At 43.9% G+C, this 60,948-nt stretch overlaps 5 protein-coding genes and 1 long non-coding RNA gene across 17 annotated transcripts; 1 reads left to right on the plus strand and 5 right to left on the minus strand.

Annotated features, from left to right (window-relative positions):
* Window positions 1–1,637: 1,637 nt before the first annotated feature.
* wdr89 (WD repeat domain 89) lies at window positions 1,638–5,325 on the minus strand. The gene is made up of 2 exons (XM_054796666.1): window positions 5,185–5,325; window positions 1,638–4,801 (listed from the first exon to the last, which is right to left on the minus strand). Exon 2 carries the CDS (start codon window positions 4,783–4,785, stop codon window positions 3,649–3,651), a length of 1,137 nt encoding a protein of 378 aa, XP_054652641.1. The 5' UTR covers window positions 4,786–4,801; window positions 5,185–5,325; the 3' UTR covers window positions 1,638–3,648.
* A 3,272-nt stretch (window positions 5,326–8,597) lies between these two features.
* sgpp1b (sphingosine-1-phosphate phosphatase 1b) lies at window positions 8,598–21,043 on the minus strand. 2 transcript variants are annotated; one of them, XM_054797605.1, is made up of 3 exons: window positions 19,835–20,900; window positions 14,933–15,022; window positions 8,598–12,149 (listed from the first exon to the last, which is right to left on the minus strand). In XM_054797605.1, exons 1-3 carry the CDS (start codon window positions 20,579–20,581, stop codon window positions 11,604–11,606), a joined length of 1,383 nt encoding a protein of 460 aa, XP_054653580.1. In that variant the 5' UTR covers window positions 20,582–20,900; the 3' UTR covers window positions 8,598–11,603. The 2 variants fall into 2 exon arrangements, with proteins under 2 accessions (XP_054653580.1, XP_054653581.1); XM_054797606.1 differs by lacking the exon at window positions 14,933–15,022 and having other exon boundaries at window positions 19,835–21,043.
* Window positions 21,044–21,324: 281 nt separating this feature from the next.
* Window positions 21,325–24,994, minus strand: LOC129192544 (uncharacterized). Of its 2 annotated transcripts, XR_008573440.1 has the most exons (4): window positions 24,753–24,994; window positions 23,093–23,190; window positions 22,883–23,002; window positions 21,325–22,627 (listed from the first exon to the last, which is right to left on the minus strand). It is a non-coding gene; the product is annotated as an uncharacterized LOC129192544 (long non-coding RNA). The 2 variants fall into 2 exon arrangements; XR_008573439.1 differs by having other exon boundaries at window positions 23,093–24,992.
* A 2,213-nt stretch (window positions 24,995–27,207) lies between these two features.
* Window positions 27,208–49,028, minus strand: syt16 (synaptotagmin XVI). 10 transcript variants are annotated; one of them, XM_054797388.1, is made up of 7 exons: window positions 48,936–49,028; window positions 40,729–40,953; window positions 35,378–35,623; window positions 33,426–33,646; window positions 32,309–32,770; window positions 32,058–32,247; window positions 27,208–31,991 (listed from the first exon to the last, which is right to left on the minus strand). In XM_054797388.1, the coding sequence occupies exons 1-7, from the start codon at window positions 48,946–48,948 to the stop codon at window positions 31,678–31,680; spliced, it is 1,671 nt and encodes a 556-aa protein (XP_054653363.1). In that variant the 5' UTR covers window positions 48,949–49,028; the 3' UTR covers window positions 27,208–31,677. The 10 variants fall into 10 exon arrangements, with proteins under 10 accessions (XP_054653363.1, XP_054653356.1, XP_054653357.1 ...); XM_054797381.1 differs by lacking the exon at window positions 48,936–49,028 and adding an exon at window positions 41,288–41,342; XM_054797382.1 differs by having other exon boundaries at window positions 27,208–32,247; window positions 40,729–40,890.
* Window positions 49,029–50,273: 1,245 nt separating this feature from the next.
* Window positions 50,274–57,282, minus strand: snapc1b (small nuclear RNA activating complex, polypeptide 1b). Its single transcript, XM_054796566.1, has 10 exons — window positions 56,977–57,282; window positions 56,159–56,315; window positions 55,943–56,083; window positions 55,755–55,862; window positions 55,517–55,678; window positions 55,383–55,436; window positions 53,913–53,975; window positions 53,645–53,780; window positions 51,422–51,493; window positions 50,274–51,349 (listed from the first exon to the last, which is right to left on the minus strand). The coding sequence occupies exons 1-10, from the start codon at window positions 57,105–57,107 to the stop codon at window positions 51,333–51,335; spliced, it is 1,041 nt and encodes a 346-aa protein (XP_054652541.1). The 5' UTR covers window positions 57,108–57,282; the 3' UTR covers window positions 50,274–51,332.
* A 942-nt stretch (window positions 57,283–58,224) lies between these two features.
* yipf6 (Yip1 domain family, member 6) lies at window positions 58,225–59,904 on the plus strand. The gene is made up of 2 exons (XM_054796714.1): window positions 58,225–58,829; window positions 58,966–59,904. The coding sequence occupies exons 1-2, from the start codon at window positions 58,488–58,490 to the stop codon at window positions 59,305–59,307; spliced, it is 684 nt and encodes a 227-aa protein (XP_054652689.1). The 5' UTR covers window positions 58,225–58,487; the 3' UTR covers window positions 59,308–59,904.
* Window positions 59,905–60,948: the final 1,044 nt, after the last annotated feature.

Genomic DNA, 60,948 nt, shown 5'->3' on the forward strand with positions numbered 1-60,948 from the left:
ACCACCACCTATTTACCGTTGATAGAAATACGTTCAATTGACATCCAGTTTTTGGATGGAACATCAACTACCAACGGAAGGAATGTGTCCCCGTCTTGATCCTGTTCCCGACACACACGAAAGCACCGTGCACAATAACGACGATATCAGTTTACAGTGCAATAAGGAAGAGTTTGTGTATTGACACATTGACTAGCATTAGCAGCGGATTGCACCATGAGGGGCAGAGCTGAGTAGCTCATGTTGGGCCCGTCAGCAGCACAACACTCCTAACTTGACAGCTAGCGTTAGCCAGCTAGCACCGTTAGCCTCCCGATTTACTCTTTCAAGGAATGCGCCGCGTTTATCGCTAGCTAGTTGGCTTCTGTGCACACATAAAGCATCTTTGTATTGTTAGGACGGACTCCATCCAGGCAATGATGACAAGGAGCGCACCTAAAGAGACAAAATGTCATTGTAGTTCGCTAGCAAGCGGCTAGCGCGGGGTTAGCCCAAGTTGAAGCTAACCCTTAGCATGCTAGTCATCATCGCCAGGCGTTGATAGCATCTTGCAAATGAAACACAGCACATAGAAACATCAACAAACATATGGAGTCTAAGTCACTGTATCTGCTAAATAACTTTACCTGGGCGGATTCGGGCGATCACCCATCATCCCAGATGTAAATACACAGGCAGTGCTAATGCTGCTAGCGATAGCTCACAGACTGACTGGGCGATGGGTTGGACACACAGTCCCAGAGTCCAGACAAGCCGCTCTGAGCGCTCCAGTGGGGGTACTTTACCTTGATCCTCTGCTGTTCGCAACGGAGACGGCGGCGAGGAGGAGTTATCCTATGTTTGGGAATCTAGCGGGGGCTACGTGCGGGGCTACCTCCAGCTCGGTGCGAACAGCCTTTGCCAAGCAGCGGCGGAACAGCAGCAGAATGTTGGCCTCAAACAGCCTATGTAGCCTCCTTCCAGCCGAGCAGCCCTCAAACTCCCATCAAAAACAAAACGCGGCTGTGTAGAAGCGATGGCGTTTGGCGCTATTACATTCCACCATGAAGTCCTGGATGGTGTTGGTCTTCTCCTATTCTGGATCTTCTCAGCCTATTGTCAACACTGCTGGGCTGACACCACGGCACACATAACACAAAACACACTAACCTGCTCGGCGGCTCTGGGAGCGTCCCGACACGCTGATTGGCTGCTTCGAATGATAACGGCAATGGCGATTGGACAAGGTGGCACGTCAGTCAGTCAGACGGGCGGACGCAGGCTGTGAAGCCGTCAGTTCGGTGGAGGAGCAGCGAAGAGGAAGGAGATGGAGGCTGGAAGCAAAGTGCACTTTGGGAGCGTTTGTCTCCTCCACTCAGCGCGCCGGAATGAGGCTAAACCTGTCCAATGCCCTGCCCCGCTGCTCCGCGTTCTGCCGGCCCTCTTAGCCTGGGCTCACAAAGTGCAGAGAGCCGCAATGGAGGATGCCAGCATGTCCGCTATCAGATCAAAAAGGACGTTAGGAAGTTGCATAACGAGTCAGATAGACTTTATTTGAAATGATTGCTTGCAGGGAGCTAGTGATGCTGTTCAGTGGCAGTTCTAGCTTCACTGGCGCCCAGTGCTGCGAGACAGCCCTTTCTCTTTTCCATATTTTGTTGACACTTAATCATCACCCCCTACTGTGACACCTGATCTATCAGTGTAGGCTAAACCAACACAGCTTGACTCACAAGCCGCTCATTTTCATTACTTCATATTATCCTACTGAAATAACTCAAGTGTTCTTGAGCCACATGTAAAATGGTCAGAGGCAGTCTCTAGCCTGGAAATCCTCACACACCACTAAAGAGCAGAGGGTCATCGACTCAAACCACTACCTCACACAGTGTGCTCCAAAGTTGAACTTTTTGGAAGGTGTGTTTCCCATTACATTTGGCTTAAAAGTAATGCCGCATTTCAGAAAAAGAACATCATACCAAGAGTAAAGGATGGTGGTGGTAGAGTGATGGTCTGGGGCTTGCTGTGATAAATGGAACCATAAATTCTGCTGTCTACCAACAAATCCTGAAGGAGAATGTCCAGCCATTTGTTTGTGACCTTGAGCTGACACCAACTTGGGTTCTGCAGCAGGACGATGATCCAAAACACACCAGCAAGTCCACCTCTGAATGGCTGAAGAAAAACAAAATGAAGATTTTGGAGTGGCCTAGTCAAAGTCCTGACCTGAATCCTATTGAGATGCTGTGGCATGACCTTAAAAAGGTGTTCATGCTTGAAAACCCTCCAATGTGGCTGAATTACAACAATTCTGCAAAGATAAGCAGGCCAAAATTCCTCCACAGCGCTGTAAGAGATTCATTGCAAGTTATCACAAATGCAGTTGTTGCTGCTAAGGGTGGCCCAACCAGTTATTAGGTCTAGGGGGAAATCACTTTTTCACACAGGGCCATTTAGGTTTGGATTTTTTTTTCTCCCTTAATGATAAAAAGTTTCATTTGAAAACTGCATTTTGTGTTCAGTTGTGTTACGTCTGTGCGGCCCCTTGCTGGTCTTCCCGGGGGGGAGGGCTCTCTGGGCTGGCTCTTGGGGCGCTGATCTTTGTGCTGCCTGCCCCTGTGGGCCTGGTGGCCTTCTGGCGGCGGGGGCTCGGCCTGGCTATTTGGGGCGGGGCTCTCTGGGAGGTGGAGGGCGGCCCCTTTCCTTTCATGCATTCTCAGTGACAATTACACGCCCACACATTCTTGCACCTTTATATACATGTATATGAAGTCTTCCCCACATACAGAGATGCCTGTACATACAGTATGCACACTCACAGTACATACGTACTTCCCCACATTACTCACTGAGTTAACCAGGGTGTTATTATGTTGTTGGTTTTATTACAGTGACGGTGATGTCAGCAGTGTGATTATATTTTTTTACAATGATATGCATTACAGTTATTGTTATTCTGTTCACTATCATAGTTCATCATTTAATTACTACTAATATGTGTGACTGTTTCAATGCAGCATTGTCATTGTGGTTGTTGATATTATTTTGTCCTTTCCATCAGGGTCTTTATAGTAGTCACAGACATTTGCTGATGTCGTTCTGTATGTTTCTGTTGTTCTGTTCTTGTTGTCACAATTGTCATCGCTGCTGTTGTCCTTGTCCCTTTTTTTTTGTCCTCCTCTTATTCCCCCCCCCGTTTTCTTTTCTCTTCTTCTCTGTCCCCTCGTGCTCTGGTCCGGTCGCTCCAAATTTGCTTAATAACAAGCATCAAAGTCAAATAAATTCTGTATAACAGGGGAAGTGTAAATCACACTTCTCCCTGGCAGAGTAAATCTGTTGAGCACTTGAGGGCATTTACATCTACAATTCTATCTGCTTTAAAGGCTGGACAGGACAGGGGTAAAAAATAATAATAATAATAATAATAATAATAACAATAATAATAATAATAATAATAATAATAATAATAATTGTGTGACCAAAAATATGCGAAATTGCAGGGCCGTGAATGCTGAATCGTGAATGTGAGGGGATCCACTGTCATTCATTTTGGCAGCAAAACTTTATAATAATATCTCAACTATGGAAAAACGTCAGTGCTGATGACAGCAAAGCAAAGTGGAAATGTGACATTGACCACAGTTGTGTCCTAAAAAGTGACTTTCACAATTAAAATGTACTTTTTAAAATCTTGTATAAATGTTTTCTGTGAGGTCTCGATTTCACTTTCAAAGCAGAAGCACTTTTCATGGACTCCTTTTTGCCTGTCGTCAGCTCTTCTCCTCCCGGTTTCCATAGCAACAGCTGAGCGTCCTCACCCCCAGTGACCAGCGCACCCCCGGACGCGTCCCACAGGAAGCAGCGCACAATGGAGGCGTGTCCACCACGGAGGCTTCTGAGCAGACGGAGCCCCTCGCCATCACACTCCATCAAGTGAACATCGCCAGCGTTGCTGCCCCCAACCACCAGCAGCTTGTGGGCGTCCTCCAGCCACACCCCTCCTACCAAGTAATCCAAGCTGTACCCGGGGGCTGTCAGCACCAAGCTGCGCGCATCACGGCAGCTGAAGACAGTGAGTGGATGCTCCGTGTCCAGCTGTCTTAAATCCCACAGGTGCAGACCCTCGTCGTGGCTGAGGCACAGTAGCTGGCTGTAGTCATCTGCACACCAGCTCACTGCACTGGCGGAGGAGTCGCTGTTACAAGTCGCCAGCAGCGCCTCTTCCTCCGCCCCCCGGCTCAGGTCAAACACGTTGACGAGACCATCGGTGGAGCAGGAAGCCATGCGGTCCTTGTCGGTGGGGTGGAAGCGCACCTGTGTGATGTCATCACTGTGCGACTCAGAGTACACGCCCAGGAGGGATGCGCCAGGCTTCCTGGCATCCCAGAACACCAGAAAACTGTCCTTCTCGTTGACCTGCTCCGTGCCAGCGCACAGCAACATGTCAGCGCAGCTCAGGTCGAAGCTGCAGAAGCTGTGGGATGAGTCGCCTCTAAACAGCTGGGTGGAGGCTGTCCCCGGGCGGCGAGCATCCCATGCCCGCACTGTACCGTCCGCAGAAGCCGAGTAGATGAGGTGTGGGGAGGTGTGAGCAAAGGTGAGACCGCACATAGGTCCACTGTGACCATGATACTCGCCCTGCAGCTTTAGCGTGTCCTTGTCGTGCACATGGATGGTCATGTTGGAGCAGGAAACTGCTAACACGCCTTCTGGCTGCAGGGTCATGCCGAGCAGGTAGGTGGGCTCCTCGGGGCAACATCGCCGAGCGATGGACAAACTACTCAACTTCTTCTCCAAAACCTCCATGATGACATCCAAACACCTTCAGCAAAGAAATGATAACTATTATTCAACAAAACAGTACCTCTTATTAGCCATTCTCTCTTAAGCTACTTTAAGTGTCATCTATTTTCACTTTATCTCTTGGCATTTCTGTATTTAAGCCCTCAAAATGACCACAGCAAGAACTGTCATAAAGCGTCATTAGTATTGAAAAGCAAGTCCAGCAGAAAGAGAGATATTTTGGACAAACCGAAGCCATCTATAAAATTTTCGTCGATGAAAGTAACGCCCATACAACATCAAACATGATTAGCCGACGAACCGAGCAGCTACATATATTTAGCACAAGTACTAAATGTGCCTTATTTCCACCGCAGTCTGGCGAAGCGTTCAAAACACGAGTCAAGTCTTGAATTCACCTACCTCGATGTTTTTCTATTCTTTTAAAGTCAAACGACCTCCTACAAGAACGTTTAAGTCGATTATTAATAACGGTTTGTTGCCTCGATTCCACAATATTATGTACCGGTAGCTTGCTAAAATGCGCATGCAGGACGACTGTGTTACAGTGTTTACAGACCGGAAGAACATCCGTCCAAACAATGATTCCGCATCGCCCAAACTAGCAAAGAGTGTAATCTTTGTTTTTAACTATTTCTGTATGTTTTTAACATACAATACGCTACGTGTATCATGTTTGTTCACATGTGAAGACATATTGTAAACAAAATCAGGACATCGATCTATTGAAGCTATGTTGAAATGTATAGTAATGTATAAGTATTATTCTATGATGTCATTATATTTTATTAGGTGTTATTCATGTGTTTTACTATGTGACTTTTTTTTTAAACCTGAACTATTCGAGAAGTTGTGAATCCTAAACTCTCCTGTAGGTGGCAGCAGCTGCTTCTCATCAAAGTTTCAATGCTGATCAACCCTTTTTTGGACTTCAACTGAAGTACTGTACTTATAAATCATAAATGTTTCATGTATGAACGTTCACTTTAATATTCAGGTATGTCTTGCTGGGACAGTTCAAAGACAGTTCTGCATTCTTTATGGGCTAACCTTGACCTGAAGTCAAAAATGCTCACCTCGCCTCAGCTGAGGACATAGAAAAGAAAACAGAAACTTTGAATGTTCAGTTTTAACACAGCAAAGCCTTCATCTTCCTGGGTCACACTTCAGTGCTTCCCACTGGAAGAGCTCAAGAAGAAGAAGAAGAAGGAGAAGTGAGCATCTGGATTGTCTCTGTAGCAGCGCCAAGTGGAAAGCTGGCCAGACGACAAACCGCTTCACCACATGTTCAAATGTGAATCAATGAAGCAGCTGCAATGTCAGAGCTGACGTGATGACGCAATCAAAACCTCCATCCGTGGTCTCAGTCTGGCGTGATCTACCACTAAATGTCCCTCACATGAGACAGAAGCCAGTAGAAGTGATGGACAAGCAGACGTCGCACGATAGCAGGACATCATGCAGCTGTGTCCTCACTGGCTGATTTGAACAACGACTTTGATGACAACTTTGAACTTTTCTGCTGGCAGCTAACACTGTCAGTCTCTGTTCCTTGTGAATAATAATAATAATAATTATTATTATTATAATACATGTGTTTTGTAGAGGACTTTACATTTTGGCCATCTGAAAGTGCTACGGTAGGGGTGGGCAAACCTTTTGACTCGCGGGCCACGTTGGGTTCAAAAGGGGGTCGTCAAACAGTGCAACACACTTACAGTGCAATGAAACGGAAACACAACACATCCACAGAACGTTAACGCATCACATAAATCAACTACTGCGACTACGTGGGTTATAAACAACAACTTAGCGCTAAACATAACACCTAACTTAAATTGTTATTTGCAAGTGCCCGCAAGGCATGCTGGGTAGTCCTGTGACAACAACAACAACAACAACAATATGAACTATGAACGATAAAACATTGGATGTCAAGAGTATGTTAGCATTCCTCCTTGTTTACTTCCCTGACGACCTCCTCAACATATTTTGCAATCAAGCAAAAATGCAACAAACACGGCGAAATGTTGGTGGAGCGTACCACAAGCTATCCAGCATGCCTTGCGGCGGGAATGGATATGGGTGTAATTTTGGCATGGGTATTGTGCGCAGACATTCATTCGTATGCCCACATGGTGCAGTAGGCAGGTTATGTTGTGCGTCACGTGCGTGTTTTTGTATTTTGTACAAGCCGGAGATTGCATCTGACTATTTCCCGTGCGACTGAAGCGCGCCACAACTGCACTGCAAGTTATGTTGCCTGCTACAGCTTAGATGGTAAAGGTTTAAAAAAAGGAATTTGGAAATGCCGGCGGGCCTGATGTGGCCCATGGGCCGCAGTTTGTTTTGAAGTGTTTAGCTGAAGAAAATTAAGCTTCATTCACGCCTCTCTCTCCTGCAGACAGGTGGTCAGTGTAGATGTTGACGGGGAAGCGGAAGAAGTGGGGGTTGTTCTTAAATTTAATTGTGTGTCATCGGCATGGCGGTGGTAGGATATCCCATGCCTGCTGATGAGATTGTCAAAGGGGAGCAGATAGAGGGTGAAGAGGATCGGGCCCAGCACTGAGCCCTGAGGGACACCACCGATGCGTGTGTGACCTTCCTGTTCCCAGGGCCATGTGCTCAGTCCTGTCGATTAAATATGAAGTGAACCAGCGATGTACGGTGCCAGAGAGTCCAGTGGTGTTTTTCAGACGGTGAAGGAGGATGATATGGTCGACTGTATCGAAGGCAGCTGTTAGGTCCAGGAGGATGAGTAGGGATGAGGAACCGGTATCTGAGGTCATTGGGGACCCTGACCAAAGCTGTTTTTGTGCTATGGCCTTTTTTTCCAAAAGGTTGTTTTGTTTGAGGTCATCCTGAAGTTGTACTGCAACTGTTTTTTCCTGAACCTTGGGCAGAAATGGAAGATTGGAAATGGGCCTGTAGACGGAGAGAGCATCTGGATCTGGGGTGAGTTTTTTCAGTAGTGGTCTGATGACAGCAGTTTTTAATGCGGATGGAATGTGGCCGGCCAGGAGGGAGTGGTTGAACTGGGTGATGAATGGAGAGATGGCACAGATGTTGGCCTCCAGGAGGGCTGAGGGAAAAGGGTCCAGAGCACAGGTGGTTGGCTTCATTTTGCTGACGACCTTCTCCGCCTCCTTCTTCCTCTACCTTCAGGAAGTGATAACTTGGCTCCAAGGATTTCAGGCACAGATGTTCCAGTCAAACACATTTGATTTGGAGGTCTAGTTTCCATTTTCAGTCACGACATGCATTGCAGTCAACAGCCTGAATAGTTCATACTTCCAATATTATATTCATGAACATGACGGTTTCACTGACAATTTTGAGACGTTAACCATGGTTACTGTTCATGATGCACTAAAAGCAGCCAGTATAGAACTGTATGTCTAGACATCCAGACGAAATAAGGATCTCACTCAACTCATTTTACTGGAATACTGACCACACCATAAAAAGTGCAATACTGTAATGCCAAAATTCAAGGGCCACACTAGTACTTTCACACAGCTAAGCTAGCTGGTGTAACAGACGCCAGCCAGTGTGGCTGTGCCAAAGTATGTCTGTAAAACATTCTCCCTAATTGCTTAAGAGCCACGCTGGACATTCAGTTGACACTTCAGGCATTTAGCTGGATGCCTAGTGCACTCTACTCATTCCGTGGACCCTGGTTCGAGCACCAATTGTGCACACGGCAGACCGCATTAGCACTCAAAGACATCAAAGTTTACGGAACACAAGGACTTCTGTCATTTTTTTACAACCAGACAAAAACACCAAACACTCAAATCATAAAATTTATTGGATTTGATTTAGCTGGATACAGCTTCCTTTCAATCCCCAGTCTAATCTAATATACTGTATAAAAAAATAGTCAAGTCAATCTTCATACAGGTTCCTCAAATGAGTCCAACATCAGGACACTAGTCAACAAACTCCCAAATGAACACAAACCAGTGGTGTCCAAAGTGTGGCCAGGGGGGAACTTTTTGGCCTGCAGCTCTTTTTTGTTGGCCCTTGGCATATTGTTAAATGAAGTGAATTGGTTATTTATGAGATATATTAATAAATATTACACTAATATTTTGTTTTGTTACCTGTACTATAAAGCCAGGATGTTGTGTTCAGATAGCTTAGCATATTGACCAACACTGGGTTGTTTTTAGCATCTTTCATGTACAAAATACATCAAAGTAGCCCCAAATATGTGTGCAACCCTCACTGGAATGAATTTGGACACCCCTGACATTTCTTGAGTTTCCAGCTTGATGAGGAGCGGCAAAGCGCAAAAGGCAACATGAAATACCACGTCATGACCTTGCAAGGCACTAGAGGGCATAGCAGAGTTCTGCTGGCGGTTTAGCCGCCGTATTTGGTCATGTGACAAAGACTTTTAGTGTCAAAAAGGAATGGTGTGTGCTTGACCTTTGTGGACGTTTCCTGTGCGCCGCCGTCAGAGAAACGCAAAGAAAAGGCGTCGTGTTTGTGTGAGGAAACCTGTGGAACGTAGGAGCAGTGAACTGTCTTGCAAAATGGACAACACTACATGCACTTTTTGAGGATTTTACAAAAAAATCCACCCTGCCAGTTCATCACCAATGTCGTTCAAAATTGGAATACTAGCATCGTAAAAATGATTAGGCTTAAAAATGTATAGCAATAAAAATAACATTTGTCACGAGATTGTCCTGGGAAGGTTTATTTAAAGGGTGTTCAAGGGTCGCATACTAGAACATCAAAAGGATGCCATTTGGATATTTTTAATTTACTTTCAAATATGGTTGAAAAAAGACACTTATTGAAAAACAAACTATTGTGTCAGGGTATAGAATGGATGGCAAAAGGACTGTTCAGGTTGTCTTTGAAGACGTTTGGCCTCTCATCCCAGCAGTCTTCATCAGTCCATACTCAAAGGCTAGATAGGACTGCTCCAGTCTCGCACCGCAGCATCAAGCAGTCCTATCTAGTCAACTTCAAAGACTAGTCAGAGCTCCAGACAAGAGCAGAAGGACTAGATAAGACCACTCCATCGAGTCATGACAAGAGACTAAACAGGACCCCTCTATTCTGGTCCTAACTATCCATCCATTTTCTTCTGCTTATCCGGGTCGCAGGGGCAGCAGTCTCATTATAGGGAAGTCCAAACTTCCCGGTCCCCGGCCACCTCTTCCAGTTCCACAGGGAGGACACCAAGGCGTTCCCAGGACAGCTGTGAGACATAATTCCTCCAGCGTGTCCTAGATCTGCCTGGGGTCTTATCCCGGCCGGGCATGCATCCGGAACACCTCACCAGGGAGGGGTCTGGGAGCATCCGGATTAGATGCCCGAGCCACCCCCTCTCGATGTGAAAGAGCAGCGGCTCTACTCTGACCCCCCCTTCCCCCTGAAGGGGATGTCTACTCTGATCACCACGCTCCTCACCCTAGGTCCTAACTAGTCATGATTAACTAGATAGGACCGCTGTAGGCTAGAGCCCCAAACTAAAATGTTCCTATCTAGTCATGATCAAAGGCTAGATAGGACCGATCTATCTAGTCCTGAACAAAGACTAGTTAGTACACTATCTAGTCTTTTGAGCATGAACTGATTTTACAGTGCCCTATGCTAACAGGGTTATTTCAAATGTTATTTCCTTATATTCATACACAGTCACCCTTTAACCTCGTCCACATTTTGTGCCATTTGATATTGAATTATACTTTTTTTTACACATGCATTTATCATGTGCCACCTTTTTGTTTTGTTTTACATGTGCCCTGAAATGCACCTTGCACATGTAAGCATGTATTATGAAAAAAACAAAGATCCATGTTTTTGAGGGCTATTTTTGGAAAAAAAATATTGCATCTAATAAAGCGGGTTGTGGGAAAATGTGGATCCCAGGATGAGACCAGCTGATCTAGGTGTCAGGGGGTATTTTTATTAATGCTCATTTGCTTTTTTTGTTGCTAATTTGTGCTTTTTTCCATTTTTCCTTATAATTTTACCTTTGCAATGTGGCGCGGACAAATAAAAAAATGCAGTTTGGACATCCCTGCTTTTTTTTTTCCAGGTCTTGTTCAAGACTCGGCCAATGACGTTGCGTCAGCTGCACGACAAAAAGACCAGAAAGCAAACATGTTTTAAAAACGTCCGTGACATTGCCTTCGTTGCGTCGAAATTTTAAACGTCTGAAGGCTGCGTGTGAATCATGTGCAGTCACACGCAAAGACGAGGCTACAGAAAGTGGAGCCTCGTGTGTCGTGTAGAAACTACAAACTGGGTAACGGCCACTTGCCCCAATGGACCAATCACAACGTGGCAATTTATTGCTATTGAGAGCTTTTTTTTAAAAAAAAAAAAAACATATTTCATATTTGAGGCGAGTATAGAAACATATTCTGATTGTAATGCCAGTGTAAAAGTGGTAAGTCACCACAAGAGGGCGTGTGGATGTTTTTATCAAGTAAACATCTGACATTTGTGGAAAGAGAACACAAATTCATTTTTTTACAGTGTACATCAAGAAGGAAGAAAAAAAAATAGTCTTTCAATTTCCCACAGTTGAAAGTGGATCTTATGTGCCAGCATGTGCTTTTCTTCTAACAGGAAGAGCAATCAATCAATTGGTTTGCGTCCATGAAAAGGACGACATGATGCTTGGAGTGTCCTGTGCAAATGTCCACTTGAAACCCTGATGACAGTGTTCAGTAATCAGTAGTGAACTTCGAAAAAGGAGCTGGAGGATGTTGAAGATGTTATTTAAATAACAGCCTTCGAAGATGTTGGCCATCAGGGGTCGCTGTGCTGTCAACAGCGAGGAGGTCATGTGGTCAACAAAGCGCCAGATAGCTGAAGAGGAGTGGCACCAGGAAGACCACGTTGAAGCCCACCGTCCCGTAGACAATGTAGCGGTAGGGAAGCTCAACCTCCATGTGCTGCCTCGCCTTCCTCATGTCATCGCCGGGGATGGCCATGAGGCGGCACACCAGCGGGATGGTCAGAGCCTTCATCAATGCCCGCGTGGCCACCAGGACCAGCACACCCAGCAGGAAGCGCAGTGCGGCCGTGCCCACCAGGCCCCCGCTGAGGGCAGGCAGTGAGAGGGGAAGGCGCTCAGGATCCGGCATCAGGCCCAGGCGGTGGTTGACGTGGGAGGCCAGGGCTATGCCGGCGCCAGAGCCCAGGATCTGAGCCGTGTCACCCCGGGATGTGCTCCATGTGTCCAAAGTGAAGGAGAAAAGGCCCAGGCCCAGGTGGAGACACACGATGACCAGCGGGGCGTGGACGCACGTCAGGACGAAGTTGTCGATCACGTCCAACGCCGGCAGCAAGAGGAGGAGGATGAGGATGCTGTAGAACACTCCGACAATGACGTCCTGTAAGGATCACAGTGTTCAGACATTTCACACACAAGTTTTGTATTCCATGTTATAAACCCGACCTCTACCTGCTCTGCCAATGCAAGTCACGCCCCATGTAACACACGCATGTGTATTGGCAATGTTAATAATTATTTATTTGTTGTGCCTTTTTTGTCAAAAGATCTCAAAAGGGCTTGGAGATGAGCCTGTAGTTGGGTAGGACTTCTGGGTTAAGTGTGTGTTTATGTGATTATGGCTTTCTTTAATGGGGGGTGGAGATGTGTGACCGGTTTGGAGAGATTTATAACAGAGGTGATCATGTTTGTTGTCAGCTAATGATATCAATTTATCGTTGAATGTATAGCCTTTCATAACCACACAATGACTCAAAATTGTCAGTCGCTTCTCTGGGACTGCTTTTATGTACGTGTACAAACTACAGACATTTACGTGTATACCAGACAGTGTTGAGTAACCACCATGAACCAGTCATCGTTTTCCACCCGTCGGACAATTTTTTTTTTTTTTTACAAAGTTTATCTTTGAATCGTAACAAATACAGGGGCCGGTCTCCTGAAAGGGGTACCAGAGAGGGTACCGTCACTTTGCAGATATAAACAAATAAAAAAAATAGTGCAAACACATCAAGCAGGGGAAACAGAATTGAATATTTTCTTATGTCTGTTGTGTTTAAAACATGATTGGACGTCAATTTCAGCCCGTTTGCGAAATGCCGTTTTGTTACCGGTAACTGGCCCATGCCTACAACAATAGGTACACGTGCACATGTTGTGAATAAAGTGTAAAAGTGAGAAGAGGGAGGAATCAAGGTCATGAACTACAACGACAAGAAGACATGTTGCAGCTCCTTGAGAGATAAAGTTCTTGTCTGGTGGTCTTTGTGCCTGCGTACTTTCTGTACAACGAAGAAGGCGGAGGAAGTGCTTTTGTGTGCCGTGTGTTCAGCTCCGCAGTCACATCCAGCGGACATGAAAAGTATGGTCTCTCCCACAGAGTCAGCGCCATGTCAGATAGTGACACATGTCAGTGTGTGCACTTGAAGGCATCACGCCAAGCTGTGGCGGTAAACGTGACATCGTAACAGTCCACAAGGAAAGTGGCCGATAGTGACTGTGTTGTCTTGTTGTTATCATGAGGTTGCCATGGGAACATGCAGTGTTTGCACAAGCTGACTGGAGACGTTAACGCGGCAAGATTCTTTGCAGATGAACGCATGGAGCTCAGCTACTTTCTGGAGGTCACATGTAATTTAGAACATCATTTTTTATTACCGTATATATTCTTACATAGATAAGAAAGACACAGCAATCTCAAACTTGATGCCATGATGCCACATCAACATCACAACACTGCTTCTTTGGTGTCTACAATACTTTTACTACTCCTTTATACTACCACATAAAGTACATGTAAAAGTATAGAGTGGATTCAATACATTGTGATGGCTTGACCATTCAGAAACAAACATTTTCAACAAATTCCTGAATTACATATCAAATTGTTGTATATTCCATTCTTACTTCACTCAATAAAAGATGGACGGAGCAAAGGATTGTACCTCTTGTGGATGTTCTTCTCACTCACTGAAGCATACAGTACCTCAAAAAAGTGAGTACACCCCTCACATTTCTGCAAATCTATATTTTCATGGGACAAGACTGACGAAATGACACATTGATATAATGTAAAGTCATCACTGCACAGCTTGGCCAACGGTGTAACTTTGTCATTCATTCATTTTCTACACGGCTTGCCCTCACCAGGGTCGTGGGGGTATGCTGGAGCCCATCCCAGCTACATTTGGGTGAGAGGCAGGGTACACTCTGGACTGGTTGCCAGCCAGTCGCAGGGCACATATAGACAAACAACCATTCACAACACATTCATACCAAATGACAATTTAGAGCCGCCAATTAACTGAAAAGACAGTAAATCTACTGTCCTCTCATATTAACTCAACACACAACGTCTAAACAATGTCTAAACCGCTGACACAGAAGTGAGTACACCCCTCATGAAAATGTCCAAATTGTGTCCAAAGTGTGAATATTTAGTGTGGATAGCATAATTTACAAACATTGGCTTAACTCCCTTGGGCATGGAATTCACTAGAACATCACAGGGTGTCTCTGGAGTCCTCTTTCATGCCTCTATGACGACATCATGGAGCTGGTGGATGTTAAGACGACTTTCACTCCACCTTCAGTTTGAGGATTCCCCACAGGTGCTCAATAGGGTTTCGGTCCATCACCTGTAACCTCAGCTTCTTTAGCAAGGCAGCGGCCATCTTGGAGGTGTGTTTGGGGTCCTTCTCATGTTGGAATACTGCCCTGCGGCTCATTTTCCCAAGGAAGGTGATCGTGCCCTGCTTGTGCATGTCACAACACATGTTGGCATTCAGGTTTCCCTCAATGAACTGTATGTAGCTCCTCAGTGGTGGATCCAGTAATCCATGTCTGATTGTCTTCACCAAAGTGTTTGCGGGCTGGCTTGTGTATCATCTCTTTCCAGCGGTGTTGGTCATGTGATCCAGCAGATCCAGTCATGTGGTTGCAAAGGTCGTCACCACGACTACACCTGTCAGCAGCCATGAGTAGTCAAAGTCGTGCGAAACCGGCTCGCTCCACGCAACTATCAATCAAACCTGCTTCAAAGCACTGTGACCACTGAGCTTCTGAACCATCTGGACCCTTACAACAACTTCTCCTTTTCCGTCTGTGAGTCTTGGAGCACTGCAATTGTGTGCAGATGTGTGTGTGCACGTGGGTGGGACTTACCAGAACCGAGTGCATACCCATGTAGATCCGACTGACACAGACCAGCAGACACCAACAGAGAGCCAAAACGAAGCCCAGCGTGAAGGGGTACTGTAGGCAAGACATGACACGAGGAGTCAAGCACAGATCTGTCTGTCATAGACACAACACTGACACTAGCTAATAGTGCCGTGCAGTCAGCGGAGGCACACCTGTCATGATGAAAAAAATAAAAAATAAAAAATGATGACAACATAAAATAAATATTTGTCCATTGAACTGTACTATAGATGGATTTTCAGTATGATTCCAATCGTTTTTAACATTTTCTCAAGTAAAAATGTTTGAATTTGCACATTTCCTGATCATACAGTATAAAGGGTGTAAACCTAAGATGAGGCTGCCACAAGTGTCTCTTTTTGGCTTAGTGCACAAGCCAGTGCACTTACTGAGTGCACCGAGTTGGATCATGGCCATCATGCCAGTTTCTGTTTGTCAGCATCTTGCCAATAATATAACTATGCACTGTCATAAAGTATGAATTAGGTTTGGGAATCTCAGGGTACCTCATGATACAATACAATTCGTGATACATGGCTCACGATAAGGGATGCTCCCATCAGGGTTTTATGGTGCTGCTTCCAGTACCGATCATCCATGAGCGAGGCCGGCCGATACCGATCACATGTATTAACTGTACATTTTACAACTTATTTATGATGAGTGGTATTGATTAGAGGCGCCGTTAGACAATTCCACGGTCTTCCGTCACCTGTGGAACACTTACACAACAATGGACAGGCCACAGCGCACAGTGTTACGACGGGAGAGAAAGATGCACTACACTGCTGAAGGGGATGTCATACAACTTTATGTCAAAAAATCAAAACTATTGCAGTTCCAACCCCACCTCGCGCACGGCCACTTCCATATACGTGCATTATCAGGCACAATAGCGACGCCATAGCTCGCAGTCGAATAGACATCTGGCTGCAATGTGCTCACAAGAGTTTTTTTCTGAACGAGAAATCTCATCATGTTTTAATCTCGTGAGGCAAGAGCTTGTCTACTAAGCAGTATAGGACTCTCATTATTGACACTTCTTCCTCCCAATAAGCCTCTCTCTCTCGCACCCTTACAACACCCTTTCCAGTGAACAAAACAACCACAGGGGGAAAAAAATGAGTTGTGTAATTATTGTATTTCATCTTTTTATGACTGGAAGTCCTTCATGAGTACAGTGTGACTGACTTTGGTGCTCATTTAGGTATAACTTCCCACTTACACTAAAACGCAACTTATGTCACAGTTGTAGGGGCAAACCTCGTAGCGAGGACCTCCTGTTCATCTCTTCTTTTGCCTTCATGGATCATGCAGTCATAAGACAATAAAAACAATCAAGTTTTATCTTATCTCACCTCCACCATGCACAAAGTGTCCACATGTACTGTGAAGTACACACTAGGCAGTTGTGAGGAGCAGGGGAGATGGACGGGAGGGAGGGCATAAGGTTGACTGACAGCTGAGTCGGTAGAAATGTGATCTGCTGAAGTTTGCACTTTCACTAAAAGCCTTTTGTTCTCTTTTGTGTGTAACACACACACACATGCACACAGCCCTCAGGTTAACACAAACACAAAGTTGCACATGAAGTCCAGTGGACTGAGTCAAATGCAATAATTATGTCTTTTTTTGTCAGTAATATGTTCAGCACCTTTGACTTCATGTTAGCAAACTGTTGTCAAACACTAAGTTTTTCTTCGTCTTCATGTCATTACAGTCTCAACAACTGCAACACGGTGCCGACAGAACTTCACATAGCCGTGAGCGTGCTTGTGCTGACTCGCCAAGGCGCCACTGCCTGAGTAGCCTGTGTTTTTCCAGAGTCTGAGCATGCTATCTAGCAGCTCAACCTGGCGGCCACAAAGCTACGCCTCTTCCCTGGCAGGACCCCATCCAGCATCAACCCATGTCTGTAGTGTAAATAATATCATGTTTACATTTCACACTGTTACTGTGCATGGGTTTCGAGCTCCACATACAAGAAGACATCAAGGAGAAGCGCCTCCACGTTTGCTTTCCAGCTTTGACCTCACATGGAGAAACATCTGGCTGTGGTTAGCGTCCTTACTGAGGGAGGGGGACCCTGGTGCTGTGGAGGGAGGAGATCCGGCTGACTTGTGCCCATCCAAACATTCCTGTTCTGCTCCGACAAGTCCACTGAGGCAGTAGTGACACACCACGTTTCTCTTCCTGTAATGTTCACCTTGAAACATGCACAGTAGAACCACGTCTACTGCCCTGCGGTAGACTGACGGAGATGTGTCTGCCATTTGGTGCCAACGGACCACCATCAAACATTCATTGACATTTCTACACCAGTGTGGATGGCACTGGAGGCAAAGTGGGTGACACATTTTGTCCAACGACACAACAGCAGTGCCTGGGATGGAGGAAGCCTCCTGAGCCACTGCTGCCCCTCGACTACATAAACTTTCCACTATCAACACTGATGAACTTCTTTTTACACTTGTGTGGCAGTTGACAGTTTTAAACAGAATGAACACGGTAAGCGCATGAACACCGACGACCGATACAGACAGATTTCTCAACTGGGGGAAAAAAATACAGATTGAGGTGCTCGGGCAAAAACATACATACAAGCAACTTCTGTGTAAAACTAATGTCTCACACAGGTACACTGTACACTATACTTGAGTACCATTTAGTGGGTCAAATGTGAATTATACCTCTCATGATAATAATTAATGAAAAAAATAGTCTAATAATATGGACGAATTTGTAGCACAATTATCAACCAGCAAAATGTGCTGTCGTGACAGGCCTAGCCACAAAGGAATTATGAGGCTGTTCAATTGTGACGCTGAAGACGACGACTTCAGTGGTTTTAGTTCCCAGGAGGAGGACGGCGATTAATAACTTCTGGTACGCTACTGTTTATCTAGCCATATTGTTCACTATGCACTGTACGGCACGATTTTGAAAAAAGCATTCATCCAGTCAAAAGTTACAAAAAGCTTTCTAATCTTTCTATCCCATGTTACAAATTGTACACCTGCAGCTTATAGACAGGTGTGGCCTATATATGTACAAATCATTTTTCTCTTTAAATTTAGTGGGCACAGCTAATATACCGGTGCACTTTATAGTCCTTAAATTACGGTAAGCCTGTTCACATTTCCAAAGACACAACCTTAGCCGCGTCAGATTCTTAAATATTGTGTACGCCACATTTCAAGGATAGTTAATGTGCTTCACGTAAAGGAAAGTTTGGGACTGCGTATTACGAGGGATTGCTTCTACCATCAGTTGCCCCAACTATCTTTCCTCGACCTCAGCCAGAATACTACATATAACTCGTATTTCAATATTTTTTGACTAATAATGGGCCATAGTCAACCACGAAACAGCGATCATTTATTAATTTTTGAAAAACTGCGATAGAGTGAGGGAGCGATACTTGAACTACGATGTCGCAAGGGACGACTGTAGATATATTCTACGAATGTTCAGGCCAAGATTCAAGGCTTGCCAAAATAACACTAAAGAATCATCAGTAATTTCCCCCAATTACCACTCACTTGTCTTGTACTTTCCAGTCCCTGCAATCTGTGCGTGTCAATCATTGCCAATCAAATGACACACATACCTGTTGTGGCCAATTTGTGTGTGTGTGTTATATCAGATGCTCAACAAACTGCTTTGTCAACAAGCAGAGTTAGCTCTGGCTTCTGAAACTGATATAGCGCCAGTCGACAGTACTTATTCTGTAAATGTTGGAAAACATTTTTTTTTGTGCCATGAGCACTTTAAAACATTGCCTGTCCACCTGATAAAGATTGGACCACAGTTTGACCGTGTAACAACCCATTTCTATATACATGATTTCCTATGGAAAGCAATGTTTCCAAACGGGAATAAAGGCCAACCAACGTCCGATGTTCAACCTTGCTGCATTTCCAAGTAGTCTCCTATTTAGACCTAATGCTTCATGTACTCATGTATGAAACGTTTGAGGCCGAAAGCAAACACCGCAGCAAGGTCAAAGTCTCATGTGAGTCATGTCACCTCAACACTCACATGTTAAAACTTTGACCACTCGGCTTCAAAGACGTCAAAGAGGTCGGCTGTCTTATCTCGGCTTGTAAATGAGTATGATTTATAAACCGCGATGACCTTTAAATATGGAGGTCTTTCATTTCTAACATGACACCCAAGGATACCTTTTGTCCTGCATGTGTCCCTAACTTTGTAGCAAGAGTACGACGACACACTGCTGCTGCCGAGTCAACAATCCAACAACAGAGCAGCAGTTTGTCAAGAGATTATCTGTGAATTTATAGCATTAACATTCCACCTGCAAATATTTCAATGTTCAAAGCATTTACTACTTGAAACGCCGCCAGAAAGTGTTTGTCAATGTGGACAGATGATGTCACCAAAGAATTTGAGAACTACAACATCACAGCATATCATAGTGTGTGGACACAAATGAACATGCCCCCTGGTGGCTATGAGCAGTATAACGACAAATGGTGCTATAAAGTGACATTATTGTAGCGTTCTCACTTGTTGAATGAGCCTTTTTGAGTGATGCTGTGACATAATTGCTTTTCTGTCAAAATGAAGTTTGATTTTAAAAATGGTAAAGCTCTTGTGATGCTGTGCATGGATAGTGTGGTATATGCGCGTGTGGTGCATTGATTAAGCTGAACACTGAAGAGTTTAGCGTGCACTGATGTTCTCATGAAAATGATTTAACATCTTTCTTGGGTCTCTGAAATGTTGTGAAACATTCCAAGAGGAAGTTAGTCAGTTTCCTCGATAAGGAAGTGACTCCCAATCATTTCCCTTTTATTCTGCAAGTTTGTGTTTGAATTTGTGAGCGTTTCTTCTTCTTACCTCCCAGCGGTCACAGGTCATGAAGAAGAGGGCGAAGGGGATGGCGGTGCCTGACATGGCGTGTGTGGACGGCATGCTGTACTCTGAGTTGTAGAACACCTCCACTTTGACCACGGGAGGTGAGGCAGGTCTGGACCAGCCGATCACGTCCTTGGTGCACTGGCCCAGGTACATGACCCACACCCACACCATGATGAGCCGCCGGCTCACGAAGGCGTCCACGTTCCACAACAGGAAGGGGAAGAAGGTGATGTAAAAGAATTCGTTTCCCAGCTCGGTTCCGAAGGTGAACAGGTAGTAGAAGATGCGGTTCTCGATCAGAAACTCCTGACCGGCGTCCCCCGTCAAGGAGTTTCTGCGAAGCGGCTTTACCCTGCTGGCTGCCCCAGCTTCATCGGTCATTGCCCCGCTATGATCGGACACACTAGCCTCTGGTGTCCTGGTGGGCAGGGAGCCATTGTGGGGAAAATCTTCGTCATGGTGCTTCTTAGAGTCCACCACTCTGTTCCGAACCCCCGCTGACCCCATGTCCATACCCATTGTCTCGCCCCCATGGTCCTCCTCCAGCTGGTGATAGCAAGCCCCGTTGTCTTGCGTCTCGCTCGGCGTAGCTTCCCTGTCGTTGCCGCCCCCAACCGCCGTCCTGGAAAACGTCCCTCGTACCCCGCAAATGTGCTGGAAACGAGCGACCAGGTGGGGATCTTGGAGGAAGCGGGCGAGCTCCAGCAAGCGGCTACTTTTCTCCATGTTTGTTGTACGGCGTGGTGGCCAGCGCACAGCCGAAAGAGGAAGCAGTCGCTCGGCTACTTTGGCCGCACAGTGGACGATGGAGGCTAGCTAGCATTAGCATTAGCTTGCCAAGAGGAGCATCAACGCGCAGTGAACCCCTTCTTTTTCAACTATGACGGCTTAAAGGGGCTAGACGTGCTCATCAAAAGTAACTTGTTTAGAACCACAAGTAAACAAATACCAAAAATGTTTGCTCTTGCTCGTCCTGATCCTGGTCCTCTCTCGAAGAACGACCTCTCCCTTGGAGATTCTTCTTCTAGTGACTGCACTCTGCCCACGAGCAACCCGCCTTTCCATGATGCCTTTGATGGCCGTCGGAAATTATACTACTATGTGTCTGCTCTCCAACTTCAGAATGGTTCAAGGCGTCTTTTTCTTTTGTATTTGTTTAATGCTAACACAGGTTAGTGTTAATAGCAACACGAATCTAACTTCGGTTGGGTTAGAAATGCACACAATTTAGCGAATAGAAGTGGGAGTTTCGGGGTGGCTCAGGAGGGTGACGCGAACATCAGTCACGTGACACCTGAGCAAACTAGACAGTTGTATGGAGTTCATGTGGAAGGTTCAATGTTGTTAGGGTTTGACCCCTGGGTGATATTACTTTGTTTGTCACTAAACTGTTGTATTTCTGTGTACATATGCAGAGCTGTGTATTACACTCAACTGCAGTAAATAAAAACTTTCAAGCTTCAGGAAGGAGATGTCTGATTTATTAGAACACAGCACAGAAGGTCATAATGCATGACAGACAATCAGCAGTTCCACACATAGACTGCGTGTTCTTAACACCTTTCATACCTTTTTCGCAAACTTTTTAAAAGGAATGATTGGTCAAATATCAACAATATAACAAATGCTTCATCAAAATATATATATTTGTGATAAAATATTGAACTTCTTTTGGATAATGTGTTATTATTTTCACATGCTTGATAGGAATAAACACATGTGGAAACACAGTAAAGTTCCTGAACACAAACCAAATAACACAGTAATTTGTAGAGAGGATGAACGACATCAATTACTATTGACACAAAGCGGACAGGTTGACTTTACAAAGCACATTGATCAATAAAACGTGAAAATTCAGTACAAACTCTCCAAGTAGGATACATAGTAAGAAACTATAAAATATACAAATTTAAAGAGATGTTGCTTTAAAAATACTGTCAGGGTTCTCTTTTTCATTTCTCCAGCAAACACCCTTACAAACAAAATAGCTGCAATGTTAATTTTCCTCCAGCAGAGAGCAGCAGCGAGCCAGTCAAGAAGAGCGAGCGGCCACAAAATGACCTTTGCATGATGTCACAGTCAATGAATGTTAGACCAAGAAAGACATTAAAGGTAAGAAAAATATCTTCACAGGAGCATCCAATAATCCCTGAAGAAGCTCACGTGAGCCACAAGAGCAATAAAAGTCAATCATCGATGCTGTGACAGCTTGACCTTTGACACTGATCCAGGCTTCCTAAGCGTGGTAATGGTGGTTCTAATGGTGGTCTCTCAGCGTGTCAAGCAGACTTTCTCAGAAGCTTCTGGAACAAACAGAGCAGGTGCTTCCTTCCTGGTAAGTTTCTCAGCTTTTGAACACCCTCGTGGCCGTGAAGCCCACAGTCAGCCGTGGTCGTCCAGGTTGTACAGGAGCAGCCGGTGGTCCGCATCCAGCGGTTCCAGGACCGGGCCGGGGTCTAGCCCGCAGAGGCAGCCTGCCGAAGGACAGCACGGCACCAGACTGTAACGCTGCAGCTCCTTGAAGCTCAACGATGGAGAGCAGCAGTCGCTCACCAGTACCTTCACCCTCTTTCTGTCTGAGTACATCCCGCCCTCGCCTACCATCTCCTCTTCCTCCTCTACATCCTCCTCCTCCTCGCTGTGGATCTTCCTCAGCAAGTTGTTGATGAGGACGGAGCGCCGCAGGTAGGCCTCAGGGTCCTCCAGGAACCTCAGCTTCTCCAGGGACAACTTGAGGATGCAGCCCCTGTCCTCTTGCAGTATCAGGTGCTGCACAGCAGAAAAAACGCAAGACACTTGAATTTCAACTCAAAGAGAAGTTTCTTTTCAAAGCGATGTGACATTCGGACGTCATTTCTCCATTCCACATGAGACATCGCCATGGTAACGTCCAATCTGCCCTGACAATGACGGTATCGTCTGCATGAAATGCTTTCATGGGAGCAAGAAAACCTCCATAAAGACAGAAATGTGAAGAGGACCACACTGACATTTGAATAGATTAGAGCAGACAATAAAAGGTACTTTTTGAAAATATCCTCGTAGGCCTCCGTGCAAAACCTCCTCCTCCGCATATTTCCTCTTGAAGTAAGCGACTTTCGACGTTGTTGAATGGGTTGGTCTCTCTCCAGCGGGAAGATGCCGCTGAAAGACATGTTGATCAACGTCAAAAAAGGACCTCACCAAAAAATGACTTCACACGAGGCGACATTCACCAAAAGCTGAGATGCTAACCTTAGCTGAGCTGAGCTGCTGCTGCTGCTGGTCCACAAGTGGTCGTATAGCGTCAATGTGTGTGAGACCACCTGAACGTCCACATCTTCCTCACACTCCTGCAGGGAAACACTCCAGGTTGTTGTTAAAGTTCTGTGAGCTCTGCTTCTAAGTCGCTTCTAAACTCCTAAATCAATTCAATCACTCCAATTCAATACAGTCATCCCTCGTTTATCGCGGTTAATTGGTTCCAAACCTGACAGAGATAAGTGAATTTCCGCAAAGCAGGATTCAATATTAATAAAAGGAATATTTTCGTAGTTAGAGCATAGAAAACCTGTTTATGTCTGTCTAAATTACGGGTTTTAACAATATTAGAGCCCTGTAGACATGAAATAACACCCCAATAGTCACTTTTACACTCCTATTATTCTTTGTTTACATCACATTGTGCAGGCCACGTGATCACTGCAGGGACAAGCCAGCAAGCTAACTAGTTAGCCTCTCCAATTTGCTTATTCTAAACATAAACAAGTGTTTCAAACGGAGTGGGGAAGAAAGACAAAGAAGCCAAAAAACTTCTCACGGCCACACTGAGTGACAGGAGAACCTTTTTTCACTCGATCTCAGCCATGGCATGTCGGCTCGGCCCTGCTGGCTCAGTAGCCAGTCTCCATGCAGCGGGAAAGGTAATGTGAGCTAACGTCATGTCTCTGTTCTGTGACCAGAACACTACATATAACTTGTCTTTCGTTATTTTTTGACGAATAATATAGGCCGTCGTCAACCACAAAACAGCAATCATTTATTGATGGTTTTTTTAAACACCGCGATATAGTGAGGGAGCTTTATTCGAACCATGCTATAGCGAAGGACGGCTGTACACATTTGCACCAATATATATAAAATTGTTTATTAAACACATTGATAGCAATGGTATTGTCATATAAACTAACAAAATTATGTTTTCTGATCACACACATAGAAGAAAGTCAAGGAAAATATCATTTAATCGCCAGGTTTCTGCGGCTAATGTATATTTTACCTGCTGTCTTTGTCATCCAAGTAAATTAGTCACACATTTATTTGTTATATTTAACGTTTGTAAGCACCCGTGGGCATATTGTGTACAAATAAGATAGTCCGACAGCGGAAAAACGTCTATTCAGAGATGTGTTTGCAAAGGAGCTCATTGGACCAGCAGATGGAGGAGTGTGTGTGTGTGTGTGTGTGTGTGTGTGTGTTTGGGGGGGGGGGGGTTCTTTAACGCCACAAATCCACCGTGAATACGAGTGGGAAGCGTTATATTTGCAAAACGTTCACTCTGCCGCTGTGACTCACACGTCTAAGCGCATCCACAATACATGACATTACGTGATATTAAAGGAATACAGGAAAATAGGAATGCATGACAGGAGAGAACGTGTAGGATGCGTGTGTGCATCTCACACTTCTGGTGTGATTCCGCTTTACAACAAATAATGTTCATGGAAAAACAGATTAAATGCCATTCGCTTGATAACTAGTACATTTTTGACAATGCTGTCTGAGTAAGTTGACTTCCTACTATATTTTGTCATCACAGCATTGGAAACTAGGAAAATGTAAGACCATGAAAGTGTATTAAAAACCCAAGTGAATGAGTCAAGGCTAATAACAATACTAGTAGTAGCAGTGTTACCTAATAATGAAGTCCAGCAGTATTTAGGGAAGAGTGTGCTGGTCCGGCTGCAGCTCCTCCGCGGTGCGATCCTCGGTGCACTCCAGCCTCCTAAAATATCTCCTCGACAGCAACAAGAGACGAGACGCCAGCTTCATTGGTCCCCGCGGAGGCAGATGTTTCCTGTTGCTAAGAGACAAAACAAGCGCGGGGATGACGCGCCAGCATCCTCCTCTCCATCCCGCATCATCCAGCGCGGTAGCTTTGATTACCCGTACGGACCAGCGGCGGCGGACACACGATGCACACAGAAAACTTGCAATTACGGTTGTTCAAATCAATATCTGGATGGAAGGAAAGACATTTCAAAAATGTTTTTAGTGGGGAATACAACTACTGTGTTTGGCTTTATCATTGCCACGTAAGTTCATTTGTTGTCTTTCAATTCAATAAAGGGAATATTGATTAATTTGTTAGCCTACGAGAGGCCAGATCCATTAGTGCTTAAAGTCAAATAATAGGGGGATACAGTGGATCCCCCACACATTTGCGCACATTTGTTTTCAATCATGTACGCCACTGTAACTTCTAAGTTGGTAGTCATTTATAATACGTGATAATACATGTAATATACATCACACGTGTACCACAATGTTTATGTCTTTATGCTTTAGTGATGTTTTTTCCGTCACGCGTTGAGTGAAACTTAAAAGTGAAACTTATAATATCAAAGGTGCAAGTAGCGCTGAACGAGCCTTCACACCCCCACACAACTTGGGGTCCACATAAGTTGGACGGCACGCGCATCCCATTTCCTGCTGCCACTGAATGGCGCTGAGACAAATTCAAGAAGTGACCTACAGTATGTATAGCTTCCAGGTGCCACGCCGATTATGACGATCTGACCTTGTGGAGCCGAGTTAGTCATGTTTACAGTTGAGTGGACGTATCAATTTTCACCATTCGCTAGCGTGGCCGGTGCTACACTGGTGCAAGTGCCACCCCCCCTCAAATAGATCGCCCCCCAAGTCTTTTTTTTTTTTTTAAAGAGGTGGAAACCCCGCCGGGAAAAGCACAAGGCACTTCCCCTCACCTCTCAACTCCGTGTGTATGTGTATTTGCAGCCCCCCCATTAAACATCCAATCATTGTAAATATGCAAATGACCAAGACACAACACTGTGGTGTCAGGTTTCAAGACAGAGCAAACTTTGAGGAAACAGAGAGCGACTCTTCGGACAACTAATAATTAACACCAATTGAAAACAAAGGTCAACATAAGGTCTATGTAATATCGCGTATTTGTTCAATCTACTGGAGGACTAGTTAATAAATAGCTGGTTTTCCCCAGTAGGAGCGTTTCTCAGCCACACAAGCGCAGAGGGGAGACTGCATGTCACAGACTTAGCACAAATTAGCTGTGCGTTTGCGTGCGTCTTTGTTAGGTTCACATTATTTGAGAGTTAGCCCATCCAGTTAAGATGAATGTTATGTTGTCGGTTGTTAAAATCTGGATGTAGGATATTTGATTTTCCTTTCAGTTGGATTTTTCAGTTTCCCCCCTGAAGAATTGCCACCTTATTGTGGTCAGGGAGTTTGCATGCCTCAGTGACCCTCAGACTCTGAGGGTCCCACCTGAAGACTCAGCTCCTGTGGGACACCCAAGTTGAACATGGCTCAGCGGAGGCCTGACAAAGTGCAATGCACATCTCCAGGTTGAGGGCTGGACACACAGTAGAAGCCAATACTACTAACTACTGTTGGCTCGTACTCAATGTACCCTGCTTACATCTCCGTTGTTTTGTGCCGCATTTTTTTTTTTTTTGCTTTACATTTCCTCGGATTCCTTGTTACCTGTGTGTTGGACGCATTTCGTCGCATCTTGGTTCGATGTTTTCTTGTTCCCTGGTGTTACTGTCACTGCTGGGGTGCATTCCTGTTTCTACCTCCCATAGTGTGTTTTTGTTAGTCTCGAGACTTTATTTTGCTACTTTTTATGTGCCGCTTCGCTTTGTGTGAGCTGATCTTTTGTTCATAAGACCTTGTTGAACCTTCCTGCTACCCCATCGTGAGGTAATGCTTCATAAAATCATAACAAGGCAGTTTTCTATGAAGTCATCGACTAACTATAGTAGGAAGAGTTGAATTGTAATATTTGACACCCTATTAATGGATTACAATTGGTAAAAGGTTTTAAAATGCGCTTTAATGGCAATTAATAAAAAGATTCGGAAATGAGCTAGTTTATCTGATTTTAGGGAAGCCGTAGCCTGGGATAGTCACAAAATGTATTGTATACGTCACTTGGGGACACAAAACTAAAAGATGTTTGATTATAAAACACGACAAAGTATCAGAGGTTAAAACCACAAGCAGATCCTTTCACTAATCCTCTAATCTGCTGTGACTGATGGTGAAGCAGAACCAACATCATGTTGCTGGGTGTCCCAATGAAGACGTCTCGTTTGAAGACAACAGATGGCAGACAGATGATCCCTCAGCGGGAATCTTTATTGGCATCCACAAGAAGGAAATTAAAAGGTACAAAAAAGTGCTCTCTGGGTGCAACGAGAACCCAGACAGGGACTGGAGTCAGAGCTGAACTGAAGGACCTACACCCAAAAACATACAAACAACACTTTTGTCTTCGCTCCCATTTTTCATGAGCTGAGCTCAAAGATCTTAAGGTGTTTTCTTTGTACACAAAAGGCCTCTCGCTCTCAAATATTGTGCAGAAATTTGTCTAAATCTGTGTTAGTGAGCATTCATAATTCATCTACCTAGGTGCTACAGGTTGGCCACAATAAAAGGCCACTCCAAAAGGTGGCATGCTCAAACATGCTCAACGGCTGACAAGTCCAGGGAGTATGCTAACCATGCAAGCACTGGGATGTTTTCAGCTTCCAGGATCCTTGGCAACACGGGGCCGTGCATTATCTTGCTGCAATATGAGGTGATGGTTGTGGATGAATGGCACAACAATGGGCGCCAGCATCTCTGAGCTGAACTCAAAAATCTAAAACCTTTTCTATGTATACAAATGGAATATCTCTCCCAAATACTGTTCACAAATATATCTAAATCTGTGTTGGTGAACATTCATCATTCATACTTGGTGTGCCTTAGGTTGGCCACAATAAAAGGCCACTTAAAAATGTGTCAGTATCTGCTGTGATGATCATTTGCCTCAAATAGCATATACACTGATCCAGAGCATCCCAAACACGCTCAATGGGTGACATGTCGGGTGAGTATGCTGGCCATGCTTGGATGGTTTCAGCTATACAGATCCTTGCTACATGGGGTCATGCATTATCACGCTGCAACAGTTGGTGACGGTGGTGATGCTTGTGCCTTAGGCTCTTGCCACAGTATCTCTGTGCATTCAAAATGTCATCAATACGGTAGGTGAAATGCACCTGTGTTGTGGATAGAGTGGCCCACGGTGGCGGTGGAGTTATGGTATGGGCACGCGCACATGTTATGGACAACAAACACAGGTGCATTTTATTGATGGCATTTTGAAGTTAGCAAGCATGTTTGGGATGCTCTGGATTGGCGCAAACAGAAGTGTTGCGTTTATATTAGGGCTGTCAAAAATAGCGCGTTAACGGTGGTAGCTAATTTCCTTAATTCCGTTACATGTTTTAGCGTAATTAACGCGTACGCATCATGGCAAGCCTTGGCTCTGTGTTATGACAGACGGCGGCGGCACAGTGTAGCTCCCCAGAGAGTCTGACGCTCTTTTATAACGTTATTCTGACCTCAACACATCAAAAGCAGTGCAAATCCAACACCATATATGTATCTCCACCTCCAAACAAACACGTCTCTAGCACATTCGTCATTGCAACAACACTTCCTCATTTATTGTGTGCCATTTTCTATGCCGCTTATCCTAATTAGAGTCGCGGGGGCATGCTGGAGCCTATCCCAGCTGACTTCAGACAAGAGGCAGGGTACACCCTGGACTGGTCACCAGCCAATCGCAGGGCACATATAGACAAACAACCATTCACACTCACATTCATACCTATGGACAATTTAGAGTCACCAATTAACCTAACATGCATGTTTTTGGAATGTGGGAGGAAACCGGAGTACCCGGAGAAAACCAACGCACGCACGGGGAGAACGTGCAAACTCCACACAGAGATGCGAACCTGATCTCCTGACTGTGTGACCAACATGCTAACCACTAGACCACCGTGCGGCCCATGTGTGGTGTAAATAAACAGAAATGCAAAGAAAAACTAAGTGGATATTCTTAGCACTCACTTTGTAATTCTTCATGCGGAAGTACAATTTTCTGCATTTAAGTACGCTTGGAAATCCCAGAAAATTCCCTCAAAACATGTGAATTCAACTTAAATGACGTGTCTTTGAACGCAACTGCTCATAATAACACAGTTAAAGTCTGATTCAAATATTGTGCTATTAAAAGAAACCACTGCTAGGATCTTTAGACATGTGTGCCATCTCTTAATTTGATTTTAATTTTCAGTTAATTTGGCGCCGTTAATACATACAAATATACATAATTCTGCCCTGTCATTTATCTTCTTTCAATAAAATACGGTAAAAATGGGCATATTTCAGGCATAAGTGTGACATGGTGATTAATCATGATTGATTCATTTGAAAACCGTGATTAATCTGATTAATAATTGTAATCATTTGACAGCCCTAGTTTATATTTTTGATGCGTGGAGACCTTTGAGTTCAGCACATGAACAATGGGAGGAAAAACAAGTGTTGCCTTTACATCTTTGTTGAGTGTACGAGTCGCTGCTTAATTTTTTTAAGGGGAAACACTTTGAAATGATACACCTTCTGCAAAAAAGCTCAAATGAATTAAATTCAGTGAATTCAGTAAAATATTTCATACTTTTGCTTATGATTATTATAGAAAGACAATTTTCAAGTTTATATGTAAACATCTGGCAGTATTAGAAAAGCACATTTGTTAAGGAATACTTTCATGTTTTCAAAAAATACATGAATCATCATATTTTGACTGATATGTTCACCTAGACCTGCAGGCACTTTTTACAAATGTGTCTCAACTGCATGCTAATATGTCGAGTAAATTACTGATAAATCCCTCAAAAATACATTTGCAAAAATAGAAACAAGACTTGTCTGTACGTCAAACTTGCAGTCATGCATAAAAGACATGAGAGTGCAGTACATCGCATTTCACGTACGATGCGACGCATTCAAACGGCACAACCAGAGGGGCCACTGAAAACCTGGCCTTTCTTGCTTTGAATTAGGTTTGGAAACAAGAGTGAATTCATAGCTGCCAACTAACAAATGTTATCAACTCAACCCACCGGCTGAAAACACCGAACCAATATACAGCAGATCCCTGCATTTCACGGGGGTTCTGTTCCAAGACCGCCCCTAAGTCATTTAGACAGCCATAATTTACACACGATCTTTGACACCCACCCAAAAACCCCTCCTGCTTTGATTTCAGATCAACATTTGCAATAAAAGTGACTGTTGTAATTATTAGATTCAGCTCCGGAGCCCTCCCCTTCTTTCTTCAGTCGTGACACATTCCAGGTTTAAGCCCTAAATATGCCTCACGTGCTTATTAAACACATTTAAAGTATAAAATGTATAGGTACTCACACTAATGAATGATAATGGAAGATGATCCATGAACAGATGGAATTATACAGAAGTTTCACTTTTGCATCTTACGACAACTACGGTGCGTTCAAAGATCCCAGAACAAAGCGCTCTTGATGAAAAAAAACGTCATTGAGTGAAGCATATAAAAATTGTGGTCTTCTTAACAGTGGTACATACTGTATATGCTGTGCATTTTACCTGGTTTATCACGTATTTATGAATGATTACTGACTTAGGATGAATGAGATGTGTTTTCTCCGGGAAAAACGATCCATTTTCAGAGGAAAACACTGTTGAAATCGTGAATCTGTCAATGCTGTGAATTTGCGGGGATCCACTGTACTGGCAATGTTTTGTCAAACATTTTAGCAGGAAAAATCCTGCGAGCATCTAAAACAGGGGTGTCCAAAGTGTGGCCTGGGCAGCAATTTTCAGCCTGCAGCTCATTTTTTATTGGCCCTGTGCACAGTCGTAAAACAGAATTCATTATTAACAAGCTATATTATGAATTTTTACTTTAATTAGCTTTGTCAGCTATCACACAAAGCTAAGATGTGAATATTTCATTCAGATCGGTTAGCATATCTTGACATACACTGGACTGCATTTAGAATGTTTTATGTACTAAACATATCAAAGTGGCTCCCCATCCTTTAATTTTTATGTATGTGACCCTCACTGGATAAAGTTTGGACACCCCGATCTCAAGAGAGTGTCAACGCTCTACTTAAAACAAAAACGACAAGGAATAAATTAATAACGCATGCCTGGCTAAGAGCTAGCTGTAGAAGAAGACTTGGGTTTTCCAACCTTTCCCAGGGGGGGCTGCAGGAGGGCCACTTTGATCAATAAATGTAGGTCAATATATGCTAAGCTAGCCAAGTTAGCATTGTGTTATACCTGACAAAGCAAATTAGTGTCATATAAAATAATATATCTTATTCATAATTCATTTTATTTTTACAATATGCAGAAGATGGAAAATAAAAGCCGAAAGTGTCCCCCGGACACCCTGGGTTTAGGCTAACGCTAACAAATCAGCCCTCTTTTTAATGAAATATTTGATTGGCAGTTAAGCATCCTCAAATGAATTTGTGTGAGCGTCATTATGTGTAAAAATAAATGTTTTTGAGCGAAAATGATTTAGTTGATGACAAGCACTCAAACAGAGACATGTTAAAATCAGTGTTGAAATCGGTGTCAACACGAACAAATATAAACTTAATAAACGCTCTTTTCACCTCAGCAGTGACGAGGAGGTGAGTGGATGTGTCAAAAGAGCACATCCAGGCCAGCAGGTGGCGTCACGCCTCCAGGAGGACGTGCCAGCGACACACCTGCTGTCCTTTGCCGTCTTTCATGTCCCTCCAGTGGAGCTCCTCCTCATCGCCGCTGCTGTTCTGGCCCAGGGCGACCCAGCCCACCATCTCCTTGCGCTTCAAGCTGCGCCGGTTGTACACGGACAGCATCAGCGTGACATCCGACAGCTGGAAGAGCGCCACCTGGAAGACGAAGGTCTCCTTATAGACAGGGTTTGGCTGGCCGCGGCGTAAGGACGTTTTGCAGCGCGTGATCTCCTGGCCCACTGAGTTCAGCAGCGTCAAGCGAGCGAACGTGTCTGAAAGGAGAAGAAGAGCGGAATGAAAGGCTTGCTCTTCAGGAAGAACTTCAACAAGGGTCGGACCTGGTGGTCTGTTGGCCGCCAGGTTTCTGAAGTGGCTTCCCTTGATGAGCTCCACAGACATGCGGCCCGTAGTGGCATTGTAGGTGAGGCCCACCAGCAGCTCGGGGGAACCACCGTGCGTCAGCGACTGTGTGGACGAGGCGCTGTCGCTGTGGGACACGCCCGCCAGGCTCAGCAACGAGTCCATGCTCTGAGGACACAAGGAACTCCATGAAGAACAAATATGGAATTGCTCCTCCTCCTACACTTACTTTGATGTTACTGCGAGGCTCCAGGACCAGCGTGGTCTCCAAGGTGCCCCCGGCCGAGTCGATCCCCGCTAGGCGCAGCACAGTCTCACCCATCAAGCGCTCCCGGGATAACCTGCCCTCCAGGGCGTACATGCGGAACCTGAGGGCCGACATGCGCAGATCTGAGGGCTCCACGCGCAGGAAGCTGAAGGTCTGGTTGAAGTAGATCGGCAAGTTCCGCCTCATGGAGGTCTTGTGGCGTTGCTTCTTGGAGGGTAGCAGGACCATGTGGACCTGCCACGAGTCCATTCCGCTGCGACCCTTGTCCGGGACGTCCCGCGCCGCCACCACAGTGGCCAGCAGCTTCTCCGTAGCCGGACGGTATTCCAGAGAGACCACCAGGTCACAACATTTGGAGACTGGCACTTGGGGGGAGGAGCTTATTGGCTGAGGGATGATGTCATGGTGGGGTGGCTGCTCTTGCTGAAAGTTTAGAAAAATATCTTTGGTAACTTTTTTGAGTTTGGTGATCACCCTGTGGAAAACCTGCATGAGCAGCAGTGCTCCAACGGATGGCATGCCAATATGTATTTTATAATGAATACAGAGGAGTGATTCAACCTCTAAATGAGTGTGCAGACATAAAGTTGTGACGTAACTCTGACTTCCTGTTAGGGGCACATCGGCATCTGCCCCAGGTTTGTATGTTTTCATTGGCCTACGAGGCAGTTATGAGTGAGCCCGACGAACACTGCCTAGCAACAAGTGACGCTGAGCATTTCTGTAGATTTTTAAAAATATGACCACGTTTTCAACTCGCTAAAACATGCAAAACCGAGGAGCTTCAGTATCTTCTAGAAATTCAGCTTCCCCCGCCACCACCCCCGCACCCCCAAGACTATCTCAGCCTCCCATCCAGTCAGCAAACACAACATAGATTGTCTCGAGTGTTGACAGAGAGGCGGCGTTGCTGGGGTGACAACGGTAGCGCCGTGATCGTCACCGAGCTCCCGATGAACGTGTGGGTCAGGAGGTCGACGCGGTGAGACGACAACACACACGTGTATGTGTGGCGTTGATAATGGACACATCTGTGCGGTGTTCCGTATTAGACTGTAAACGTGTAAGGCTGCAGTACCTCAGGGCTCCATGTGGAGGAGCTGTCTGTCCTGTCCTGACTCGTCTCTGCATCCTCGCTGCCGTCTGTGTTCGGTCGGATCATTCCGTGCACCGGACTCTCCTGGATGGCGGCTAACGACTCCATCCCGTCTGGTTTTTCTGGCGCAGAGGGTGCTGACGAGTGCGAGTCCAGGAGGTTCTGTTCGCCAGGAGCCTCCAAGACGGCAGGCGGGAGGATGTCTGAGGGAGTGAGGACACTAAGAAATAGTTTGTAGTGAACAAGTTTCCAGCCGAGAACGCCTCCTAGTGGTGAAGTCATATTTTGAAACAAAACATCTTAAAGCAGGGGGGTACAAAGTGTAGCCCGGGCTGTTTTCATGTTTTTTTATTGGCCCGCTGCATACTCTAAGCATAAAATTAAACACGGCCCACATGAAAACATTATAACAGGTGTGCATTGTCACCACCCTTCCCACAACCGCAAAGCAGTCTTGGCATTATTTGTTCCTGCTTTGTCCCGCGTGACGCGACGCAAAACGGGCATCACTCTGCTTCATTAATTCTTCAATTTGCAAGGGACCTACAAGATGTTGATCTCCAGAGAAAAAGCTCTCATTGTAGAAAAAAAGGTACATTATCTCACAGCTGAAGAAATAGAATGCGCAAAGAGCAGGAAGGAGGCATGAACTAGAAAAAAGGAGGCACTGACAGCGTGGGTGAGTGAATTTCTGACTACAAGACATCGTTTTGGGCATTATGATCAGTTATTAACAGAACTTTACAAGGAAGATCGAAGAGGCTACAGAAATTACTTGACAATTCCCCCCACGTGCTCCAAGAGGTGGTGGAAAAACGAAACCATTCATGAGAATGAGAGACGCTTTGATACACACTGCCCACATTGTTGAACACAGGTTGCGTTCATGTTGCACTGGCAGAAATTTAGGAGTATTTCAAAATCACTTTGCATGATGGGATGCAGCCCTGTACAGTTTACACATATTTCTCACCGATTTAAAACAAATTTACTCATTGGCACGCAAAATTGTGTACTACCGTTGGGACAAAATTCGTGCAAGTGTCAAGGTGGCTTCGGATGATCCATGAACAGATGGATTTATCAAGCTGTGGCAACGTCAGAGAAACGTATACTGTATATAAATGTCACTTTTATGGTACATCCAAGGACTGACGAACAAAGTGCAAAATCTCAATCCTTGAGGAAAAACATTATCAATAAAGCATAAGGAAATAAACATTTAAAAGTGGTGGGCTTTTTTAACAGTGCTAAATGTATGCTGGACATTTTACCTGTGTTTTCATGAATCTATAATTTATTACCGACTTAGGGTGACTGAAATGTGTAAATACCCTATCTTTTTGGTGGGGGGATTAAAAATATCCTTAACTTTGACCAAAAAAATCAGCAAATTTGCAGCCTCGCAAATGCCGAATCACGAATGTGCGAGGATCCACTATATATTTAACTATTTATATACTGTGGACAATGAATATCCATGTAAATGCCCCCCTTGCATCCTTTCATCTTTCTGCAAGCGGCCCATGGTGGAAAAAAACCTCCCACCCTTCCCTTAAAACATGAGAAGAAACCTTAACGTTGAAGGTCCTGTTTGAGAGTTTCACCAATGGCTACCACCATGGCAACAAAACAATGAGTCAGCAGCCTGTTTACTTTGCCGCATCGCTCACATGTAATCACCAAATCATGACCACAAACAGACGGGTCATGGAGACCTGACACAAAAAACATTTTCGATTATAAAAACACTTTATGAAGCTTCTATTTTTGATTTTCAAATATAAAACCTGTATTGGTTGAGCATCAATAAAATAACCTCAATGACATTGTCTGTTTCGCTATCAGAATTTAGCTTTGCAGTCTGAAATGTTCTTACTCTGTATGACACAAAACCGGGAAATGTCAGACTTGTAGCATTTTAGCTTGTGTACCTTCACTGTCTGATGGCTCAGTGCTGCCCTCCTCGTGTTTGGACAGACGGGAGAACTTATTTTGTCGGCTCAGCGCCCGCCGAAGCTGCTGCTGCTGCTGCTGGTGCTGCTGGTCGTCACCTTTAGGCTGACTTATACGCAAACTCTGCGAGCGTGACACCGAGATCTCAAACTGCTTCATGACCTCATTGTCACTGTCCGAGGACGTGCCGGCGCCATCGTTGCCGCCACTGCCAAAGCTCTTGACTGCACGAAGATAAAGAAGGAAAAAGAGGGTTGAGGTCAAGACACAGGCAAAAATGCATACCTGTATATGATACAATTATAAAAATAACAATTAAGTTTTTTTTCTCGATTTCTCCGCTCGATTTCTGCATGTGTTTCACCATTTTCCTCTCTCAACCCACAATCCGTCTTCTTCACAGACAATCTGTCGCTGCCGGTTGGAAGAAAAGAGAACTGTTTCTCCCTACTGGGACAGAAATATATTGCCTTCAAGTCAGAGATTCACACACAAGATGAATAAGACTTTGATCTGTAGCTCCCGCGAAAAAAAAGCAAAATACGTCAATAGATGTCTTTGGCAGTCAACGTTACTTTTTGAAAAGGCAGTGACCCACCATATCTAGCAGATGGCGCTGTGGTGAAAAGTGCGGCCGTTGGAACACAGTTTGTAATGTGCCTTTGCCCCTCCTACAGGAGCAGAGTGGAACTAAACCTCCCAGGACATTTTCAAATCAAACCAGTTAAGATGGACGTTATTTCAGATAGTTTGGCCTTGGTGGAGGTCTGCCCTCTTCTAAGTGACATTCTTGTAAAGAAAAGCATCATCAATTGCGCAGCTGCCCCGTCTCCCTGGAGCCAGTATGCTGCAGGTGACCTGGACCACATCAGTCGCAAAGATGGGAAAGCGTCCATCTTGCCGGGTCTCATGACAGTGAGGAAGGCGAGGGTCTGACCAGACTCCCGGACTCACGAGGTGACGGAGGATAAAAATGTGACGCCTTGACGACATATGAGTGCAGTTACATGGAATGTCAACACTCATCAGAGAAAATGGCGGGTCACAGCACTCTCCATGTAATTTCAACATAATTGGCAGGCAACGAGTGACGCAAACTGCCTCTACCTGCGCTGTCACCACGGTTACTGGAAACAGGGGGCCGACACGCATAAATGAATGAAACGAGAGCGTTTACATTCTAATGCATGCTTGAACATCACCACAGACCATCAGAGATGCTTTCAATTGAGGATTTTAATGCTGGTCAGCGCATAACAGCATATCATAGCAACCCTTGAAACTCAAATACTATTGGCTGTGAGCATACAGTAAGAAGCAATATGAAATGTGGACTCGCAGTAACATCCTGCCTGACTCTTCTTTATTTATATTCCAATGTCTGTGAAGTGACACCACCAACTAGTGGCCTGCCATGCATATTACAGCATCAATCATCAGTCACTGTAAGTGTACAGTTCAAGAAAAAACATGTTTTTACCTCAAGTTAGTTGAGTAAACATACCCTCAGCGTTTAGATTGAAGCTCTTCAAGACGACGAGCGATTCCACACAGGAAGTTGTGTTTGTTCAACCACCTGAAATACTAGCCGAGGCGGCTGGTAGCGACTTATTTGTTTGATTAGAGAGGCGTGGCGTGGCGTGGCGTGACACGACCCGACCCGACATTGCCGCTAGGAGCGTGCAGTGGCTGCAGGAGTTTCCCGCCTCCGTCATAGTGACGAACGAGTGTGTTTGCTTTCTGACTTGTTGACTTTTCCAACTCCATCTCACGAGAGACGTGACAGCGCCCGCTTTTCAGCCGACTGTTACAACTTATGTCGTGCTGAAGAGCACATTGACTACAACAGAGTTGCAAAACGGAGACAAAAAGGCGACAGCTTTTTGTGACTCTGCTGTGTAAAGTTTGTGTGTGCACGACGAGCTGTGTGGCACGATGCGGTTGACACACTCGCCCACAAAGAACAGCAACAAAGCCTGCAATTGAGTTTAAGTGATGATCACACTCAGCTTATTAGTGCATTATTATTATTAATATTTTCACCCTCTCATGTAGATAAATAAGGTAAACAAAATATAATATACTAGGATTTGTGCTAATGAAGTGAGTACTACATCACCTCATAGACACTTTATTCTGTATATGCAGATTGTGTAGCATTGTCTTTGTACTGTTTTTAAATACACTTCAAATTGTATTTTTACACCTTAATAACCTATCATTGAGTCTGTATTTCTATTTTATTTTATGCCATCTTATTTTAATGTATTTTTACCTTATTTGTATTTATTATTTGTATTTATTTATCCATAGCATCAAATTAATGCATTTATTTGTCTTCTACCATTGTGGGCTGATGATATTTAGTAGTTGATAGTTGATTATTTTTGCTGCAGAGTGAGATGTCGCTGTGTGAGCTAGCCATGCAGCAGCAAAAACTAATCTAACTAACAAACTAGCATGACAGGTAACCAGTGTTGTGGGTAACATGTTACCATAATCTGAATACATTTGACTACATTGAATACATTAATACAGTAATCACAGCCATCCATCTATTTTCTTCCGCTTATCCGGGTCCGGGTAGCGGGGGCTGATCTAGTGTTCCACGACAAAAAAACAAAACAAAACACATTACACCTCCTGTAGCTAAGGTTCGACTAATGGCAGTGCTAATGGGAGTACCCTTCTCTCCACTCTCTGGAACAGACTTTCCCAGGGATGCTGAGAAGTGTAAACCCCCTGTAGTTGAAACACTACACTGTGACACTCCTGTCACCCTTGTTGAAAAGGGGGACGGCTACTGCCAGTCCAGTGGTAGTGTTCCCAACTTCCACGCAGTGTTGAAGAGACGTGTCAACCAAGACCGTCCCACAACATCCAGCGCCTTGAGGAATTCAGGGGAAAACGTGTCCACCCCGAACTTTTGCAGCCTAGGCTGATTGCTCTATGGTAGTTGTGTCAGTGAGATTGAGACGGGCATCGAAGTATTCCTTCCACGTCCCCATTATATCCTCAGTTGAATCAGCAGGCCTCTGTCTACTCTGCAAACAGTGTGAACAGGCCACTGCTTCCCCCTTCTGAGGTGTCGGACGGTTTGTCAGAACCTCTTGGAAGCTAACCGAAAATTGTGCTCCATGGCCTGCCGGACTCCTCCTCCACCTGAGATGCTTTGCTTCAACCAGCGCAGAATCTGCAAGCCATTCCTGCATTAGTGAATTCCTCTTGGAGATAAATACAGTATCTATCTATGCCGCTTGGGCTTCCGGTACCTGTCAGCTGCTTCAGGAGTCCCACAAGCCATCTGTACTCTATAAAACTCCTTCTTCACCTTGACCCCCTAACCTCTGGTGTCCACGTTATATACTGTATATAGTACAGATATGAAGCCAGCAAGATGACGTCTTTTTGCGAGGTGGATATTTGCCCAGGCTGCACGGTGGTCTAGTGGTTAGCATGTTGGCCAACACAGTAACAGTCTGGGTTCGATTCTTTCATTTGTGTGTGGAGTTTGCATGTTCTCCCCGTGCGTGGTGGGTTTTCTCTGGGTACTCCGGTTTCCTCCCACATTCCAAAAAAAAAAATGCATGTTAGGTTAATTGGTGACTCTAAATTGTCCATAGGTATGAATGTGAGTGTGAATGGTTGTTTGTCTATATGTGCCCTGTGATTGGCTGGCAACCAGTCCAGGGTGTACCCCGTCTGTCGTCCGACGTCTGCTGGGATAGGCTCCAGCATGCCCCCGTGACCCTAAAAAGGAGAAGCGGTATAGAAAATGGATGGATGGATGTTTGCCCAAAGTTTTGAACTTGAGGAGCGAAAGAACTAGAATCTGAGTGTCAAGCCCCTCGGAAAACAAACAACTCTGCACGTCCACTCCAGTTTCTCAAAGAACTACAACACCAACATATAGGGATGTCCGATATTGGCTTTTTGGCCGATAACCGATATGCCGATATTGTCCAACTCTCAATTTCCAATTCTGATATCAACCGATACTGATATGTGTAACATCACAAATTTTTTTCTAGAGTAAAATTGTTAAGCGTAAAAACACTCTTAAATGAGTACAGTTTTGTTGGCTACTCCACCCATCTCTTAGTAGATAATTAATGTATTACATATTTTATATAAGAATACATTTGTGTTTCTTGTGCCTTGATTGATTTATTTATATTTATTTTTGGGAAGATTTAATTTATTTTTAGTTAAAGGGTTATGGTTTAAAATACATGAATTTGCTGCTTATTATTTTGATTGATAACTTTCATGCTCTTATTCTATTGCATTAAAAGTACTACATGTATTTACACCATGTATGGTTTTTGGCCACTACTTTGTGCTCTATAGCTGATGTAATGTGAATTACTACTGTATTGGATCAATAAAGTTCTTATCTTAGCCATCTGAGAAGATCAAATACATTGTTTTTGGTGCCTAACTGTTTCCCAAATATATTAGTGCGTGTGTGAATGTATAAACGAGAGGCATTAACTTCTTTGTAGAAAGGCGTTTTATGAAGTACATTTCCTTGTATTCACTTAAGATTCAAGAGATTCAAGAGAGTTTTATTGTCATATGCATAGTAAAACAGCAGTTATACTATGCAATGAAAATCTTATTCTGTTCATTCTCCCAAGAAAAGAAGCGCAGTCTTAGTTTTTTCTAAAGAGCTGGTAAGTTCATTGGTTTTTTTTGTTTGTTACCCTGCTTGTTTACATTTGGAGTTACCTTATTCTCACAGACTTGTGAGCAGCGCAGTGTTAAGTTCATGATGTAGCAAGTTCAGCAGTGTTGCAAATTTGCGACCTTGGCACTAAAAGCTCTGTGTCAGCTTGTATTGTAGGGAAAAAAAACGATACCGATGTTGGCCGGTACCACGTTGTTATGCCAGTATCGGCCCGATACTTATTGGTGGCCGATAATATCGGACATCCCTAACATGCTAATGTGACGGTAACAGCTGATACCCGGTTCCTGAGGCTGTTATGGTGCATTTCAGGTGACGTTGTGCTGCAATCCAAGAGTAATGTAACTCGTAGTGTATCTAGACTAAACTACTTTTAGCAATGATTAACTAAGTAAAGTAAGGGATGACTTTTTAAAGTAACTTAATGTGTACTGGATTACTTTTTTGACTAACTACCACAACACTGGTAATAACCCTCCATGCCCAAGAGAGGTGCTGCTCATCATTCACCTGGAAGTTAGCAAGTTTATGTCATGTGATGTCACATGATGCCATGTGAACTCATGTAACGTCACATGATGTGACGTGAAGTCACGTGATGTCACGCAATGCGTGCACAAAGCCACATGAGCGTCTCACCGAGGCCTTGGCGGGCTTTTCTGCTGCGGCTCTGCTGCTCCAGACACGGCATCCCCCCCACGCGGGAGAAGCACAGCATCTTGTTGATGAAGAGGAAGAGGAGGGCCAGCGCTGCAACCAGGACGCCCACCGCCGTCAGGAAGCTGACGGCCTCTGGCGTGACTGGGGTGAGGAGGGAGAGGGGACACACAATGACACACTGATCAGACCACACAAACAGACAGCCTGTGCACACACACACACACACACACACACAGCATGGCACATGATAACACACAAACACAACAAGTCATATTTTAGTATTTGAGGCTGCCTGTGTAAACACAATCATGTTAACTGAACATGTCTCAGCATACAACATAACATTTAATATCACTGCAACGAGAAATGCGCGAGTCAAAAAATGTTGTCACGTAACGGCAAACACATGAATACCAATGGGTAACTGTCATCTCCCGTTACCATGGCGACACTTCACTCAGCATAAACTGGATCAATGGCAGCAAATGTCCCACTGAGCGCGTGGGAGTCACAACCTCGCGCTTGTTTTGTAGGCTACCTCCTGCTGGGTCGGCCATGTTTACGCACGTGCATGGATGTTTCTCCTTCAGCTGCGTGCGTGCAAGACAACAAGCACCAACGACAGCCAAAGCCGAAACATTGGAGCTGATGAGCAACAGAATCTGAATGGGGCAACAGAATCAATAGCATCAAAACAAGATCAATTTCTTGTCAATGTAAAACATTGCCTGCACACTTAATGAATCATTTATGATGACCACAGATTCGATCTATCTGTCTATGTAGATCATTTTGTCGACCATCATCCTGGAACTGTATTGGACCTCAGAGGTTGTACTGTCATGGTCGTCATTGACTGCTTGAATTAATTAAATGAACAAACCGAAAGAAGAAGCGAAAGTAGAGCAAATAGGAGACAGTGCATTCATGTGCGGTCATAAAGTGGAGTTCCCCCTCTCAGCTGCTGCCTCCGTAACACAAATGGTTCAGTGTTGGCGCCTCCGAGCTCCTAACTGAGAGAGGCCAGATGGACCGGAAGAACCCGCGGGTCAGACACACCTGCAACTGCAAGTGCACACCAACACACATTCATCTGTATGCACACACTTCAACTACAAGCGAAAGCCTCATCTGTTGGCCCGCCGCCAGTAGATTTAATGGCCCTCGCTCGTAAGCACCTTATAAATGGGACTGTCTGTGGATGTGGCATTGTTATAGCTTCGTACAGTCAGTGGCGGTGTGGATCGTAACGCTGCTTGTTAACACACCTTACAGTATATGCACCAAGGGCCTCATCTAGAAAGCTTGTATATGCACAAAACAGGGATGAAACGTTGCATACAGCGGTTTCCACGCCAAGTATGTGATCTGTAAAAACCCAATCCGCCAACTTTGCAGCTGTGTTCTCACTTTTTGGAGACATGGCAGAAAGGCGACACACATGTTAAGTGGTGAAGTTAAGTGAAATGTTAGAAATGAACATGTATGGTTTATCAATAATGGTTTATCAATCATCGCATTGAAACATCACGCCGTTATTGACTTCAAAACATGTGCAAAGGGTTGCTATTTTACATTACACTGACAGATATAATTGATCAATGAAATCTATTATCCTGTCTTGTATGAAAATATGAAGTAGACGACTGAAATATGCAGAAGAGAACGATGTTGCTCTTTTATTGCAATAAAAAAGCGCCTGGTGTTGTCAGAAGATCAACTCATTCATGCTGCTAATTAGCTTTAATAAGTAGCTTTTAAATGTTTCCACTCCGTCTTAATCATCTTCAAACAAGTGGCAATGGAAAAAAAAAAAAAAAAGAGTTTGGAGTGTGGCTATCTTTCATGATCTGGTGGCAGAAGAAGCCGTGCACGCTCACTTACACCTCCCGTGAAAATAACATCCATTAAAAACATCCGTGCTACGTTCAAGGGCCTGGCTGCACCACCCAGGAGGTCAAATCATCCTCGTAAGATCACGTTGTCTCTTGAGTCTATTGACAGCGCGCACACACAAATGTGAAAATGAGCGTTACCGTGGAAACAGCCCTGCGGCTCTATTAAGGTATAATGAGCACGCCTTTTCCCACCCACGTGTGAGAAGGTCTCATGTTACCATGGTGCTGCCTGTCTGCGTGCTCTGATTGGATAGGAGCGTCATTCTTCCTGGAGGCTTCAAGGTCACGTGACAACGTAAACATCCCCGCCAAGACCCGGCGTCGCCCTGCCAGCACAAGCCGGCACCATGCAAAGGAAGCATCAGTGACTTAGCCTCCACATTTGACGCCAGCTCAGCATTCCTGCACAACCACGCCCCGTACTTGCCGGAAACGCTGACTGAACGTAAGAATGTCAGAATGACCATGATGTCCGCTAAAAAGGGGCGCCGTTGAATCCACATAGATGGTTTTAATTGTCCCCTAATGGCACACCTCAAGGCTCTGTCCTCAGTCCGCCACTATTTTTTATCTGGACAATAAACACCATAAATGCACACTTTCCCTGCTGTTTTTGTGAATATCTTGCTGTAGAACTGGTCCAACACAATCCCCTGTTCTATTTATTAGGCACACCTTGCTAGATTTTGCCCTTTGTCTTCATTGTTGTTGTTGTTGTCGTCGTCAGGGATCCTCTGGCAGCACCACAACATCTCAACGCAGGTCATTCCAATGACATTGAAGCAAATCATTCACAAACACCAAAACTCACTGAAGGTTCCGCCACCTTCGCCCTTGCTGTCGCCGGTCTCCATGGTGACGCTTGGCTTCAAGCAGGCTCTACGGAGTGCTTCTGAATGCCTCAATGTACATAATAAGCTCCTTTTAGAACGCCACCGAGGCCGACTGTTTACTGACAGACTTAGTTGAATGGGCGTACCTAATAAAGTGGTGAGCACTAAGAACCCATTTTCTGAACTTTTTAAAATTAATTTCTTTGTTTCCCTCATTCAACAACCAGACGGAGGTGACTGATCATTTGCACAGTATGTGGTGTTCAAGGTCATAGTTCAGAAAAGGATAGTTTACTTTGATAATTAAATCCAAATACATGGAAAAAGTTAAAAAAAAGAGTAAATCCAAATGAAGTGAGACTATTAGAACTACATGTACAGTATATCCATGACAGGGAGACGTTTATCTGCAGTGCTGGTGTTAAAGTGCCATCTGCTGGCAACAAAATTAACTACAACGATGAGGCTCACTTCAACACCGAAGGAGTGTTTCGTTTGTTAATCACCTTTAAAGGCTTATATCAACACAAAGCATCACTTGAAGTGCACACACCAACTCATTGCAATATTTATACTGTGGTTGCAACATGACACTGTAGAAATGTACTTTGAAATATAATAATAATAATACATTTTAGGTAGAAGAACTTTTCTAAAAACTCAAAGGCACTTTACAAGAGAGCAAACAATACATTTTTTTTATGCATAATTTTTTCTATATAGACTTTCTTTTCACTCACGGTTTACTACTTAAAACAAAGCATATTTGTAATGATCCACAATTAAAATAAACATGAAAAAGATTCATTTACTTATTCCATTATCTTTTAATAATTGGAAGGTTACATTTACCAACATATTTCCCATTGCACAGAACCAGCAGAAAGAAAATTACGCCAGTAGCAGCATGTATAAAATGAACTTCAGCATATTCTGACCAAGGTCAAAAATCTGTCATTATTCACAAATAAATAATAAAGACTTCTGAATTCAAATTAAAATCCTGAGCATAGAATCGCTGACAAAGTAATATCTTTGCTGTATAGCAAAGTCAAAAACAGCTTTCATAGAAAATATAGATTTCTGTACCAGCGGCTGTCATACAAGAATATTGCTTGCACACGTCAGTATATTATAAATAACCCAAAAAACTCGGCTGCCCTTATTCACAATTGCAGTGTCAGTGAAATAACGTTGCAATGGGACGTTGTATCTGGGTTCCAAAGTGCGCAACAAAGCACGAAAGCCCTGCTTCCCAACAATCGAATACGGCCACAAATTGTGATTCGCTTTTCTGCGTTAGGTGGAAAATTAGTTATCACCTGCTCGATGGTTCTCTGGTTGGCAGCAACTTCAGCTGGCAGTTTTTCCTCCTTGTTCACGGGGAAACGTGCTATTTGGTTTCTCATATTTGTCGTGTTCCCAAAATATTTTGTATGACAAAGCTTGCATATTGTCTGGCTCTTGTCCAGCTCATTTTTACCTTCAACTACGTGGAAGCCAAAGTGCTTCCAGACGCTCACTTTAAATCCAGCGAGTGCGGGTCGAAGTTTACGCTCAGTCATTTTGGTAGCGTCTTACACTTAGGTGCACCACCATAAACAGTCCGGATGGCACTTCCACTTTCCGTCTTTTTGTTCCGTCTTTTTGTTCCTTTAGCATTGATTATTGACATTTATGAATCGATTAATAATCGTCAATGTCGCGATGCATCTAAGAATCGATGATTTCCCCCACCCCTAATCCCAGCTGACCTTGTGCGAGAGGCAGGGTACACCCCGGATTGGTCGCACATATAGACAAACAACCATTCACACTCACATTCATACCTATGGACAATTTAGAGTCTCCAATTAACCTAATATGCATGTTTTTGGAATGTGGGAGGAAGCTGGAGTACCCGGAGAAAACCCACACACACACCGGAAGAACATGCAAACTCCACACAGAGATGGCCAAACGAAGATTCGGACCCAGATCTTCCCAATCTGTTTGACTGTGGGACCATCACGCTAACCACTAGGCCACCGTGCGGTGTTTAAAATGAACTTTCATGACAAAAAATAAGCTTTTGAAAATGAGCTAGCTTACCTGACAAAAAATGGCATTCTGGAAAAGCCATATCCTGGGATAGTCATGTGACTGTCACATCCTAAATATACAGTATACAGTACAAAAGCTACTGGGGTGGCCAAAACACCACCCCTGGCCAAATCCTGCTTAAGGCTCTCAGGTGTCCCGAAGCACTACTATTTGTAATGAGTAAAGAGGACACTGCAGGTTTGATGCTGTAGCTTAAAGCTCTACTCAGTGGAGGTCACATGAACCATCAAGATGCTAACCAAGGCCTGAGGAACAACATTTTAGCATGAAAACATCAAAGTTCACCTACTTTCAACAACATTTGATGACTTGCCAGTCCTGTTTGTGTCCCTGCTCATGCCTTCACCTTCGCACCAACTTCTACTCTTTCTACAAGTGTGTCCTGCGGTCTGTCCCTCACCCCAAACCTGGACTGGACTTCCTGACCAGGAGCTGCTGAGGACGGGGGCGTCACTCAGCACCAGGACATGGCTTCCTGCACCATAACAGGGCGAGTATTTAGCTATCCTTGCTGACATTCATCAGTACTCACTGTTAAATGTCGCACTGTTTAAAGCCAATGCACGCAAGCACGCACACACACAAACAGACTGCAGCAGTCAAAAGTCAACAGACTCAGTCTTAAAGGTACAATTACTTAAAATCACAGGAGCAGTGTGGGTCTAATTAGCAACAAGCAGGAAGCTAACTGTTTTCCTTTCTGCGAAGTGGGCCCAAACAGGAAAATGGCTTTCCGGAATCAGTTTGACTCCAGTGTGACTTAGGAGGACCGACCAATGGAGGGCGCCCTCGTCTCCTCCAAGCAGGAAGGCGCCCACGGTGAAGAGGAGGAGGAAGACACTATTAGACCTGGCACTGGCCTGTAAGTGGGCCACAAGAACCTGATGCAGTCACCATGGCAACCAGCATCACGCTGACATGAATGAAAGGACTGATTTTCTTTCCTGGCAAAGTCAGAGAAAGAATTAAACTGCTTTAGTCAAAATTGTATTTATGACGTCTAATTTATGACCCCAAAGGTCAAAGGTCACTGCCCACACATCATAGGCCATATTTCATGCAAGCGAAGAGGTGAACACTCACCCACACACACAGACAAATGGGGGGGGAAAGAGAGGGGCAGTCACATGGTTGTGATTTATGAATTATTAAATATGACCTATGACCTATGAAATATAACTTTTGACCACGAGGTCACCTCATGTTTTCCGGATATCCGTTTTGTGATTTCTGGCCATTTGATCTCAGTCATGTGGTCGTGATTTATGAGTTACGACCTAGGAAATATGGAATGTGACCTTTGAGGTCATAAATTAGGTTTCATAAATCTGATTTTTACTAAAGTGGTATCTTCTATTCTCTAGCGTCATTATTAATTCTATCATCATTATTATTATTATTCTAATACACATTTTACAACAGCGAATGCTGCCCCAAAGCGCTGCACAGGTACAACACAACAGTATGGTAGTAAAAAATATAACTAATAAACAAGAGGCCAAAAAGAAAAGCATTGCTAAAAAACAAACAAACAATAAAAGTACCTAACAACAGTGAAGGGCACAAATAAAAAATACAAATGTCCAGCCGCATTTTGAAGCAGCTGCAAGTGGCAAACTCAAAAGAGTCCAAAGTCTAAAATGTCACAATTTAGTCCAAGCGGTATGTCATCAAAAGAATGCACAATTGCTTGACCTTCCCTGGAGACTGAGCTGAGAGAAAGTAGTTTTAACCACTGAACTTATTTGCCAGTCAGGTTGAAAACTATCAATGAAAACAAAGACTTGGCAGAAGTCGGATCATAGCGGGACGGCGACACTGTTAAGCCTAGAGAGACGATTCTAATTAAACTCAGTTTCTAAATTAAAAGGTAAATAAATGTGAACCTCATCTGCAAAGAGATGGAATGGGACTTGAAATGGATCCCCGCAGCAACATGAAAAAAGAAAATAGGACTGGGCCCCAAATTGAGCCTTGAGGCACCCCACAGGTTTAAAAGGGCCTTTATCAGAAGAGAAAGGTAGGAGATTGACAGAGAAAGACCTGTCCGTCACATATGATTCAAACCACTTTAGGACAGTGAAACATGCACATGACTAACGACCAGATCTTCAAATTTCATGGTCAACAGCAGAGCTGCAACAATTAATCAATGATTAACCAATTATCCAATTAACTGACAACTATTCTGGCAATCGATTTATCTTTTTTTTTTTATTTAGAAATTTAAATATTATTTGATTTCAGCATCTCAGAGGTGACTATTTTTACATTTCCTTAGTCATTCATAAAAGCAGACATAATATCTTTGTGTTTTAGGCTAATGGAAAAGTGGGCAACGGTTTAGTGATGCAAACTTATTACTCTTTTAAAGGCATATTGTTTTGAGAAGCAAAACGCTTAACTTAATAGACCCCAGCAACTAGTCGGAACTACTTTTCCTCCACTAGAAAATCCGACCAGAACTCGGCTCATGGGACGAAGTGGGGGACAAGTCACTGTTGATGCACTACACTGCTGACTTCATGTAAAAAAAATCCGAACTATCCCTTTAAGGTGCAATTGTAGTTGAGCATAGACCACTTAATTTGGTACAAAAGGTAGCTTAGAAAAAAGCTGTTGTTGATGGAGATAACAATGAGTTTGGACAATTAGTTTGGACCAAATAACACTTTATTAATATACTTCCATGCATTATTTCTGTTTTTGCCTTTGACAAGAGTTAATGAATCGATAAAGGGATCAACTATGCGCTTTAAAATCACATCAATAATACTAAATAATACAAATTGTCTAGAAATAGAACTGTCCGTTTTTGTGTGTATTTTACTAAAGCAACGAGCAGAGGTGAATCCTCCCGTAGTGAATAAATACAAATAGTCTGTGTTAAAAAAACTGTTTTGTTTAAATAAATTATACTTTGTTTAGAACACATGCAGGGCTCAAGAGAAGTCATGTCACTTAGATGTATTCATATCAAAATGAGCATTATTAGTGCAAATAGCGAAAAGGCATCAGTATTATGATAGCTAGTTGTCTCAAATAATAAAATGAAAAAAAATGTCAGATTGTGATGTGTGTTATTATTAATAGAATATGATGCAAACTGGCAGCCGTGCTAATGGTGCAGATATTCCTTTGGACTAAATAATACACTGCAGGACTACAGTAATTAGCGCTGTTTTAATGATGTAGAATGTAACGTTTAATCTCGTGTACGTCAACATTGTGGCGTCAAAAAGACAACAAAACACTGGTGGAGCGTCAGCAGACAAGCGGCTCCTTCCAATCAAGCAGGCCGAAAAAGAGAGCGCAAGCGGCGGCCACACGGCGGCGAGACGATCGTACTTACTGTCCGAGGCCATGGCTGCGGTTCTCCCTCACACCGTCAGCTGGACAGAGAGCTGCATCGGCGGCCTGACATCTCCGCCTTCTCGCGTCCTGCACACCCGGAAGTGTGCAGAGATGCGTTCAACGACTGTAGGAAAGAGAGACTTCAGTGACGCCAAGCCATCGTCTCTGCGTTAAAAATGTTTTGAATCCTTTTTAAAATGTAATACTTTTTAAATATTTACGTCGGAACATAAAATATCAGATATGCTCAAGGGAAGATAGAAAGGTTGGGGTCGGTGTGGGGGGTAATGTCCAGTTCAGCCCGCAACCTAAAGTAGGCTTTGGGTTTGACACCCCTGCACTAAACGAGCATTCATTACTATTACAAGTACGGTAGCCGACAGAGGCAAACGTGCAGCAACGTCCAACGTTCCAAACACAGAAATGACTCAAAAGCACATTCAAACACCGTAAAAGTAGGCAATGGAAAAAATGCTATCAGATCAACTGCAAGATCAAAACATATGCAAAAGAAAAATGCTGCAAATGCCAATTAACACACAAACCCCAAACAACTGTATGAGAGAAATGTTTATGAAACAAAACGTCCGTCTTTAAAGACATGGGATGCCCAGAAGAAGGTTGGCTGCATAAAAGGTATATTTTTCTGTCTTTAAACCCTTTTTGTCTGGACTTTCAGCATTTCTCTCATGCAGACTGCCATGTTTTCGGAATTTGCAGCATTTTTTCTTCTGCATTTGTGATTTCGGATCATATCTGTGTTCAGAGGGTTCAGGTGTTGCTGCACTCGCCCCTGTCGGTCGCATTGTTTATTTCGTCGGACACATTGTAGAAATAAAATTGAATCACAAAAAAGTAAGTAAGTAAATTTTATGAGCCTCTACATTGTTAAATGTATCATTACCATTTTGAATAAATCATAGTTAAAAAAAAATTAACTGCAAAAATGGGAAAATGAGAGTAAAAAGGCACAATAAACAAAAATGCTGAAATGTTGACACTAAGTCAAAATTACAGTTTTGTCTGTTTTTCTCCTTTTTACAAAATTTTAAAAATACATAAATTATATAAAAATAATATATACAATACCTAAATACATATAAGTCATAAATAAAATCATTAATTATAATAAATAAGTATAAGTTGCTCCTCGCATCCTTTGATTATTCAGTGGAAAAAGTTTGGACACCCCTGCACTAAAGTACCATTCAATTTTATTTATTAAACGTTGCAGAGGTATTTGCATAGAAAAATTAGCAAAACGTACCTTCGGCAGGAGCAAAAGCCCAATGATGAAATATGCAAGTGCACAAAATGTTCTTCAAAATCAGTTTATTGCTGATGCTGAAACATTAAAATGCTACCTTTAACAAAAGGTAAAGGTGAATTTTCTGACAAGACCCACACTGACAGACCGGCCAACCTTGAACTTGAGTATTGAACGTGAGTATCCCCCACTTTGATTTTTTTTTTGTTAAAAGGCTAAAAAAATGTGATATATATTTTAAAACAAAGCTTTGTGTTATTATAAAGAGGTATTCGGAGAAAGTGGCTCAACCATCCCAGGCTTTGTGCTCAAAATGCGACTCAGCAAAACCTAAATTCCTCAAAGAGAATTGAACGGTACTTCGACGGTGGTTATCAACTTTCTTTGTCAAGTCTGGTTTTCAGCTTTGCGCTAAGTGTGCGTTCGCATGAAAGGGGACGTTTGACGTCATACTGTATTATTCTACTTCCGCTGAAAAGTGAAGCGATCCCAGCCAATGCATTTCATACAAGATGACCTTTTTAATTTTTCCTTGTTATAATAAAATAAGCGTTTTATTGCAGTTGATTGATTTATTGTAGTGTTTATTCCTCCAGCAAATATTATAATATAAAAAGACTAACGGGCTGCGTACACACGCAAGGACTCCTGTGACATTTACATCTGCCAATATTGGCCTGATTAGTAATATTTCATATTACATTTTATTCCTGGTGCTCGCCTCAAAAAGTGAGCAAATCCAGCGAATTGCCTCATCTGAAAATCTCTCGCTTAGAGATGGATAATATTATCAGGGAATGCTCTTTTTTCTAATTTTTTTCCTCCATGTCCGCTCGGGAACCTCGTAGGTTTTAAATTAAAGTGTGACGCCATCTCCCAATTAGTGAAACACAGGGCTCGCAGTGGGAGGGGTGGATAAAATCTGTATCGGGACAGCAGTGAAGCGTATTCAAGGTTCAATATGTATGCCAAGTACAAAAAATGCATACATGTTGGCAGGTCTGCAGTTAACATTCATAATTACATGAATTATTAATGCCCAAATAAGGTAAAAGAAAAATCAAGAGAATTCAGTATGTGACTGTATGACTGGTGCGCTTTCAAAACGTCGTCTTCATCCCCACGTCCTCACTGTGGGTTTTTTTCTGAAACAAGGCCAAAGAAAAAACAAAGTAAGAAATGCAGACAGTGTTGCAACACGGCGACGACAATGATACCTTCAGGGACATGGTCCAGCGCGGTGAGACGGTTGATGCGAGTCATCGTGGTCGCTTCTTTCCACACGTCACCTGACCAATGACAAGATATTCCTCACGGAGGTCAGCAAACTTCCAGGTCAAAGTTAAAAGTAGGGATGCTCCAATCGGGGTTTTATGCTGCCGACTCCAATACCGATCATCCATGAGTGAGATCGGCCTATACTGATACCGATCACATGGATTAACTGCATTTTTCACTTTATTTATGATGAGTGGTATTGGTCAGGGGCACCGTTAGACAATTCCAAGGGCCCGTGGACCATCCATCCATCCATCCATCCATCCATCTTATCCCTATTAGGGTCGCGAGTATGCTGGAGCCAATCCCAGCTGACTTTGGGCGAGGGGCAGGGCACAACCTGGACTGGTCGCGAGCCCATTGCAGAAGGCCTCTGGAAAATTGGTAATTATTAAAAAATAAACATTTGGGCAGATTGTTTTTTTTTCTTTATTTGTGTGAAACAATTAACACAAATCTGAATTTAATTTGATGTATGTTTTGGAGTAATACTATCCATCCATCCATTTTCTATACCAGGGGAGTAATACTAATACATGGGAAATAAACTGTTCAATAATGATTTTTTAGCCCAAGATAACAAACTTAACAGAATAACTTCAGTGTCCAGGTTGAAGGGGTCTCCAACTTTCATCACTATTAGAGCTGTCAACTATTTGTGTTTTATTTATCACTGGCAGGGGTCTCAAACTCAATTTACCTGGGGGCCGCTGGAGGTAGAGTCTGAGTGAGGCTGTATTGGGAGCAGAGCTAGGAATCTAAGGGTACCTCACGATACGACACGCGATACATGGCTCACAATAACAATAATATCTTGATACAGTGATAGGGTGAATCATCCCGCGACCCTGATGAAGACAAGCAAGACTCACTCATGCTTATGCGTGCATCCTACGAGTAACTTTGGCTTGTTTCACACCTCGCAGGCCGCATTACAGTAATCTTTGAAGACAAGTCGCGGGCCCCAAATGGGCCGTGGGCTGTGAGTTTGAGACCACTGATTTAAATTGTACACTACTTTAATTAAGGCCGCACGGTGGCCTGGTGGTTAGCACGTTGGCCACACAGTCAGGAGATCGGGAAGATCTGGGTTCGAATCTCCGTTGGGCATCTCTGTGTGGAGTTTGCATGTTCTCCCCGTGTGCGTGTGGCTTTTCTCCGGGTACTCCCACATTCCAAAAACATGCATGTTAGGTTAATTGGCGACTGAATGGTTGTTTGGCTATACTGTATGTGATTGGCTGGTAACCAGTCCAGGGTGTACCCCGCCTGTCGCCAGAGGTCAGCTGGGATCCAGCATACCTGCGACCCTAGTGAGGATAAGCGGCATAGAGAATGGATGGATGGACTAGTTTAATTACTAAGCAGATCTCCACTCAAACAGTGTGACCATCGTCTTTATGCTATCTTGTGGTCATTTGTCATTATATAAAGGCATAAAGTCTGAATTCAACACTTATAATAAAAAAACACTAACAGTTGACGCAAATATTCTTTGATCCTTTGGTGAGGCACTCAAAATCAGCTGGTGAGATAGGAGTATCACCATCATACGGCTGGTCACACTATGTGTTTATGTTCATTAAACAACCACACACGAATAGTGTTTTGAGGACAAGACATAATTAGTATAAAGACAACAAGAGAGTAAAGTACTTAGTACGCCATGAATGTGACATCCACTTGTGGTTTCCCCGTGGGACAAAAACGAGCGCCTAACTAATCGTGTTTCTTGTTTATTTTAAAAATAAAATGTCTCTGTGGTAAAAAGTCACTATTGGAGTCCGTAGGCCAGAAGCTAGGCAGATAACTCTAGCTAACTGCTAGCTACGAGCTGCCGCCAATGTAAAGTACAGCCAGTGACAGCTAGGTAATGCGTGCAAACAAAGATGCAAGAATAGTCGAACTGAGATAGATTTGGAAAGGGAGTGATCAAACATGCTGGAATTGATTGGAGTCAAAAGCGCAATGTGAGACACGTCATTTTGTTGGTTACCCTACGTGACACAGCAGACATGTAGGATTTGCCGACGCACGCCGATCGTCTTTGAGAGGCGTTTATCGTCATACGCTGAGTACATGTTTTTTTTAACGGAAATCGGCCGATATTGATGGGTGGCTGACCGATCGGCGCATCCCTATTTACAAGACAGTTAAAATACCTGAGATGTGAATGTTCTCATTGGTTCTGGCTTTGAGTGACGGCTTGCTTGTCCTGGTGTGACCTTTCAGGGGGGCAGGGCCAGCCTTGATGCTGGTGTCCACGTCCACTTGGCGATGACGTCGAGACTTGAACGCCTGACCGCAGTTTGTTTTTAATTTTGGAAACAAGAAATTTCCATTGAATCTTGACGTTTTTATAAAATGTCACCATAAAATTAAATATGGCTGCAAAGAAGTCATCCACTTAAACGGCGGCGGGGAACAAACCTCGGCAGCTTCTCCATACGCTTTAGACTTGATGGAGGACAGAAGGTCAGCTCTTCTGGCACACTGAACACAACACACACACACACAAGTCAAATACTCCACTACACCTGAAATACAAATAGAAAGGAATGTCGGTAATCAGTTCCAAAAGGTCTGACAAAAACCAAATCACAATATTAACACAAATTTTTGAGAATCATGATAGTTTTACAGGCAAAAAACTAAGTAAAATACATATAATAGGCAAATGAAATGGAAAAATGAACTTAACTTATGAATTTAACATTACTCTTTACCTTTATTAAAAACTTCAGCAGCAGGTAGAATCATCATTACACACAATGGCCCGCTTCACTCTGTTATGTGTGTCCCTTAAAGTGTTCCCCCTGCGACCCATGTAAACCTTAAGAAACCTTTGCATTACAATCCTATTGTAGCAGACACAAGCGTCGTACTTTGCTATGACTTCTTTCTTGAATTCAACAGTGTTTCTCACTGTCTTTATCCAAGTGATGGCACTTGCAACTTTCTCTGGCATCATTTTGCAGATGTAATAAAAAAATTTTTAAAAAGCACACAGGACACTCAGAAATATGGAGTGCGTTTCAATGCCTCGTCAGCGCAGGGTGCACAGTGCTTACTAGCAGGAAGAAAGGAGACAGAAACGGAGTTGTTGGTGGTTCTGTGTGCACTCTTTGAACAAATAAGCTCCCACACACACACATAATAAAGATGGTTAAAGGGTCCATGACATTATTCATCAACTTTGCTTAAATATGTTATATATTGTAATTATGTTCCATTTCTGAAAGCAAATTAGCAAAAATGACATCTACAGTTGACGCCGCCAACCATGACAAACTAGCTCGCAGCTCAGCCTCATTTCCGGAAGTGATGCCATCGGGGTGACACGTCTCAGCTAAAGCGGAATAAACAAACACTTCTCGAGGCAGATCGTTGACTTGGTTTGGTATATTTTTCATCAAAATAGTAGTCGTGCCAAAATGTTGTGTTGCTGCTGGATGTTCATACTATCCGAGTGATACTGTAAGTTTGTTTTTTTTTTCCAAAAGAGGAAGGCGGGAGCGGCGGAGGCGAAATATACTATAAAACATGCCCCCTTACGCTCATTAAGAAGAAAGATTTAAAACAGTAATTAAAGGATAAGCAACTCCAGAGTGATTTTCACTTACCATTCTGTGTTTTAAAGGCGACCAATCTTCATCCCCATGTCTTAAGGCTTAAGTCCATGTTCTACAAGTTCTCTATTTCATCTCCAAATGTTTCTTTCTTGTTTTCTCCTCGAAAACTATTGAAAACCGAACCATATTTTTGGCAGTATTTTCGGTTGAAAACAGAATCCTACGAAAACCGAGGATCCACTGTGGACGCTGACTTCACTTACGATATTCCTTCACACTTTCACCACGTCACAGTGATGCAATTAAAAATAGCAGTTGTGTTGCTCACCTCTGCCTGTGAAGATGTTCCCTCTGTGGCGACCTCCTCTTCATCACTCTCATCCTGACAAAACATAAGCGGCCATTTAGAGTCGTCCATACTTATGGAGGATCATGAAGAACATGATGTTGCTGGCATTAAACCTGTTGCTTCCTCTTCTGCCACGTGTGGAAGGTCATGACAGATCCTCTGAGCTGCGGGATGAGATTTTTACGGATCAAGTCGATCCCTAAATCGGCCTGCTGTGCTTCAGAGTACATGGATGTCTTGTGCTTCCTGTAAAGCTCATGAACATTGGACAGCTCCTGCAAAGGCACCACAGTAACGTCACACATGCGCCTCATTAGCACGACCAATAGTAGACCCGTGACTTGTGCCCACCTCCAGGAGCTCGTTGTTGATGAGCTCTTGCGGGCCGCACGCTCGCGCCACAAACTTCTTATACAGCTGCGACTTTGCTTCCTCCACTTTGTTCTTGTTAAAGGTCAGCTGAAGAGGCACAAACATCATGAACTCGTCAGAACAGACGACTTCAGCTCACAGGAGAAGAACTGGATGAGGACACTGACCAAGGTGGGCATGGCGGTGAAGTAGAAAGCTTTTTGGAACATGAGCTGATGAAAGATGAAAACGGTATCGAAATGCTGAGCTCCTAAGGCGTCCTTCTCAAAGGTCTGAATGTCCACCCAGTCCTTCAGCGCAATACGGATCTGCAGCCACATACAGCATCACTTAACATCACATTCTTGTTACATCCAGCTACATCTCCTCTTCCTCATGCTGACCCCAACACACGGCGAGGCCGTCTGGCATTGGAAGAGACTGTACAGCAGGTAAAGTCCTCCCACTCGGATCTGGAAGCTGAAAGGTGGCAAAAAGTAGATGTAGGCCGCGTCCAACACCAGACGACTGAAGGCTCGCTTCTCACGACCCACAGCACCACTGAAACACAACAATAAGCGACCAAACATTTACAAATTACAGTACATCTTAAACCGGGAGGAGTATTTTATATTTGTATGTGTGCGTGTGTATAATCCATAATATTACCCGATGATAAATGTAAATGTCTAAATAGCAGCGATCACATTTTTTTCACATTTAAATCACATCCTATTAACAATCAATCATACAATACTACACACTACTGTCTAAGTGACTACTAACTTCATTTCTGGTGAGTACATTGCTTGTACTCACTCAACTATGTTTCTGTCAACTATTAAGGTAATAGTTATCAGGTAATTATTATCATCATCACTTAGTCTGTTATATAATTTCCTTACAGTAATTATAAACCTTGACCGTCATTGCACCACATTGTTATACTGTCTTATCGTTTTCCTATGTATTTACAACTGGCAAAGAGTACAATGGGAATGAACAAATGTATTGCAAATGATGTGAAACGGATGAGAGGTAGGATTAAATAAACTTTGCTTGTGGAACTGCGAATTGTACTATGTGATGTACTCCAGTGTAACTTCTATGCATGTTCAAAATTAATTAAAGCATGGTAATTACTGTTACCATCAGTCCTGCTTTAAACTGTGCAAAGTTATGATGAGAAAAACACTGCATCTAAGTGTGAGTGTAAACTTACTAGAATATCTGCTCAAATTTCATTTCTCTCCAGATTTTGGAGAAAACCTCAAAGCGGACTGACTCCGATTGTTGGAAGCGATGCAGCAGCTCCTCGCAGTCACACTTGACTTGTTTACGGCAGGAATTCATCTTCACTGGGGCATCGAAAGGCCAGAAAGCCTTTAACTTTAATGCCAAAGTATTAACATTCACTAACCGCAGCTACATGTTCACTTATTTTAATGTTAAATCGTTTTGCTTTCATCGTAGAGTTAGAGTTTACGCGAGCTTTACGATATAAACACATTCGCGCTGGTCCCCTGCATTTGACGTCATCAAAATGCGCATGACATAGCAACAGTTTGAAGCGCTTGTTTTTTTACCATTAAAAAACATGCTACGACGAAGCTTTAATTTGATAATTTTATTTCTTTTCATCTTTTTGTACCGAAAACCAGCCTTTATCTGGTTTACTGACTGATATTCGAATACACATGCAGTTAGACGTTCAAACAAAGGGGGCAGTGGTGAGCCTGAGTCGCCATATTGGATGTGTCAAGGTTGATCTGTAAATTAATACAAGTTAATGTACTTACGTACTTTAATAAGGCGCCTTTCTACAAAGAAATTTAAGTTAATTAATCTCGTTTATACATTCACACACACACACTAATATACTTAGGAGGCGTTTCCTTTGTTATCCCAGAGTTAATGTTGCAGTCAACTGTAGAATTACTCATAAGTTGTCTGTTTACACTGGAGAGTTAAGGTGGCCATTGTGCTAGCGTTACAATGGGTAGAAAGTGTTAAACCAGTATCAGTTGTTGCAGCCTCAGATTCCAGCAGTGCTCTTGTCAGCATTAAAATTTGAATTCAGACAAGATATCATTTTTTAGATCCTCCAGACAATTAGTAGGATAAAGAAAGCAGGGGCAACAATTACTCTGCTATGGGTGCCATCAAATATAGGAATGGAGGGGAGTTGGCAGATACATATGCAAAGACAGCAACAAGGAGAGCACAAGCAGGGGTAAATATTAAACACAGTAAAGCTGAAATTGAGTCAATTGTGAAAGAAAGGCTTATTAAGAAGTGACAGGAAGAATGTGATGTATCTGAAAGTATTAGCCATGTCTCATTTCAATGCAGGCAGTATCAAACAGAGGAGAAGTGTGTTGGAAGATAAGTTTAATCAGGAAAAGATAGGATTCTACAGTACAGTATGTTGCTAATATTTTACAATTCTGAGCCACACTCCTATTCAGAAGGTGGCGGTAATGCACACTTAAAGGTTGCTTGCCAACAGCCAATAAGCAATAAAAGAAGAAGAAGAAGAAGAAGAAGAAGACTAAGGAGGCGAAAGTAAACAATGTTTGGCTGACGTGGAGCTGACGTCTTCAATAGACTGACAGACTCTGTGGTCATTTATTTAATAATAACTTGATATTTTATGCAATTCAATACAACAAATAGACGTTTAAAGTCGCAAGATCGCTTCTGCCGTCGATCGACGCCTCTCATCGTACTAAAATGGCGACAGCGGCGGATGCCAGTCGGTCGTTCGCAGGGCTGTCTGACGTCTCCATCCCGGAGGACATCCCGGTTGAGGGAGACATCACCGTCCCCGTGGACTCTTCCAGGCGGGAGGACGACGAGTTCTCGACGTTGGACGAGCCGGTGAAGGAGACCATCCTGCGGGACCTTCGCGCAGTGGGCAAGAAGTTCGTTCACGTCCTGTACCCGAAGCAGAGCTCGGAGCTGCTGCAGGACTGGGACCTTTGGGGGCCGCTGCTGCTGTGCGTCACCCTGGCTCTACTCTTGCAGGGCGGCGCGGCCAAGAACGGCAGCCAGGGTGGGCCACAGTTTGCTGAGGTACAGTCATTGTTGCTTCAACGTATTAGTGCATTAATGGGTTAGTGTTTTTCCATTCAGTCTTCATGTCATCATATGAAAATGTTGCACTTTTGTTGTCAGCAAACCATATAAAATGTTTATGGCTCATCTACAGGTTTTTGTCATCATCTGGTTTGGTTCCATCATCATCACTCTCAACTCCAAGCTGCTGGGTGGGACCATCTCCTTCTTCCAGAGCCTATGTGTGTTGGGATACTGCATAATGCCCCTGACCGTTGCCATGGTTGTATGCCGGCTGGTCCTGTTCAGCATCACGGGCACCGTGAGCTTCGCGGTGAGGCTGGTGGTGGTCGTTGCGTCCTTCGGCTGGTCCACCTTTGCCTCCACGGCGTTCCTTGCCGGTAGCCAGCCGCCCAACCGCAAGGGGCTGGTGGTGTACCCGGTGTTCCTCTTCTACTTTGTGATCAGCTGGATGATCCTGACCTTCTCACCGTAACAGTAGAACAAGAGCGGAGCGTTCTGTCACTTTGAGTGAGCAGTCATGAACTGTCAGAATGAAGGAGAAAAGTGGATTATTAATTTAAAACGTATCCTACATCTTTAATAACTATGTCTGGGGTGTCTTTGTGGACGTGAGGATTAGTCTCTGTTGAGGATGCACTGATTACACAGATGGTAAATATCCACTGGAACACATCTTAGAGTTACAGTTAGCGTGGACCTGACACTTGTGTTGTGTGTTCATCTGCAGAAGAAAATGTGCTGTATTTGTCCTTCTCTACAAATGAGCCCATGTGGCATCCTATAAAATCAGCACTTAAATGATAGCTCTCGCATTTGAGGACTTAATGTTGCACCAGCTAATATTCTGGAAACTTTAGTCAAAGTTTGTGGACAGAAGTAATGTCACAAAATGCAATACCTACTCTGTAAATATGAGGACTTATTAAGAAATCAGACATCAGAAAACACACAACTTGGGACAACAGCTTGTTGAGCCAATTTATCATCTATGGTCTGCTCTTTTTTCCACTTTTACAAATACAACATGTTTTTGTTGAAATATTTGGTAATTAAAATATACTTCTACAAATGAGGTGGTAGTGTTGAGTTTTACCGCTTGTCGTGCAGTTGAAGTCCATCCCATCCATCCATTTCTGTCCGCATATCCGGGTCGCAGGGGCAGCAGTCGCAGTAGGGAGGACACCAGGACCTCAACTGGCTCCTCTCGATGTGAAGGAGCAGCAGCTCTCCTTTGAGCCCTTCCCGGATGACCGAGCTCCTCACCTCACGTCTCTTAGTCCAGCCACCATACGGATGAAAATCATTTTAGCCGCTTGTATCCGCGATCTCGTTCTTTCGGTCTCGACCCAAAGCTCATGACCAAGGTGAGGGTGGGAACATAGATCGATCGGTAAATTGAGAGCTTTGCCTTCCGACTCAGCTCTCTCTTCACAACGACGGTCCAGTACAGCGACCGCATTACTGCAGACGCTGCGCCGATCCACCTATCGACTTCACGCTCCAACCTTCCCTCACTCGTGAACAAGACGCAGAGATACTTTAACTCCTCCACCTGGGGCAGGACCTCATTCCCAACTCCTCCGTGAATCACTGCCTTATGGTGGAGGGGTTTGAGTGCCCGAGTGATCCTAGGAGCTATGTAGTCTGGGGCTATATGCCCCTGGTAGGGTCTCCCAAGGCAAACAGGTCGTATAGGTGACGGGCCAGACCAAGAGTGATTCGGAAGACCCTATGAATAAACACAAGAGGAGGGACCGCACCTCGCCCGGACGTGGGATACTAGGGCCTCACCCTGGAGCCAGGCCTGGGAGAGAGGCTCCCAGGTGGTCGGGCCTGCTTCAGTCCAATGAAGCCACATGGGATCTCCCCCCGTAGACTCATCACATGCGGGGGAAAGCATAAGGGTCCGGTGGGTGCTATGTGTTTTGGGTGGGGGTCAAGGGCGGGCGACTGGGTAACCTGGTCTTCGGCGGCCAAATCTGGTTCTTGTGCAGTTGAAGTCATCAGGTGTAAATGATTGTGTAGCCTTTTCTTTAACTCTCTTTAATAACAAAAGCAAACTAGAAGAGGGAAGTGCATGGTCAGAAGAGAAAAAGTACAATTTTTGATGGTA

The sequence above is a fragment of the Dunckerocampus dactyliophorus genome, chromosome 13, assembly GCF_027744805.1.
Source record: "Dunckerocampus dactyliophorus isolate RoL2022-P2 chromosome 13, RoL_Ddac_1.1, whole genome shotgun sequence".
Taxonomy (NCBI): Eukaryota; Metazoa; Chordata; class Actinopteri; order Syngnathiformes; family Syngnathidae; genus Dunckerocampus; species Dunckerocampus dactyliophorus.

What these genes read in the sequence shown, in the direction of transcription:
- sgpp1b (XM_054797605.1), bottom strand. Translation starts at nt 20,581, where the DNA reads ATGGAGAAAAGTAGCCGCTTGCTGGAGCTCGCCCGCTTCCTCCAAGAT. An exon ending in TGACCTGTGACCGCTGGGAG is followed by an intron (nt 15,023 to 19,834) that starts GTAAGAAGAAGA and finishes TCTTGCCTACAG; the next exon opens with TACCCCTTCACGCTGGGCTT. An exon ending in TGGGTATGCACTCGGTTCTG is followed by an intron (nt 12,150 to 14,932) that starts GTAAGTCCCACC and finishes TGATCCTTACAG; the next exon opens with GACGTCATTGTCGGAGTGTT.
- syt16 (XM_054797378.1), bottom strand. An exon ending in AAAAGCCCGCCAAGGCCTCG is followed by an intron (nt 35,624 to 40,728) that starts GTGAGACGCTCA and finishes ATCTTCGTGCAG; the next exon opens with TCAAGAGCTTTGGCAGTGGC. An exon ending in CCTCCACATGGAGCCCTGAG is followed by an intron (nt 32,771 to 33,425) that starts GTACTGCAGCCT and finishes CTAAACTTTCAG; the next exon opens with CAAGAGCAGCCACCCCACCA.
- snapc1b (XM_054796566.1), bottom strand. Translation starts at nt 57,107, where the DNA reads ATGAATTCCTGCCGTAAACAAGTCAAGTGTGACTGCGAGGAGCTGCTG. An exon ending in CGGCCTCGCCGTGTGTTGGG is followed by an intron (nt 56,084 to 56,158) that starts GTCAGCATGAGG and finishes ATGTGGCTGCAG; the next exon opens with ATCCGTATTGCGCTGAAGGA. An exon ending in TGAGAACATTCACATCTCAG is followed by an intron (nt 51,494 to 53,644) that starts GTATTTTAACTG and finishes GTCATTGGTCAG; the next exon opens with GTGACGTGTGGAAAGAAGCG.
- wdr89 (XM_054796666.1), bottom strand. Translation starts at nt 4,785, where the DNA reads ATGGAGGTTTTGGAGAAGAAGTTGAGTAGTTTGTCCATCGCTCGGCGA.
- yipf6 (XM_054796714.1), top strand. Translation starts at nt 58,488, where the DNA reads ATGGCGACAGCGGCGGATGCCAGTCGGTCGTTCGCAGGGCTGTCTGAC. An exon ending in GTGGGCCACAGTTTGCTGAG is followed by an intron (nt 58,830 to 58,965) that starts GTACAGTCATTG and finishes GCTCATCTACAG; the next exon opens with GTTTTTGTCATCATCTGGTT.